Here is a 59,948-nt window from a genome sequence, read left to right as displayed (position 1 = left end):
GCAGAGCTAACTGGGCATCAGCCTCTCTAGACTGCATCACCACACAGGCAGAGCAGCAACCATCCCAGTTTTCTGCTGACTAACTGAGAGTTCCCTTGCATGAAGTCAGGTCAGAGTTCTGCAGAGGTGCAAAAGCCCTATTTCTGCAATGGGGACAGAAGGTGTGGGATCCCCACTCTGCCTGGCCCCAGCCCTGAGCCAGCAGGTGCTCTGCCTGCCACAGGGCCAGAGATCTTCCCAAGGAGTGCCGGCAGCACTGGGCAGAGCTGCCATTCCCAAGAAGTGCAGGGACAGATACAAGGCCACAATTGAAAGCATGATTTGGGAACTGTGAGGAGTGGCAGCATCCCAGGACAGACAGGCTATGCCAGGCCCCTCGCTGGATTATCAGGGGCTGCATTCCCACCCCTCAGCCCTCAGCCAGCTGTGCGTCCCAGATGTCCCATAGAGGGACCCACTGGTCACCCTGCTGGGGCCGGTGGGGGCTGTCCCAGACAGCCTCTGTGTCTCTCTCCTGAGACACAGGAGGTTTTAGCAGCTGCTGGTGAAGGTGGAAAAGCCGAGGCTCACCTGAGCTGGGAGACATGGGAGGGTGGCACAGCAGCTGTGTCTTGTGCCCCTGCCTACAGTGTGGGCTCACTGAAAGAACAGTTTGAAACTGGTGATGTTTTTGTTCGCAATTAATGTGGCTTTATTATTAATGTGTTGGGCTCCTCTCTTGACAGCAGTTAGTTACAGAGTGTTTCACATGGAAAATGGGGAAAAGGACAGAACTTAAGGAACTAAATTCAAATAGAAATATGATGCTGAAGAAAAGAATCAGGGCTCTGTTCTTAAAACATTTAGCATAGAAGAAGCTAGGAGCACAAGTTGCCATTTCAATACAGTTAAGACGTTCACTTTTTTAATTATAGGTTTAAAATAGTATTTTTTACCTATTACATACAGGAAGATTACGCGTTGTTGCCCACATGCAGAAACAAGCAAAAGCAGAGTTTAACTGTTTCTCTCTATAGTGTTGTATTGCCCCTGGCTCCGGGTAGGTCCTGCTGGCTCCTGTGGCCTGAACAGGGTCAGGCTTCTTTACAAATTGGCATCTTCATAAGTCTTTTTCCCCATAGTTTTTTAAGATGGAAGGTGGGGCAGGTGGAAAAAGACAGGGAGCGAGAGAAGCTGAAGGCAGAACAGACTGCCACAAAAAACTGAAAACAAAATGTGGAGCCTTGAGGACAGGGAATCGAACTGGTGTAGGATAAAGCTGTCAAAGCAGCAGAGCTGCAGAAGGCAGGAAAGGAGTGCGGAGGGCAGCGTTCCTTCTGGAACCTGCTGCTGGCCACACTCCTGCTGGAGGACACAGGCACCTCACAAAGCCTCACTATTACTGCTGCTTAGAATTGCTTCAAGTTTAAAATTGAGAAAACATTCATGTGCGGGTCTATCTAAAGTTAGTGCATTAGCTTTTACATCTAGCCACATACAGGGATCCTGGGAGCCAGTGAGGGCCGCACTTGTGCCTCTGGTGCCTGGCATCCTGCAGCTGCTGCCACGGTGGGTGAGCCACAGTCTCCCCAAAGCACTGCAGGCAAATCCCCCCAGCATTCTGGGGGGGAACAGGGGCAGGTGTTGTACTGCCTGCTATTGCCAGAACCAACATTCATGGATGCTGACCCCATCGGGGAACAGAGAATGACATTTATTCTGCTGGCAGATACAGGGTAATTTCATGGTTAAAATGAACACAGCACAGGGCAGGGATTTGCTAAAGCCCTGAGTAAGCTCACATGCTCCTAACAAGGGCAGTATCCAAAGGGCTGGCCGTGCCTTGGGGAGGTTGCTGGCCTCAGGCCTTGTCCTGCAGCTGCTGGGTTTTAGATACAGCCTTGCAGAGACATTTTGGCTGCCAGCAAGTTCTCTATGGTCTTTTTATGTTATTATTTAAATTGCAGCATGTAAGTATTTGTACCAAGAAACCTCTGAACTGACACTAAAAGCACATGGTATCATGTTAACATGTATAAATTAAAATATTAAATCAACAAAAAATGCAGCTTTACATTAAAAAAAAATAAATATATAAATTAAATGCAAGATAGACCATTTCCCTAGAAACTCCATTTTTATCCTAGGAGCAGGTTTCTAAGCAGCATTTTCTTTATGTCACCTGCCAGAAAACTAGCACTGAGACTGAAGTGTCCCAGGCAAGTGCAACACAGGGTCTCGTGATGCTCATGGTGGAGTCAGCCCTCGGCTCAGGGCCAAGCACAGTGGGTGACACAGCAGATAGAAATACCTTTGTGCTGAATGTCAAGCCTTGCAGCACTGCTTTCTATCTTATTCCTCCTTCCCCAGAGGACAGCCTGCTGCCACTCTCTTTGTCTTATAGAAAGATAAAGGCCATCTTTGTGATAAGACCCTCTGTCAATGCTCTTGGAGGTGGCAAAGGTTCTTGGAGGTGGCAAAGGTGCTGCTGGCTCAGTGCACCTGAGCACCCACACTCCTGGAGCTGCTCTCCCTGCGAGGAGAATGGGTCTCCCACACTGGAACAGGTCTGCCTGCCAAGGAGGTCCTGGGTGGCTGCTCAGTAGCTGTGGTGCGCTCACGGCACACAGCTGTGCTTCTGTCAGGATGACCAGAGAGCAAGGACAGGTGCCCACAGTGGTGTCAGGGAATGAGCTGCAAGGTGGCACTGCATGGACTAGCAGCACCTCACCTGTGCTGCCAACACATCCCTGCCATGACAGGGGGATAACTGAGCGTGACTACACTTGCTACACTACTTTCTCCCGAGTACTTCGGGAAGGGGGTTCTCTTTCCTCACACCACAGCTTCTATTCCCCTCATCCAGGACACTTGGGGGGACAAAAAAAAGCTTGAACACAACTCTGAGGCTTGGACCCTGGCACACAGGCAGCGAGGACATGGCTGTTGCGTGCAGAGCTGGCACACCCAGCGACACCTGCCAGGCACCAGCCTCCCCCACAGAGCCTGCACGCTCCTCAGTGGCCTCACCACAGTCCTCCAGAGCCTTTCGTTTAGGAACAGGAAGGTTTTCGAACATCTTGGGCCAACAATGGCCAGAGTTGTTTCAGCCCTTCTGCTGTGGAGGGGGCTGTAGTTGTGCGTTTGGATGCTCTTTTTGTGTGACTGTTCAGGCCACAGTCCCCCTGTACCTCCTCCTGCCACACAGCTGATGTGCAGGTTGGCCACTATGTGTGCGAAGCTCAAGTTAACAGGATAGGAATGTGCTGAACCCTCCCCTCCCATGTCCTCCCCCACCATGTCCTTCATCCTGGCTTCCTGAGCACCCAAGCAGGTGCTGCAGGATGCCATAGGCAAATATTTGGGACAGAAACTTGCCATGCTGGCATGCGGTGGTCCTGCCTAGTTGGAGTAGAAGTCCCCTTGCTCAAAACACCTCCTGTATGCTCAGGATGGGAGATGGAAGAATGACCTTCACTGTCACATTACAGTTGAAGGGTTTTGCCTTCCCTCATCTCCCCGGTGCACCTTCTTTGCAAATTAGATTTCACCTTGGCTCTGTGGCCCCCCATGCACTCTCTACATGCAGCAGCAGCACTTCATGCCTCATCAGAAAGATGAGGTTCATGGTGCTGCAGGTTAAATGGTAAGGCAGCCAGCAAGAGAGTAGAACAAGCTCTCACAGCAGCAAGGCAGCCAAGATAGTCTACAGAAACTGTACAGGTAGCAGAATAAAGCAGGGAAAGTGAAAGTGCCCCTGGCCTGCAACTGCTCTTGCACAAACTCTTTGCTCAGTCCAGAAAATTACAGAGCCCTGCACTTCTTCCTCATGGCATCCAGTGCTGAGCTAGATGGATACCCGACTGCCTGACAAATGGGAACCATGTAGAGGACTAAACCAGAGAAGAACTGGACTGTGATTAGATGGTGTCTCTGATGTTGCATCGGTGATTGAAGAGTCAATGGATGAACACAAAGTGTGAGAGATTTAGAATTCAATCTTACAGGCTGGAAAAGATTCGTCCTGCATCACAACAGTGCTGCTGCTTGCCAGTACCATGATGTTTAGTTCCTGCTGTTTCTCATGGGTCTGTTGATACCATTCTCGTGTCACCTCGGTATCATGTGTTGGAATCAATGTCACCTGGGAAAAGAAAGCAGCAGAGATGATTGAGAACAACCACAGTGACAAACAATGCCCATAGGAGCTGAGGCTAAAATTTCCTGTTAATTTTGGAACACTGTACCCTTGGTACTGCTTGTTCTATTTAATGTCTTTCAGATGTCAGGTTCTGAGGCAGAGCTTTATTTTATACAGTACCAGCACAATGGGGCTCTGAACTGGCTGCAAAGTGGCAGCACTGACACCATAATTATGAGAATGGCTGCAGTGCAGGGGAGAGCACTGTGCTTGGGAGCTCCAGAAACAACCTCAGAAAGATCCTTCAGTGTGAACAGTGCTGGCAGTCACTGTTAACAGACACGATGACCCAATGTGCAACTCAGGGACCTTGAAATATGAGGCTGCTTCATCTGAAAAAACTTGTACATCTTCTTGTACATGTCTTCAGGAGTGCCCCCTTGGGGTGTCCTGCAAGCCTGGCTAAGCAAGAACTATGTTTAAGGACATTCTGCCTTAAAAGCACTATTAGTAAGCTGCTATCAGAAAAATCTTCAGCAGCCTGGCTAGCAACAGATGCCACTGGGTGTGGCACACTGACGAAAATTCCGATTGTGATGGTGCTTGATTTTGCTTGAGGATCGGCTCATCCTGCAGCAGGTATGGAGGAGTGTATGATCTTTAAATGCTTTCTCCCCTCAGAAGGATGTGGAAGGGAGGACGTATCTGCTTCCACTCACACCATTTTGCAGGTGTCCTCCTCATCCTGGGTACAAACAATTACTCTGCTAAAACTGCAGAGCAGGACATGCCCAGTACCATTTGCTTCCTCTCAGTGTACTCCTTCAGGTTTGTTTGTGATACACACCTTCCAAGCACTTGTGACATCAAGAGCATCACACAGCCCTTCACATTTCCATGACCTACCTGCAGGTTGTCTCCCCACTGAGACTTCCCTTCGAGAAGTGCATCCAGCACTGCACGGCTTGGTTCTCCATTGGCTGCATCATTCCCACTCACAACATAATACGATGCTCGAACCCGCTTGAAGAACTCTGGGTCTGTGTTCTTTCCGCTGCAGTGGTTGGGGATGTAGGCCAAGTCCACATAGACAGGTGGACCCATAGGCACAGAGAAACTGCTCTTAGGACTATTGGAAGCTTTGGAAAAAGAGAAAACAAGATGCTATCAAAACCCTTCTGGAAAGGGCAAACACTCAGATTAACACTGAAGGACTTGAATTCCAAAAAGGTTTCTTTCCCTGCAGCAATGAAGTTAAGACTTATCCAAGCTCTGCTGCTTAGAGGTGACCTCGGTGCATTTCTGGGCCAGTGCTGTCACAGGTCTTGGAAGGGAAAGGGAGTTCTGCTGTTCTTTGGGGAGGGACTGGAAGGCTTTAGGTTCAGAAGCTTTTCCTGGGGAAGGGAATCAAAAATCTCCGTTATCAACTTTTGCAGATTTGTTATCCCAATCAATATTTCATCCTAATCTTTGTTGTTTAATAACCTACATTTTCTAAAATAACCTCTGTTCTGGTGACCTTTCTATGCTAGTCTAGAGTATTACAGTAGTCTTTCTAAAAGGTTCATCCTGGCTTTCCTCCATCCCTGTGAATCGCTGCTACTCCTAGGACTCTCTTGCTCTTTCCTCTCAACCTTTTGTACCTCTCAACCTTATCACTGCTTGTAACTTTTTTATGTCTGACTGGGAAGTCCTGTTCTCTATTCTGCTATGTTTAACCTAGTGCTTTTCTCTATGTTGGACCTATAGAGACAGTGCATGCTTCAAGAAGAATTTCTTACCAGGGTTTGTTTTGATGCCATTAACAAGGCTCTTGCCAGGGTTGCTGTGACTACTTCGGGATAACTCATCCTCTGGCATCAGCACACTACGTGGTTTGGGCTTTTCTCCTCCGTCTCTTTCTTTTTTGGCAGTGACAGATTTTGGAGATTTGTCTGATGGCTGTTTCACAGGAGTGGGTGATCGTTTCCCTTTCACATCCGATTTCCGTGCAGGTGAGGAAGATTTGGGTTTGCTCAAAGGCTTCCTTACACCTTTGTTCTTTTCTTTTATGTCCTTCTTGGAAATTTTATCAGTTCTGCTCATGCTTTGCTCATTTACCAACATATCTGGGTCTACCATGCAGACATCAGGGTGAGGAGGGTGGGGATGGGGATCTACCATTGGAACAGGCTGAGGATCATGGCTGGACCTAGAACTGGCATGATGAGCATTCCCCACAGCTTTGTCCACTGGGAGGAAATCGGCATCTTCATCCGAGTCCATGTTGGCATCTGCTGTGATGGATGGGCATTCTTCAGTCTCAGGCGGGACATCCGAGTCTGACTGGGAGGTCCCAGAATCACTCACTGATGTTGGAGGGGTTTCCTCCACTGTGGCGCTTTGCATGGGGCTGCTCCCAGTGTGGGGTTGTCTTCCCTGTACTGAAGGGTGACCGTCCTCCTGTGAAAGGTCACTGTCTTCAGAGAGCTCATGGGGGCTCGGGTTGATGAATGAGGGAGAGAGCTCTCCCTTTCTCTGCTTGTATTCACATGAGGAAAATTTCTGCCCACAATCAAAACTGCCTCCTAAATGTGGCTCCATGTCATGGGAAGCATCTCCATGGTCCTCTGTTTTTCCACCTCTCTGCATATCTGGAATAAAGGGCTGGAAACTGTGTTCAGGGGATATCAGAGAGGAGGGGCGGCTTTGCCTCTCTGTATCCTCTTTGCCTGTGCATGGAGAAAAACTGCTGTCAGAATCGGGATATGTTCTTTCATCGTTTGCCTCTGCTGCATGGTATGTGCTTTGGAAAGCTTGCAGACTGGTGCTCACCTCTGTTGGACCATTGGCTGTGGCTTCATCTTCATGCTGATGATGAGGAAATGATGTCAACACATCAGGGAGAGATGTCAGTGTCAGCAGCTGTTCTGCAAATGGTGCCTTCTGCTCTGGACTGCTGCCACAGGGCTGCTGCTCTTCCTTCTCAGAGGATGACGTGGGCTCTGAGACCTGGCACTCCTTTCTGCATGGCAAGGTGCTGTCACCCATGCCACAGAGGAATGGAGAACTGTGTTCTTCAGCAAACACAAAATCTTTGGTTTCAGCTGTATGTGTTTTTACAGCATTATCTGGAATCTGTGGAGACACATCCCAAGGACTCCTGGTACCTGGTTCCACTCCTGCACCTGTGTATGTGGAAAGCATATGGGAGTAGAAACTTTCTGCTGTAGTTGGTATCACAGGAGTGGTGGCTTCAGATGAAGGTTCCTCTGACAGGCTGGAAGAGTCATCTTTCAGCTGTTTCTGGGGCACAGACTCTCTCTCCACACCTTTGGAGAACAACTTGTCTTCTTCATATGGACTCAGTGGTGAGAATTTAGGAAAAGATGAGTCAAGGCTGCTGATTTTCTCAGAAACCTCCAAGTACTCATCTTTCTTCCGCTGGTCTGAGAGCAAAGCACATGGAGACTTTAAAGAAAGAGAGATATCCCCTAAACGGCTTGCTGAGGTTTGCTCAAGTCTGAACATGCTGGCTGTTTCACTCTTTCCTAGCAGGGAGCTTTCAAATCCGGAAGAGTTATCCATCCCTCTGTCCTCTACTGTTGGGCCCTGTTCATATTCCTCTGTGTGTTTTTTGGAAGCAGGTTTCAAGTATGTGGCTTGCTCCGGGCACTCGGAGACCACTGCTGCACTTGGATAATCTGCTACACGGAAATGAGATTCCTTTGTGGATTCTTCAGCAACCTCTCTCTTTTGTGAAGAATCTTGTCTTCCATGGCACATTTCTGAAGCTCTGCCCATGTCTGGCATATCAGTGTAACCAGCAACATACGTTTCCACGACAGCAGCTGATGCAGTTGTCCTACTTCCATATTCCTCTTTCCAGCCTGGACCAGAGGGAGAAGAGGAAGTGGAGCTGGGGGAAAGGGGATCCTGACGCTTGCTCTGCAGGAGGGTCTCTGAGACAGGGAACTTGCCGATGGCTGAAGTGTGTGCATAGACAGTGCCTGCAGCTCCAGCTGGGACGTGCAGTTTAGACTCCTTTTCAGACTTCTCCTTAGCACCTTTTTCTAACTCTGAGTCACTCGTGCTTTCTTCCCCACAACCTGCTTTCTCATAGTATGTATCTTTGGGATCTGGGCTTTCAGATTTCATGGACAGAGGTACCTGCTCCTGGCTAGACAAAATGATGTTCTCATCCGGACGACCAGCATCAATATAGGCGGATGATTTCTCTTGATAAAAGGTGTCAGTCGTGCCTGTGGGAAGGGCAAATACTGTACTTGCAGATGATGGGTGCAGTGCAGAGTCCAGTTCCCCTGGCAAAACAGAAGACACATTCATTTTTTCCTGTCCTTCTGATATCCTAGGCTTCCCTGCTTCAGACAAGGGCAAGTATCTTTCATGGGTATCTGTATAGTCAAAGACTGAATCTGCTTTATCTCTAGGGGATGCTGGAGATGACAACTCCTTCTCAGCAGAGGTATAAAGGCAGGACTCCTCTTCCTTTGCAGAGACGTGAAAACTTGGACCTTTTTGAGAGCTCAGTGCTGTTACTGGCACCTTGTCAGTATGACCTGGGCTGTCTGCACTCTTGGCTGTGAAGGGGGAGAGTCCCACTCCAGACACAATTACCTTCTCATAGATGTCAGCATACTTGAAACTTCTTTCATCAGGGTAGGGAGTTGGTTCTCTTTCTTCTTGCTCTTGTCTTGTTGAACTGTCATCATTTCTATATGTGCAGACTCCTTCCTCATAAGAATAAGGCTCAACGGAGCTCCTGGAATAGGTCTCTGGAGGATACAACTCTTGGATGGCAACACCTACAGCCCCAGCATGGCCCATGGCAGCACTGCTTTTTTGACAAAGGCTTTGTCCTTTGTCAAAAGGAGAATGTGCACGCTGCCCTGACACCACAGCGCTCTCTTCTGGGGACGTTGCAATATATTCTGCTGGTCTTGTAGATTGCAACAGAGTAGATGCTGCTGCTGTCTGCTCTTTCCTTCCTGTAGAGTCATACAGACCCTCAGTGGATTTGCAGTCATCCTTCTGCCTTCTATCTGACTTGTATTGGCAGTCTACTTCCTGATACAAACCACTGATATCTGATTTCTTCTCAGCCATCTTTGGTGGGACATCCTCCCACAAAGGTGGCTTGCATTGATCTAACTTGCAAGGCCTCTCTACTCCTGGTGCTGCCTCAATCTCCTTTCCCATTGCAGACAGGGGAGATCCCGTCACTGCTTGGTCTAGTGACTTTGCATAGATATCTAAGACAGCTTTCTCCTCATCATCTAAATAGGAGTAATCTTGTTTAGATGTCAACAGTATTTCTTGCCTTTCTTTCTTTCCAGTTAAAGCTTTGGCCTGGTTTTCCTCACCAGAGACATACTGAGGAGACAGAGGAAAACCTTCCCCTTGTGTTCTTTCTAGCACAGTGATGTCAGCAGGAACCACATCCACTTTCTTTTTTTCTGACATAAATGTGGCACTCCTCTGTGTGTTTTCTTTGTAATCACATGACTCCATCTTTAAACATTCTCTTTCTTCTTGCAGTAGCATGGCTTTGTCTTCAGCACGGTAGACCTCCTTATCCTCCTCACTGGGTAACTGCCCTCCTCTTCCACTCTCTCTCCCTTCCTGAAGGTACCCAAATGCAGAGCCCCACGCTTCCCTTTCTGCTCCTCTCCAGGTGTGGCTGCCAGGCACTGCAGGAGGCAGGATCTCCTTCTTTCCCATTTTAGGAAGGGATTTTGTTTCAAATTCTGGTACCTCATCCAAGAATGTGCTCTCTCTCTCTTTGTCATATCTCTGCCGCCCTCCCTGAACAGGGATCTCTTGCACCTCTTCAGGAAACCACACTTTCTTCTCATAACTTAAATCTTTCATGTAAAAGTCTTCCATTTCTGGAGATTTTTCTTCTTGAGCTTCCTTGAACCCGAAAGATTTTACATCTTCAGTAGAAATGTGTGAGGATTTTTTATCCTCAGTTGGGCTAGATTCTGTAAACTGTAAGGCCTTTGCATCTGGAGATACTTCCTGAGAGTCCGAGCCTGCAGTTCTTCTCCTAAACGGGTCCTTTTCTGATGCAGAAAATAAACTGCTGTCATCTGGAGACATTTCTTCAGTTGAAGAATCTCTGGGTGACATGTCTTTAACTGAACTACTTTCTGGGCAAGGAGAAGATTTTGATGCTTCTTTCAGTTCCTTGGCAGAAATTTCCAGTGATTTTTCATATATAGCTGGGCTATGGTCTGTGAAACCCATAGATTTCACAGCTTCTGCAGGGAATTTGTCAGTGAAGTTGGACATAGTTTTTTCTTTTGCAGGTATCTCTTCCGTGAAACTAAGGGATTTGATGTCTTCCAGAGAAATTCCTTTACCAAGAAGGTCCGAAGAGATTTCCCTGCTGGGACTCTCAGTGAGAGAGATGGATTTGTTCTCTTCTGGGGAAATGTCTTTAATGGAAACATGAGAAGATTTCTCTTCTGAGGTGTCTCCTGTGAAATACTGTGCTTTTCCTTCTTCAGCAGTAACTCCCTTAGAAATATCTGAGGGTTTTTCTTTACCAATACTTTCTTCTGTAAATGAAAGTGATTTGGTGTCATCTGGTGAAAATTGCAAAGATTTGTCACTTTCAGATTTGCTTTGGCTTGTAAGCTGTGAAAGATCCACATTTCCTAGAGACTCTTCTGTGGTTGCAAATGGCTCAAAGGACAAGTGTTTTGAAAATCCCATTAAACTTTCTGTCATGGTTTTAGTTCCTCGCTCTTTTTCTGGCTCTGTGCTGGGACGGGGCATTCCAGGACCCTCCTCCTCCTCCCCAATCACCACCGTGTCCTGCTTGTGGTAGGAGAGCCAGGGCAGCTCCTCCTTCCTCAGAGGTTCTTCCTGCACCTCCTCCCCAGGAGACACTGGAAATTCACTGTCCAAGACCAGTTTGTGCTGCACAGGTCCAGTTACTCCTTTTTCATGTCTGGATTTAGCTGCAGATGCCTCATCTTCTCTGAGAGGTTCACCCTTGGCTCTCTTCACCACAACGGAAGTTTGGCTTTCCAGTTTCTTGGCAGTAGCATCTGTTTGTTTTTCAAATAGATCTGAATCTACTGTTTCCAGCTTTTCCTCCACTGGAGACTGGTGGAAGGGTGTGTGCCCAGCACTGGTAGGGCCAGATGGAGTGGGAGAGGCCATTTTGACTGTGCTGTCATCAGGACTCATGCATCGTTCTTCAGCCTCTGCGGAGTCAGCCTGGGAAAACGGTGCTTCTTCAGCAGATAACGGCATCATTTCTGTGGGAACACTGATTATCACATTATCAGGGCATCCTTGAGGAGCAAACATGGGGGCATCGTAATGCCCTCTGAGTTTCTCAGGAATCTCAATATTTGGAGTACCATCTTCTTCATCCTCTTCATCTTCTGCCTCTTCGTGATGATTCTTTTTTTGAGCTTCCAGTTTTCTCTCTCCTTCTGCTAATGCATGGAAATCTTCAGGGGGTGGAGATTTAAAGCACTTGTCTTCCTCCAAGGATGATGTGGGAGAGATTGTGCCAGCAGAGGGAACGTAGTCAAGACCTTGGGTTGCTTCAGTCCGAGAGGAGGGCATGCTGTTTCCTGTGTCCAGAAGTAAAGAGCTTTTTCCAGTCTCTTCTGTTTGTGGTGCTGTTATAGATGCAACAGATTGATCTTCTGCTACTGAAGTTGCAAAGGATGAAAGCTTGTCACATTCTGTAATGGAGGTGGCAGAGGATATGTGTTCCTCCTCAGCCAGAGGTGCTGCCACAATGTTTGTAGGATATGCCAGGATTTCAGACTCCTGGCCAGCATAGCCCTTAGCTGAAAGGTCAGCAGGAGGCACAGCCTGTATTCCATGTACTGCTTCAAAAGAGCCTGGGTGGTCAGGAACAGAAATGTCATAGGTGTTGACATCATACTTCAAGTGTGGGATCCTCTCTTCCTGTTCATCATGTATTTCTTCATCAGAAATGGTCTGCTCTGTTTCTGAGTAGCCGGGGATAGTTTCATCTTGAATATAGGAAACATGTTCTACTGCTGCTCCTGGTGGGACTGGCAGGCTGCTCAGATATGACTCTTCCTTTGTTATGTCCTTTACAAGTAACTTGTTTTTCTCACCCATGTCACTTAATTCTTTCTCCTTTTCTGTAGTGGTAGACAGTTTGTCCTCCCTCTCATCCTGATTCGGCTCATAGAAGTCTCTGCTCTTTTCCAGTTTCTCTGCTTTCATGTGCTGTTCTTCCTTTTCTTCCAGTTCTGCCTTTTCTATCACATCTTCTTTCTTTTCCTTCTCACCCTCTTCCTGTGCCTCTGTCCCCTCAACATACTTTTCACAAGTCTTTGTTTCTGCTTCCCTCTGTTTTCTGTCCAAAGAGATTTTCTCCTCTTCCTCCTTTTCTTCCTCTTTGAACACTGGTGGCCAAATACCCTTTGCCAAGAAGTCTGTCTGTGATGGCACCCGGTCTTTGTCAGGAAACAGCTGAATGTCCTTGCTCTGCTCAGCTTTTCCCTCCCAGTCTCTCATGTCACGGTTTTCATCTATTGTTCTTCTTTCATCCTCTATTTTTTCAGCACGACCTCCCCTCAGTTCCAGATGATGGACTGCCTTTTCCTCTGCTGGTGATTCTTTTTCCATATCAATAGTAGTTATTCCCTGATCTGGAGTCCTTGTTTTCAAAATCAGATCTGCTTCAAGGCAACTCTGACCAGTCATGTCAGCAGAGTCTTTTATCTCTGCTTCAGGTGCTCTCACAATCTTATCACTAACCTCCATATCAGGTAGTTCTTGAGTCACCTGCAAGACCCCTTTTTCCTCGTGCTTCAGTTCCTCAAAGTCCTTTGTAAGATCTTCTGGTGAAGACAGGACTAACCTCTGTGCCGCTATAGAAGTCTCTCCTGGCTCTGCCTGTACAGCTGCCTTCTCCATTGGTGATGTCTTCAGGTCAGCAGGTACCTTTTCAGGTTCCTTTTCAGGTTTGATTTTAATCTTCTCAGTTTTGAGTCTGCCTGGAAGTTTTGCCTTGTACAATGTTTTTCTTACTTCTGGGGTAAATGGTTTCAAGTCTGGTTTAGGAATTTTTTTGGGCTCTGGTTTGTTTTCTTTCTTTTTATCATCTTTCTTTGAATCCTTTTTTTCCTCTTTCTTTCCATCATCTTTTTTTAAGTCCTTTTTCTCCTTCTTAATCTCCTTCTTTTCTTTGTCTTTCTTCTCCTCTAATTTGGACACTTTCTCTTTGAGATGCTTTTTTCCAACCTTGTCTTTTGCCAATTTTCTTTTCTCAGCTTTGAGAGCATCACTTATCTTTTCAGGTTTAACAAATTTCTCAGAAATTTTTTCTGTGTGTTCTTTAATCTTTTTCTCAATTTTAGCATCCTTTACAACTTCCGATTTTACTTCCTTAATCCCTTCCTCAACTGCCTCTTCTTTCTTGACTTGCTTTGTCACAGATGGCTTGGGAGAAGACTTAAGACTCTCTTTACTGTCAGTTCTTTGTTTAATTTTGGTCTGCTTCAGCACAGGTGGAGGTATTCCAGAAGTGATATCTTTCTGAGTAGCGACTGGGTACCTCAGAAAATCCAGGTGCTTGAGTTTCTCAAGACCTTCCAGTATCTTATTTTGAGGAGCATTTCCAGGAAACAAAACCCTTACAATTTTCTCTGTTGGACTGGCTGGAAGCCACACCACTAGGGCCGTGATGGATGTGAGATAGGGAACAGAAATTTCACCTTCTTTCCCACTTGCGAGAATTATACCAGTCTTTGCTTTACTATTACCAGCCCATTTCTGCATTAGAAACTGCATTTCTTTACTGTCCTTGACAGGGTTCAGTATATACATGTCCAGCTTACCCACTCCCATTTTGTGGAAGAGTGTGATGGGCTCGATGGTGCTGCTCACTACCCTGTAGAGAGGCTCTGATTTAATGCCCAGTCTGTTAAGATACTGCAGTGTCAAACACGCTTCTTCGATGCTCCTCTTTACTTTCATGGATGCTTCAGGCATCTTCAGCTTTTCAGGAACATTAAAAAAAACCACCCCTAGCTCAGGAGAAATTAGGTTCTTCATCCAGTCACTATAGTTGGTAGAGCCCTGGGATTGTTCCTCCTCTTGCTCAGCAACTTTCCTCTGCAACAGCCCATTGATGCCGGGCAGGTTGTCCGCACCAATGTGGGTGAGCAGGATTGAGTCAATCCTATCCAGGTGCCTTACCAGCTTCCAGAAGCAGGATTTCCTCTCAGAGCCACCATCCACAAGGATGTTAAACCCATTGACAGCAAAGAGAGCAGAATCACCTCTTCCCCCAGGGAATATGTAGCAGCAGGGCTTAGAAAGTTTCAGAAAGCCCCCTGAGGTGGGCGGCTCCAGGAGATCAAATGGAGACGGCACGTCAACTGTCTCAGAGACGTATTCTGCGAACTCGGACACCCCATCCATTTCTGGCAGAACTGGATCAGGATTCAGTTTCAGATTAATAATTTCCTGAAATCGAGGATGCCCAAGGTTGCTCCAGGCTCCTTCTCCCAGGCACGACACAGTAAGGGAGGCCTTGGTATCTGAGTCAGTGTTGCTGAGAATCTGGGTGACCTAATGAGACAAGCACAGACAAATAAAGGTCAAATAGAGCTCTGAGAGCTGTACAGCACTTAAAAAAAAATCCAGTTAGTGCAGAAATACTGAAGACGCCATGAGCACTTTACTGACAGGAAATACTGGGGGTCCAAAAGCCCATTGCAAATCAATGCATGGGGGTATGTCTTGATCTCTTTTGAAATTCCTAATGTCGATGGGCTGTTGTGCTTCCTGACTGCTGGGAGTGTACTGTGCCAAGACCTCACAAAAGAAAAGAAAAGCAGGAACCACTTTGTCCTCTTTCCTTACTTCTTCCTGTTTAACTTGGGATATCAGTCCCTGGTTTGGGCTCAAAAGCAGCAGGTTGGGGTTTTTGTTTCTGATTTACGAATTCTAACTTTGAGACAACTTTTTCAATGCCAAGCATCGTTGTCTGAACTTACTGTTGTTCACTGGCTAGTGAAACATCACAGAGCACTCTGTGCAGTTCTAGTGCCACAGCACTTTCTTTTTTAATTCATTTTCTTTCCTGGAACCTACTTTGAAAGTCATGACTCCACCTCTGCTACACATACAGGGTTGGGGACATGCTACACCATTAATAAGTAGAACTAAGGTCCATATAATTTCCAAGGCTCTTTACAGCTACGCTGAGTATATATCGAGCAAAGAAGCATTACACCTCAACTTCCTAAGTATCTGGAATGAGATTAGCACACTGTATTCTCTTGTTTAGACAGCCCTTAACAACTGACTAGTTCCCGTCCAAAGAAACAAGATACCAGAAATAAATGAGAACAACCAGTTTTAAAAAAATGAAGGAGACCATACACGCTGATTTAATTACAGCAGTAATAATATCAATTGTCGAAGTATCACTCAGCCATTCCTGTCAATCAGATGAAGACATTCTAAGCATCTGGCACACGATCAGTGGAAGTAGGGCTTCTCAAAAACTGAAGCAGCATATCTGTATTGGCAATGAGCGCCAACAGAAACACGATGTAAAGTCTCTCAGGAAAGCTATAGTATGGCTAGCTGAGATAATAAGCACTGGAGAAGTGGTTCAGGGGTGCCCTATAAGATTTTCCAGGCCTCATGGACAAATCCATGAGCAAGCTTGCCTAAATTCAGTGCTGGCTCTGCTCTGTGCAGGAGGTTGGGCTACAGACCTCATTGTGTGCCTTTCCAATCTGAATGATGCAAGAATTCTGCAATTAAACAGCGACATTTGTAGTTATGTAATCACCATGTAGTTACTTAATCAGTATTTACTCATCCCCTCATCATCTTTACATACCCCTGATGAACACTCTTAACCTCCTGTGAACATCATTGCTGCGCTATGACAGAAAGAGAAATACCCACATTTACCAGAGTGATGATGGCCTCTGTTGGGTGTTTTCGGAAGCTGCCCACAGTTACGTTAAGACCTGCTTCAAGAAAGTTTGAGTTCCAGCCCACTGCAGAGCCAGTCTGGACGGTTATTTCAAGCTGAACACTTAAAGGAATCACCCATGCCTACACATTGGAAAACTTAAGCCAGGGAGTTAAAGCAGGATTCCCAAGACAATAGCATGAAGTATTTATGGTGTGCAATTTTTTTCTGGATTTCACACCCATCTGTCTGCAAATCTGTCACCAGAAGGAGAGCGCAGGCTGTGTTGCTCTACCGTGCACTCTGAACAGGAGGGGTCATGCTGGATTATGGGTCACACTCACCTCTGGGTCTGAAAGTATCTCAGCAAATTTCTGGTAAGTGAAGGTCCCTGTCTGCAGGACCAAGTCTCCTTCCTGGTCTGAGCTCTGTCCACAGAGGATCAGTAGTTTGTGGGCTGATGAATCACACACCAGTGAGCGGACCTGTTACCATCAGACATAGTGCTGCAGTCAGAATTTGCCTGTACTCCTCACCAGCACCCAGAATCCTAATCCCATGGACAAGCAATACTCATGTGTTATTCACAAATAGCCAAACCCTAAGTTTTATACGTACAAGAAGGTTGGTTATTGAAGAGGAAAGACACTGCTACTGTCTGCCCAACACAGCTCCATGTCACATCATAGTCACTGCACATGTCCTGGTTATTGGCAAGACCAGAACACTTGGCCACTTCACCTCACCTTGCAGCAGACTGGCAGCACATTCACGCTCTCTAGAAGGTGCAAGGTGTGATGATCATCACCTCTATGTCAGGCCAAGTCAGGAGAGCTGATGTGGAGAGAACTCGCTGGCACCTTGTCCTTACCTCAGACACGATGCTGTCCACATTAGGATTTACCAGGATCACCGTCTCCAGGATATCAGTCCGGTGATGGAGAGTTCTTTGGCCTGGGGAGAGAAAAGGGATTAGACAGGATGAGAGAAGCAGATGAGACAGCACCCAGCTACTGATATTTTAGCCTCAAAAATTCCACTTCAGCATGGGTTTGATTGCAAGACTTCAAATTGCACTTGAGACCCAATTTAATACCTGGGTCTCAGAGAACAGAGCAAACTCTTTTCAGCAACAAGGAAAGAAATCCTACTTCTGGATCAGCACAATTTGCCACTCAGCTCCAACATGTTCTGAAGTCCACAGAGCCAGGCACTTTGAACTAAGGTTGGACTCGATGATCTCAGAAGTCTTTTCCAACGTAGTTGATTCTCTGATTCTGAGCTGCCTGCCTGTGCCAGACAGTTGTGCCTGTAACCACTGGCACAGACGAATCATCCCTTCCAGACAGAAGTGCCTTGCCTCATGGCAGCTACCACTGAGAGGTGTCCCTGGTGTTGTCCAAGCCCTACTCACCACAGGGCTCTATAAGCCAGTCAGTAGGTGCCAACTCATCCTTCACTGGAGTGGTGCAGCACTGATAACAAATCTCTCATCATTCATTACAGTTTTTTTCTCTTCTGAAGTGCTTTTCTTTAATCCAAATGTGTACTCCTAGGCTGCTGCTGTGGGGAGCATCTAGACAATAAGAATGCTTGTTCTGTCAGAGGCACAAACAGGTACCCAGACAGGACTTTATGTATTTAGGGAAAAAAGGAGGAGCAAAAGAAGAGCAAGCAAGATCCTGGGAATGTAAAAAAGCAGTTTATGGGCTCACATTAGCATGGGCATTATATAGCTATTTGGCAAAATGCTGCCATAATGCCCAGGCCCTATTAATTTATTAGAAAGAAGAGTGGTGAGGGTCTGCCATGCTGACAGGCAGGACCAGAGCCACTGCTGTTTGCCCACATCAGATGGCTCTGGATGTAGGACCAATGTACAGGACCTTCCTGCAGCACTTTCCTGGACACAGCAGGCAGCACAAAATCTTTTTTGATTCCAGTCTTTGAAAATACCTACCTCTGGACATTACATCCACTCAACAAGATAGGCACTTAGAACTTAACTGTTTGAATGTATAATTTATAGGGTTTAAGTCTTTCATAGGTTTTAATTCCTCATATAGGTGGGAGGGCCACAGATCTTCACTGAAAATGAACATCTAATTCTATTTCTCGCCTTTCAGACAACTGTTGCTCTCTGACAATGTTATTCTTTCCAGCCTCCAGAACCTCCCATCAGCTCTCTCTAGGTAGATCTCAATCCTTCTAAAATAGCTCAATCAAGCTGGTGTTTCAAAGAAAGACTCGAAAAGGACACAGAAAGAAGTCAGAGAAAGGCCAATGCTCAGCAATCATACTCACTTTACTGGAATGTTTTACTCACTGCCAGCAACTAATCAGACATTATGCCCAGAAGGCAGATTTCAGCCCAAAGTGAGACTGGCTCTAAGCTCTCAGCAGAACTACTTGCACTCAGATCTCCAGCTATTTTCTGAACTTGTGGTCTTTCAGGCTGGCTAAAAATATGGTCCCTCTAGACTAAAAACCATCACTGTGCAAAATGCACTAAGTTCAGGGGCATTTCTGCCACTCGATGTGGGATTGGTGTATGGCTGAAGGCACTGGGAAGCAAGTCCCTGCACACAGAAGGGATGCTGCAAGTGAGCCATGGGGAGCAGTGTGGGACAGTGGGAGAAGGTGCAGATGAGGAGGGCCCAGGAGGTGTTCTGGGGCATTCTGTGCAGCTGCAAGAAGCAAAACCTCACTCATCCTTGAGGCAATGGCAGTTGTGAAGGCACTGCTGGTGCCCTGGCATTGCTGAGGTCCCAGCAGGCTCACAAGGAGCACCCTGGTTCCCCACTGATTTTTTGTGCTGTGTTCACACAGCTCCCCACCGCTGGGACCTCCACCCCTGCTGTTTGGGGCATCCAGAACAGAAGTGATCTGCTCCCATTTTTCAACATTACTACTGGGGCCAAGTGAAACTCTCACCATTCTCCAAGCTTCAACCTCTGCCACCTGGGTGCCTGCACACCCCAGATACTGCTCTGGCAGTGGTTACCCACATCACTTGGGGAACACAGCCTGGTGCACAGCACCAACACCAGCAGCCTCGTCCTCGTGCCACGTGCAGTCACCGTGCCTGCGCACGGGCATCCCTCCAGGCACCCAGTGCCAGCCTGCGCGCTGCCAGCCGGGCAGTGCTGGTGACAGTGCCAGCTGCAGAGGGAAGGGGCCCGTCTGCAGCAGTAACACACATAAAAACACTGCTGCTTGCTTCCAGTACTTCGATCTGAGCCCAGGCAGCTGAGCTGCCCCCCCCCGGGGCTGTGAACAAAGCCTGGCTTTTAGCATTCTGGCTGGCAGCCCCTCACCCCCGGGAATGTCCCCTGCACACGAGGAAGAAAGAGAATGCTCAAGCTGCAGGGCCAGCAGCTGCTGGCAGATGGGAGAGATGAATGGAGAAGGACTAAGTCTTGTGAAAGGCTGTGAGAATGATAAAGGGACTGAAGAGTTTTCATACAAGGCAAGGCTGAGCATGGAGGAGAGATATTTTCAATACATATAAATAAATACCTGATTGGACGGAATGAAGAAGAGAAAGTCAGACACTTTTGTCAGTAGTGCTGAATGACAGGATATGAGGTACAAATTAAGACACAGGCAATTCCATTTGAACACAAGAAAACACTGTTTTTACTGTGAGAGTGGTCAAACACTGGAATAGATTGTACAAAGAGGTTGTGGAGCATCCATCCTTGGAGATACTCAAAAACCTAACTGAATACAGGCATGGGAAACCTGCTCTTGCTTACCCTTCTTGAGCAGGTGTGATTGGAGTAGACAATCTCAAGAGGTCCCTTCCAACCCACAATTTGGGAGTTCTGTGACTCTCTGAAGCAGTGCAGCCCCCCAGAACTTTGCTCCAGACCCACTGTGGGGCAGATTCCCTCTCTTCAGCTGCAGCAGTTGGTTCTCAGGAGGCCAGTTCCAGAAACACTGACTTACTGCACACAGCCATGCACACCAAAACCCCAAACTGTTTTTTAACTAAATTCAGAGATAAAGCAGAACAGCACATGAACTCCAGGCTGAACTGCAAACACAGTGCCCTAGACCCGGCCTGTGCCCAGCCCCTGCTCACCCCGAGTTGCAGCAGTGACCTCCTCAGCCCACTGCAAGGGCCGTGCCCAGCTGAGGGAACACACATGCCCAAAACTGTGAATCCAAGTGCTCATCAAGCAGAGGAGCTTTCTCTACACAGCCTGAGGGAGCAGCTGCACAGACAGAGGATTTAAACACACAGCCTGGCACATCCCTCCTCCCACTAACCAAAACTACGTGCACCAGAAACACATAGTGGTGTGACTGACATTGCAGCCATGGTGACTGGAAGCATGCTGTGCAGGTCACCGTGAGGTATTTGTCCTTATTAGAGCTCTATCACAATGAAATGCATGCCTGGAAACCACACTGCAAATGGCAAAATCCCTCAGTTCCACTGACCAGTACAAGGAATCTATTCTCAGGCTCCTGAAGACTGTTGTCTTCAACTTGCCTGGAATAAACATCTGGACAGAGCTCATCTCCAGGCGCATTCTGAACACAGATCCCTGACCCTGCACAGCCCTCTCCAACTACACTCAGAAGCTGTGACATTAAATAAATAAATATCCTCTCTTCAGCAGCATTGCATTTCTCATTTTGGATGAATCCTCTCTCTGTGCATTCAGCCACACTCTGATTTCTGCAGTCAACTCTGTGCCTGTGCACTTCCCATCCACCATGTCCCCACCAAGACAGAAAGCCCCTACTCTTTACCAACTGTTTCTTAAGAGGAGAGTTTCTTCAGTCCCTTCAGAACTGCTGTCACCCATCCCCACAGTCACTGACATGAGTAACAGAAGTAAACAATATGAGAAGAAACACCGGAGATTCACAGGATATAATTATTGTATTTTCTGTATTTTCTATATTTCCCTACTTTTTTATTTTATCATAACATAACCTAACACTAGCTTTGCACTAAATAAAGTGCAAAGCTAGTACTTTGCACTGTGTTGGAGTACACAGTGACACACAAATTTCACCCTGTCATGACTCTATTAATTAAGCTCTTACAAGAAGTCTGGAAAGTTTAATTTTTCTAATGGGCTTGATTTTGCTTTTTTGACAATTAATTTAATGGGAGATCATGACGACTGTGCAATTTAGTCGCTGAAGTTCCTCACAGTTTTTTCTAGACCTCAGTAACTGAGTCATCTATAAATTTAGCCACCTCCGTGTTCATGCCAACCCCTTTCCTCATCATTACTGTACTGATCAGCTTTATATTTAGTGGAAAATCATGAAGCCCTTGTATTTTACCTCTGGATGCTGCACAAACATGACCATATATTTGTTTGCTAACTTGTTTTCTGCCTTTTAAGTAGTATTGACTCACGGCATTACTTGCCTTTTACCCACACAAAGTGCCTGCTGCATAATATACGGAAAGATTTAATACACAAATGCATCTCATTCACAACCTCAGTGAAGCTTCAGAAAAAGAAAGGGCATTCCCCTTCTCCGCACAGATCACATTACTTATCATTGTGCAGAAGTAGCAGCACCCTCACCCCAAAGGGCCACAGAGGCTCACATACAGCTCTTCCTACACAGCAGCCACCTTTGGGTGTCGTCAGCAGGACCTGACCATGGAGGCACTACACAAATCATCCCTGAGGTGGTGAACAACAGCTATTCTGGGCAATGCTAGAGGATGGATTTCCATTACTAACACTGAGGCAGCATGTCAGGATGCGCAGCTGCACTCCTGGACTATTAGTGGGAAGGGAGGAAAAATTTGATTTTTTTGGTAAGAGTGTATATAGCTGAGTACATTCATTGCTGTTCACAACATTCTCAAGAGGAGCAGTGGAGGAGAAGGTGCTGATCTTCTCTCTCTGGTGACCAGCACTAGGACACAAGGAAATAGAATGAAACTCTATCAGGGGAGTTCAAATTGGACATTAGAAAAGGTTCTTCAGCAAGAGGGTGGGTGGCCCCTGGAAAAGGCTCCCCAGGGAATCAGTCACAGCACTAAGCCGGTCAGAGTTCAAGGAGCATTTGGATGATGCTCTTAGTCATATGGTTTAATTTTAGCTAGACCTGTGAGGAGCAGGGTGTTGGACTTGGTGATCCTTATGGGTCCCTTCCAACTAACATATTCTATGATTATGTGGTCTATTGAGTGTAGAATTAATTTGGTTCTGGTGGAGGATAGCAAGTGGAGAGCAAAGCCACACAAACTCTGGAGTGAGTGTGAACTAACCATCCAGGGCTGTCTGCATGTACAAAGAGACAGAGGGAGAGAGAACAGAGGAGTGGACACCGTGGGTTTAGTGCTCAGCAGTCAGGCAGACAGGGCTCTGCAGGGAGGTCAGGTTAGGCTGAAAGAAAGGACAGTGCATTGGGGTAACTGTGACAAACAGGATGCCCGAGAGAGATGATCCTACAAGCAGACAGATGGCTGTAGAGGTAGAAAAGGAGGTCATGCTGCTGGAACAGATCCTTGTGTTCTGCTACTTTAAATGGAAGCACCTAAAACCCTTGTAGCTGCAAAATAAACTCTGGGCTGGTCTGAAGGGCTGTCAAGGACAGCTACACAAGCTGCTGCTTGTTATTTTCTTTAGTCTTTCAGACTATCACACCTCAGAGGTCTTATTATTCTGTTGATCAGGACTGTTAGAGCCACAGTTACAATGCACCATGCTGAAAACAGAGACCAAGTGTCAGGGTAGTGGGACCCAGAATCTCACCTTCGTGAAATGATGCCATAGGCCATAGCATTGGGTCATCTTTTGAGGGACTGTGCTGAAATCAATCATGATGCTCTGTCTGGTACAATAAAACAGAACGAACATAAGGGCCAAAAGATGATTAAATGACTGGCACATCTTTGAGGAGAGGAGAGGTGAGGTGGGCTTGTTTAGCCTGGAAAAGAGAAAGCTCAGGGCAGGGATCTCATCAGTGTGTGCACCTGTCTGATGGCAGGTGCAAATCTGGGCCGCAGAGCTCCTAAGACCCTGCCATCCAGAAGATGGAGACCGCTCATCTGATCACATAAAAATCAGCCCTTTCCCCATCCAGGATGCATTCTTTATCTCTCATTACCTCTCTTATCTTTCCCACACCCTTTCCCTCCTTTGTCCCTAAGATTATTTGGGCTTACCAGGCTAGATTCTACCTATAGAGTGAACACCAACAGTACATTGATAAAAAATAACAAAGTTTCACTGTCTGAAAATGTTATCAAGGCACACAAGCTACAGTGATTAAAAACTGACTTCCTAACTTCCTGCTGTCCTACCTGATGTTATGGACATATCTCTTCAAGGGGACACTTCTGAAAACACTCTTACAAGAAGATCCTAGATATCACTATGGCTCAGCACCTTTTGCTACATTTCAGCAAAGAGCTGAGCCCGGGATCACACAGTCTTCCTGATGCTCTACTGAACAAAGTTCACCTCTGGAGAGGTCAGTCAAACAGTGTATGAGGGTTTTGCATATATTTGCAAAATTAACACGAGCTAGCGCAAGCTGAAAGACTGTCATTTCTTTCATTCTGAAATTGCATAATAACCCTGAGATAGTAACTGACTCTCTCATTCTGAGGTTGTGAAGCCTCCAACTGCAGCTTCTTCAGTGCCAATGTGAGAAAAAGGATCCAGCCCCAAATGGTGTCCATTCGGAGAAAATGAAACAACACGGTCATTCACAAACACTCCAGGACTGTACCAAGCATGGCAAGCCACAGCTCCTTGGGAGGGAGATTGTAAAGACCAGAGGAAAGGGAGAAAAGGTTCTGCACTGAACTCTAAGCAGGGTCCCACCTCTCATCCCATCTGTGCAGATATGCCATCCTGTCTCCCATTGCACTGTGGTCCCATCTCTCTGCCAGACCAAGGCCGCCCCTTGGGCGCTGGGGAGAGGAGTGAACATGCCCGTTGGAAGCAATGTCACACTCCCAGCACCTGAAGGGCACAGAGCTCCTTCCTCCAGCAGGCAACCTGAAAAGTGTGCAGCTGGCTGGCTAATGGGACCAGTTCTGGCTGATGGAGACTTGGAAGCTCTGCTAGCTAGTCAGGTGGGCTCAGGAATTTAAAATAAACACAAAGATTGCTTTCACAGCCAACAACTCTGGATTCACTATTCAGATCCTCCTTACTATAGACTTGTGCATCCCTGAAACATTTCTTAGCTTCTCTGTACCTGAGCATCCTTGCTGCACTGTGGGAGGAACAGCCCTGCCCTGGTACAACAAGTCAGAGAGATGTATCAACCCTTGAGACATGCTTATGTGATTCCCTAGCTGTGGGTAAAAGGGGAGGCAACCCGTGGAGAACCCCAATGCATGAAGTGGAAAGTTCTACAGCACAGCATAAGGAAGTTCATGCACACCTTCCTGCAACAGCTCACACTGTGCAAGAGCAGAGTCCTCAATAACTTTACAAAGGGATGGCTCCACACAGGGGTGGGCTGGAGAGATTATGAAAAGGTGTGAGGGGGCATTTGTGGTGGGTTCTAGAAAGGAAAGATTCTGGTCTAAGTTCATGTCAAAGGAAACTGTCACCTTCTTCTCTTGGCAGAGAGAGGCACCTGCCTTAGGCAGAGCACCTGTACAGGGCCCAGCCCTGGGCAGGCAGCTGTGGTTGCCTCTGGCCTGAACTTTGGAGGGTAAACAGGAGTCTGCAACACGCTAGTACTCACATACACAGAATCCCAGGCTCCCAGTTCTAACAACAGCTGTATTGGGCTCAGCATATGTTAAGGTATGATTGGGTCTCTGCGCTTCCTCACTTTAAACCTCTCTGTTCTTTCTTGCTGTGACCACTTTACTTTCTGGGCTCTTGGGATTATTTCTTCATTCATCCTGACTATTCAAAGCACCTCCCAATTTGTTATTGTGCATGCCTATGACTGACATGCTGTTTACATCCCAATCTTGGTCTGCCTTCAAGGAGCATGGAGAAAACTGGGAGTGTATTTTGGGGTAGGAGGCTCAGTGTTGGCTGCCTCAGCTCTTGTGGCCTGACCAGAAGCTCCCCCAGGGCAACCGGCCCAGTGGGGCCTCCACAGGCACTAACTGGCCGAGTGGCTGCGGAAGCAGCCATCAAGAAACAGGAACCAGACCCCAACCCTGCACCACCACGTCCACATCTCTAAGTCAGGAGGTTCTCACTGCAGCTCTTCTCTCACATCTAGATGGAAAGCTGGACGCCTGTATCCAGTCACCAACTTCTCAGAGGACAAGAGAGAACCCAAAGGATGACGGCACAGTGGGCTGCCCATCACATGGGTGACCCCCAGCTCGCTCCCTCCAGACAGACCGGGATTGCTCCCACCCCGCTGGCTAAAGCCTGTGCTTTTGTGCAGAGACGGGAACGGGATCTATCCACATCTGCATCTTAAACACCAGGCTGTGTAGCAAGTTTCTTTGCTCCCTCCCCCAACAACTCTAAGGAATAATTAGTTAATTATGCCAGCCACAGCTATCTCAATAGGGGCACAAAGAAGGCCTTGGACCAGCCCCTGTAGTCAGGGAGGCATCTGTGCTTCAGTGCAGTTCTGAACTCACGTGCTGATTCCAGCTCAGGAACTCAAACACGATCTCTTACACCCCAGGGATGCACCTGGATGTGTTTATCAGGTTGACAGGACAAGTCCCACTCTGTTCCTCCTTATCCTTTAACGGCAGTGTTGTGCCAGATGAGAGGAGACTCTCAGGCAAGGTAAGTGGAGAGACATCAGGTGAGGAATACAGCTGGAGCTTGGTGTAAACCCCCAGAACAGCCTAAGACAGATTCTGAGTCCTAGGGGGGAGGCTGCCATGCACACTGGTGCCTAACTGCTGCCTTCCAGAGCCTGAGGAGATGCAGCAGTCCCAGCAATTCTAGGTATATCCAGCTCTGTTGCTTTACCAGAGATGAGCAGAGCAAAGGGCTCAGCCAGCTCACTGCGGATCACAACAAATGGGCTGTCCCACAGCCTCTTCCCCTCCTCCCACAACATATGATGGCTACAACAACTACTTATTATCATAAAAACATTATCAGAAAAGTTGCTGTGGCTTTAGCTTTCTAGTGTGTGATTCAGCAGCTGAGAATGATGAGGACCTGGCTTCAGACAGTGCTTTGCAGTCACCAGCAAGTGTTCTGCCTCCTATGGCCTGAAAAAGTCTATAGTACAGATTTATTTCATCCACTTTCTAATTTTAGGTCTTCAAACTGTGCAGAAATAGATAGATAAGTATCTATTTATTTGTCAATGGCTAAATCAAAAAATCTCTCTCCTTAGAGATTTTCTTTAGTGGTTTTCTCAGAGAGAATCACTGTATACCAGCAAATGGAAAATACATTTTTAATAGGAATATGAAAATCATCTGAAAATTAATAGGTAAGAAGCTGCAACAAAGTACTGAAAGCCTGTCAGGGAGGGCCAGGGCAGGGCTGTGTGCTGCCTGCGGAGCAGTGGAAGGGAGCATGCAAGCCATCATCTAACAGGTCACAGAGGGAATCACATAGGGCATAAAAATGAGGGATTTTAAACTGCACCTAGAAAAGAAGGGGAAGCCAATGGTGTTTGAGCAGGAAAGTATTATTGTATGTATGAGGTTTTATTTTTTACGAAAATTTCAAAATAGTGTTTGATGATTTTTCATGTTGACATACTGAGTCAGTTAAAAACACAGCACCACCAAAATAAAGCCCCATGGATGCGCAACAGGAGATGTGTCTTATCTGTAGCAACTGAATAAACAAAGCACAGGAAAGCACAAAGCAGAGTGCAGAGAGAGGGAAGATAATTCAAACCTCAATTCTCTACCAAGCAAAGGACTCGCCTGCTGTGTGGCTCTACACCTGGATAACAGGGTGACAGGGACTGTACCCAGCCCTGACTGGGGGCTTAGCAGTGCAGCACACAGAGGACTGAGCAGAGAAGGAGGCAGCACATGAAAGAGCATCAGGTGAGCCTGAGCAGAGCCGGGGCGCTCTGCGCTCCTCCGGGGGCTTTAGCTTGAGCTTCCAAGCAGATCACCCACCTAGTTGTCTTTGGGAGGACAACCAGGACAATCAGTCACAGATATACTTCCACCAGACACTGGCACAACCCAACACTCTGAGTGTAAAGGGAGCCATGAGGTGCTAACATCAGGAAAGAATAGAGCATCTGATTTGGGACAGAATAGGCACGAACTTCAGAACAGCGCGGAGGCAGAGCAAAATCCTTAAGAGCTGCAGAACTCTGTAAGCAGAGAACTTGGTGTAAAAAGCCACAGAAAGAAGACAGCATCAGCAAGACAGTTCCAAGAGGGAGAAAAATTTCTCAACAGGAACAAAGTGAGAGTGAAATTAATTGAGAACCATACTAGGCAGGACAGAGAAAGGAAAAATACAGCAGTAACAAATAGAAAGAAGAATACTTCTGGGAGGCCCGGGCTGCAACAGATTTTAAAGAATATGGGAAAGCACAACAGATGAAATTAATTACTGTCAAAAATAGAAACGTGGTCTGGGGACTTGCCCAAAGCAGGGGGTCAGAATGGTACTGAATGGTCTGGGGCAAAGGTGAACAAGGTCTGGTTTCTAGAAACATTGCTGAGTCTGTCAGGATGAAGAGGGCTGAGGATCTGAAGGCACGTTCAGGTTTTCTTTTGTGGATCCAGCTGGAGATATCTCATAACTCACCTTACCATACTGTTACTGCATGTCAGTAGAACTAATCATGCTTTAAGGTGAGAGCAGGTTCTGCAAAGTAACTGACCAACTCCTGGGGATTTACTACAAAGGTGAACCAGCAGCAGGGCAAGAGGAGGAGATGAAATATTCTTTAAGGTGTGGGAGGTTGTGGGCACTTGCCACGTCCCAGGAGATATTCTTCCTAACCACTTGCCTGTTTTTCCCATCTTCCCTCCTCCCTGTGATATTTTCACGCCATCTACAGCTCTTCTCCCAGGCAACCTCTATTTCTATACCATGTCAACCATAGCAACCATCTCATTGCTCCCTAATTACACATACTGCCTCACTTTTATGCTAAAGAGCAATTTGATATCTCGGCCATTTTAGAACCACTAATTGAATTTGCAGATGTTCACTTTGGAAACAGCTGTATCTATTTCCAGAAGCTACTGCCCCTCAACTGGAAGTTATAGCACTGAGATAACAGATAAGGTGAGCACTCCTACCTAGCTGGCCAGGTGCAAGATTGGCCATGAAAGGTTGTGTTCTCTGCAGCAGCTTTGCTGACTCATGCTGGCCTTGCATCCTTCTGCTGTGGAACAGCATGTGGCATTCACTGAATCAAGAGTGCAGTCCTGCACAGGGACATGGCCTCCAGCTGTGAGGAGCTTCTTAAATGTCTCCAGCTAAATACACGAAAGGAAACCTAAACACACCTTAAGACACCCTCTTACCTGGTGCCCTCACTCCACCAACCCCTGGCAGATTTATTGTAGCTGGTCCCTTTGGACACCAAATTAATGTTTCCCCTTCTCGTGTCAGTGGTACTTCAGCTGGGAGTTGCTGCCAATCACTGAAAAGAGGTGCCACAAAACTGCTCCCATTGGCACTGAGGCAGATGCCTTCAGGCTTCAGGGATGAAGACTCCTGTAAGACACGAAGTTGGACAGCTTATGATCTCTTAATTTTAGTAAGAATACGCACCCCAGAACATGTGTTCTTACCACCAGAACGTAGCACAGATTGAAGAAAAATGTGCGTTTCTCCTGGTTTTGAAGTATCTGGGTAATGCTGACTGACTTGGAGGTACAGCTCATGATCCGTCCTATTTCTCTCTCTTTTTTTTTGTCGTTTGGACAACTGATCAATATGACACATGTAAGCAAACTGCCTGAGGCAGGGACAACTTAACTGTATAAAAGACGGGGTGGCTGAAGATACAAGGAAATAATTCTGGCATTTCCTCCTGTTTGCCTACTGAGATGCCAAATTTCTGACAAGAGGCTCCTGCTTCTGATTTACAGCAACTGCTCAGAATCCTAAAATCTCCTTCCTATTCTGTACTGTTAACAGTCTCATTCCAAGTCGCTTTTCTTCTCTCCCTTGCTTGTTTTGAGGATGACCTGCTGAATGTCACCTCTCTTTAAGATACAGATATTAAACCAGCTATGGACTCTGAGCGGTTGGAGTGGTTGGTAAAGTGAAGGGCTGTATTCTGCTAGCCCTTGAAAAAAAGCAGCTGTTCTCTGCCAACAATTTTCTTTGATGCATCTTAATTTTGCACTCTTGGATCTAACTGCCTCTTGACAGATCCTCTGCATGGTCTGGGTTCCTGGAATTTGGTTTACAGCGTGGACTACAGCAATAATGAATGGGATACAGAAAGTTATTTCAAAGTGCAGAACTTCAAGGCCTCCTGTCCCTTCTGCCAGCAAACACAGGGCCTGTCCATTCAGCACCGAAGGGAGAGGCACTTGGGAGCAGCCAAGGAGGTTTCTAGCAGAGTAGCCTGGGACATCTTCTCTCTCAATACTGGTGACAAGTCCACTCAGTCACTGCCTTTCACCAGTCTGCCTGAGCTGAGCTCACTCAAGTCTTAATTCATCACAGGAGGCCCTGCTTCCTAATGCCACCCCATCTAGCCAGGTCCCTTTCAGCTTGCAGATTACACAGTGGAATTAGGGACTGAACTTACTGACTGGGGAGAAAAGACTGGAAGAGGCCTCCAACACCACAAACCCTTCTTTCAGGGCCTCTCACTCATTCAGCTCCCTTGAAGCCATGCAAGCACAGGACCCTTCCATGCTCTCATGCCTCCTTCTTTCTTAACAATGGTCTTTGCCTTTGAATAGGGACCAACAGCAAGAAAGAAAACACATAACAGTTAAAACACAAATCTAGCAACCAGGAATTGGGCCAAAACACACCTTGCACTCATACCTAACAGCCTGCAAGCTGGTTCTTCAGAAAAATGTCACACGGACCAAAGCCACAGAGAACCACCCTATCCAATGCTTTAGGAGTCATATTTGAGTGAGGCCGTTTACTTATTACATGGCCTAGCCATGTCTGCATTTCTGTTAAGTACTGCAACTTGACTTACTCCTCTTAATTCATTTTAGCAAGCTTTTCAGAACATAGATCTAGTCACCCAGAAGGTAAATCGTTGGCTTCTTGCCAATTTCTCCTCTAAGAGAGCTATTAGCATCTTGAGTGCCTGATGACAGACATTCTTCAAACAACTTTCAAAAGGGAGGTACTAATGGCCTTTTCCTTCTAGTTTTTCTCCCTAATTATTTAAGAATTTGACACTGGAGCTTAATAGAGAACGGACAGGTGAGATCTCAGTGAAATAAAAGGTTAGCAAAGTGCAAAAGCAACTAACTGAATTTCTTAACTTGAAGGTCAAAAGAGGAAGCCAGTTTTGCTGTCATGGGTTTTTAAGACAATACATTTGTAGCTAGAGCACATTGTGAAAAACAGCACCAAACTTTTACAGCCGAGGCAGGTTCTAGTAAATTGCCAGAGACGTCAGTGCTTTACAAGAAGGCGCATGAATGACAGTAACACGTGCAAAGAGACACACGAGTTATTCAGTAGCACATATTGATAACAGACGTGCATGTTGAATCCTACCCCTCTGTGACTTACTTGCCTCCTTCCATTAGCAATTCTCAGCCTTCGTTTGCTTAGAGGAAACACCCAAGCCTTTACTTTCAAAAGCAAAGAAAGGGCTCACTAATTTCTTTCCAGACACAGACACTGGGATGGTGATGCTTTTCAGAAAAGCAGAAATTAATCGAAATTGCATTCCTGATTAAAAAAAAAACAAACCAACAACCCAACCCAGTACTATTCTATACATTTGAGAGATTGGTCCAGCAAGACTTCAAGGGCTGTTTCAGGAGAACTAAGAACCTGCTGGCCAAGGAGATCGCTGTTAAGGTTAATTTTTGAATAAAGCCTCAGAAGGACAGAAATTTCCTCAAGAGCTGGATACACAACTAATTTTGCCATTAGCACTAACTTTTGAGATCCTGGACAGGAAGGCAGGAGAGAAGGAAAACTGATCTAAAGTTACCAGATTTCTACAAGTAGAAATTTGTCTCCATTTCTTTAGTGTGAAGTAAAAGTAAAAACAAGCCACAGAGCTTAGGCACAGCAAGGCCTGAACTGACAAAGACTACTTTTTGTGTGTCCAGCCTGCACTGTCCCGCTGTGATAATCCCAGCTCCCTCCACATTTCCCTGCAGTTCACTGCCATATTCTCAGCTCCATTTGTGAGCCAAAACTACCAATTGTGCAAGTGGCAGCATGCTCAGAGACAGCCATAGGCTGATGGTCGGTTTGGGAGCAGGGACTGCAGGACAAACAGATCTGTACTGTTCCACTGATGGCTCTGATTCAGATCACTCAACTGTCCCACCAATTTTCAAAAAACTGGTAGAAACTTGGTACTTTTAATGCTTTAGTAGAAGGAAAGTGTTTACTGCAGACAAACACAAAATGTGTATTTGTAGGAAGAACTCATATCATGCAACCAAACACCCCTAAGGGGATGAAGAAAAAAATAATACAAACCGAGAAGTTAGAACAAAACTAGCTCAATACTTTCTCTAGTCTTTCCTGTCAACAGCTACTAGGCTTGTCCTGGAGTCCAGAAAACCAGTTCAGCATTTCTGAGGGGAAAGAAAAATAAATCTTTTTCCATCTTAGTAAATTCTCCCCAGAGAACAAATGCTTATAAGCATTCATTTGTACGCATAACTTGCTCTCTTTCCTCCCATACACAGATTTGGCTGACAGAGAGTCTCTATCATCTCTCCTCCCTTTCTTCCCCAGGTACTTTTGCCTAACAAACACTTCACAGGCTGGCAGATACTCCCTGTGTTTTGAACTAGCTACTACTGTCAGACCACTGTGTGCTAACCAGACAATCTCAACTGCTTTGGGCTCCCACAGCATCTCCTCTCAAGGGCCTGAAGGCCTCTCTCTTCTGCCCATAAAGGAGCAGTGGAAAGTCTGTGATAATGCCAGTAGTACGCTGTGCTAGAAGCAGCACCCACTAAGATCTCTATACTCAGATGTCTATCATAAGGATGCATTACTGGATCCTTACCTGCTTCTGAGTTTCTTCTTCCTGTGCAAGATGCAGCTATCGCAGGAGTTACCTAGGAAGGTCTGCATATGAACATGTACAAAGAGCACAAACCATGTCCATAGAAGATCATGCTGAGGGATGTCCCTTCTGTCCTTACCCCTATGTCCAGCCACGCCCCTTTGACTGAAACACACTGCACCTCTTGTTCACATACACGTGGCTTCCCCACTTTCAGCAAAGAGCTGGCAATTGCTCACCATGCTCCTGTGGTCCATTGTCCATTTACCACCACCTCTGCTGAGGATGTGACTCAGGTATGCCAGCACCACAGACATGAGGGAGACTGGCAAAAAGACATGTCAGGACATAGACTGTTTTGTCAGGAAAGAAACTACTGCAAAGTCACACGTCTCTGTCTGCAGAATGGGAGTAGGATAGAGGATCCGACAGCCTTGCCTTGCCAGACTGCGGGAAAGGAGAGGAGATAAAAATGAGTCTCAGCCTGCATTCAATAACTACTTGCTGGAGAAAGTGTAAGGACAGACATGCGGGCTAGATGCAGCCAACCAGTATGAAGCCATCAGGGAGACAGGGAGGGTACCCACCTCACACAGCAAAAGGCCCCCTGCCCCATCAGAAGAAAGAGGAATCCCTGTCATTCTGGAACAGTGCCCAGCCTGCAGGGCTTTTCACAGCGGAACCAGAGCTACTTGGAATAGAAACAGCCTCGTCTCTGAGATCAGAGAGTTTAAACTGGAGCTTGTTTTTTCTGCAGTCATAAGCCAGCAGGCACCAGCTGCAGAATTTGCCGCAGTGTGTGTGTGCGCGCGTGTTTCTGTGTGTGTGAGTGTGCAGCAGCCACGCTCCTCCCCTCCAACCTCACTGTGTGATCAATGATACATTGATCACAGCTCCCTCCTTTTTCGCCTCCCTACATCACTGACAGTCCCAGTTTGATTGCTCTCGGCCCCCTCTCTTCTTTATTAAGAAAGCTTTTGTTGGCCTCACTACTGACTTCTTTTCGTTGCTCCCTCTCTGGTTAATGAGGTCTTCTTCTTCTGTTTCCCCCTCTTACCCAAAACAGGAGAGTCTGACAGATATTCATGGTCACATACCCTGGTCTGTGCAAAGTGCTTCTAGCTCCCGTTCTAGCTTCTCTAGTTCTGGACACTGGAAATAAAAGGCCCTGTTTTGAAATACTTCAACACATTTCAACATTAGCATACAGATAATTTAACATTTTTAGCAAGATGTTTACTGGTGGCAACACTAACAGATGCCAGACACACCCTATGAAAATAGAACCCCGTGTGTCTGTGACTGCAAAGGTGTCATCATCACACGGTACCACTGGCAATGCAGGAGAGCTAATGATAAAGGGACCGCTGGCTCCTTATCCCTCTGTGCTACGTGGGCAGTACAGCGAGGCGAACGATGACAAAGGATCACTGCTAGGAAAAAGAAAGCACTTTGCTATTCTCATTTCTTAAGCACAAAGTCCCTCCCCACAGCCTACTAGGACGAAAATCAGCTTCAAGCTTGGCCACATCCCCTCTCTGCTGCCCTTGAAAGGCTGCATCACTCACGTTTTACAGGAACCTTCCTTTTTTCCTCCCCCACTAAGTGGACCCATTTGGATACTTTTTGGCTTCCTGCAGTGGAAGAATGTAGCGTTGAGAAGCTTGAAGCCAGACTTCAGCTACTTCAAGACTACTCATGTGTGGGCGTGCAGCACCAAAGGAAAAAGAAATTGCAAAAGGGGCCCAGCCCTGTGTCTCTCTTCCATGGAATTAACAGCACGACAGTCCACCTTAACAACCCTCCCCCCTTCTGCCTGGCATTAGCCTCATTCCAGCATCAGCACAGAGCGGAACAGTGATACAGACATTAATAGTCTTTCACCAAGCCTTGCCCAAAGGCATCATCTGTGAGGTGCCTTGTGCCACCTCCTCCCTTCTCCAGCAGCACATTATCTTCAGGGAAGACCAAACTGGGATAAACCAGTGCTGCAGGACTCCTTAAGTCCCTGACAGGCAGAATATTTTCTCCAGATTCTTCTCTAGACCTATCTTCATACATCACTCTCTGTGCTTGAGCTAAAGACACAAGTGCAACAAACAGCTGAGCAGCTGGGGAATTCGAGTTCTGTTCCTATACTCGGGCACAAACAGCTGACAAGGGGCGAAGTCCGCAGATTATAAAAAAACCCAAGCTCCATCTGCAGCCACCCTCCCCTCTTGTCACTAGTGCCCCTGAACTGTCAGTCGCCCCCTACTCAAACAGCATCAAATTCCAAGCCAAGAAAACCGCACCCGCTATGTCCGCTCCGCGCAGGTGCGTCTCCATCACCTGCGCCTCTGCCAGGGCTGCGCAGCCCCAGTAGCTCACTGGGACGGCGCAGAGAGCGCAGAGCCCAGCCAGGGCTGAGTCCGCTTGCCGTCACCGATATCCCCCGCTACCTCCCCCGAACGGCCCGTCCAACCCGGCCGACCGCTGTCCTCCAAAGCAATGAGCAGCATCCGACCGCGAACAAAGCGCCGCCGCCTCCGTCCCGCATCCCGCGGCACTGGGGGCTCCTCACTCCTGAAAGCCCCGGCGCCCCCGCTGCCCGCCCCAGGCCAGTGGGGAAGGAAGGTGCACCTACCATCCTGCCCGGGGAGCGGCGCCGATCGGCTGCCGGGAGTGCGGCGGGTGCGCCGGCACGGCCCGGGCTGCGGCGAGCGGCTGCCTTGTCACGGTGGCGGGGAGGAGCCGCCGCGCCCCCACCCCGGTGCGCAGGGCGGTTTAACCCTCTGCGGGCCGCGGAGCGCCCCAGCGGCAGCCCTGGGACTCGCCACTCCCGTGGCCAGCCCGGTGCGGCTCCGGCGTTCGGGCGGAGTCCGGGCAACGGCGAACACCGGGACCCCGTCCCGCGCTCCGAAATACCCGGCCCAGTTCAAACCCCCATCCGCGCCCCGAAATACCCTGCAAGGGTAAAACCCCGACACGCGCTTCGAAATACCCGGCGCGGGGGTCAAACCCCGGCCAACATGTGTGCCGGTGCTGGCTGAACGTTTTTTCTCAACACCCTGCCATCAGGCTGCTCCTCACGGGCTGCCCAGAAGGGTGCTCCCCATCCCACCTGGCAGGGCTTCGGCTTAAGCGACTCTTAAACTGGAATCTCGCGCCGGGCTCCAGCTCCAGAGCAGCTCCTCCAGTTAAAGACGAGCAACACGAACCACCCGGCACAGTCCTGGCCACCCGGGCGGGAACAGACGTGCCTGGCACCACACACCAGCACCTGGATGCTGGTGCACAGGGATGGGTCAGCAGTGACCTCGGACCCCACTGGACAGACAACGAACTCGAATGAGTGAGGCAAGAACAGGAGACTTGTTTCCAACACTGTTTTCAGATAAATGTTTGTTTTCCAAGAACCTTGCAACTTGTTTCACAACCAGCAGTGTCCAGCCCATTTGACCTCCATGGCACTTGCAGAGAATTGTGCCTCCTCGTTCCTGCTCTGCTGGGCTCAGGTCTCCCAGTACAGCACTGAAATTACTCCATAGTGTGCTAGTCGGCAATAGTGATTTTTTTTTTCCATAGCAAGATCTGAAGCCACTCTCAGTGCCCTGCTTGCCTTACACATGATCCCAGCTTACTTCTAGGTTCCAGAATTAACTGTGAAAGCTGGAGATGTCCTGTCTGCCCTACAGCAAGTCCCCCACTCAGTGATTTTTCAAGACACAATGGAATGCTCAGGAAAAAAAATATCCCAGAATTTGTTATAAGTTTTAAAAATTAAAAAAAATAAATAAATAAATTAAACCTTCTGTAACTTTCAGATTATGCCAATCAGTGGCAAATATTTGTGAACCTCAGGAAAAATTACCACACTGGAATCAAACATCTTAGATTTCTGTATGTTTCGCACAGGTAACATATCCTCATCTTAACACCCTATTTATAAGAAGACCAAAGGTTAAAAAATTCTCAAGGGACAAACTATTAAAAAATAGCTCCATGCTATGGGAGGTGCTGAGCTGCTTCACTACATCTGTCATGTCCCAGACTTCTGCCTGACAGTTCTAATACTCAGGCAGTGACACCAGCAACTTGCTGATGCCAGTCAGTCAGCTGTGGTGACTGGGAACCCCTCCTAGTGGGCTAGAATGTGCCCCAAACAGATCTGGAGCATGTTTCTTCTAACAGTGGTGCTGGTAAGAACCTCCTTCACCATGGTAAAAAACAGCATCAGGATAACATCTGCCAGCATCCACTGAGAACACAAATTCAACATTAATCTTAGTGGTGCCCAGGTCCCTCCAAGTCCTTTTAAAAAGTGTTGCATGTTCCAGGTTGTTTTTTTTTTCTTTGGTAGCCTGAAGACATTTATGTCAATCCTTAATATAATAAGGGTGGAATAGCATATTCAATCTAGATTTAGACAAAGTTTTAGCCATCAGTAAATCAGCCAAGCTTACTGATTTCCATGAAGTCACAGAAGAGCATATATATTGTAGTGTACTCCCTGTACGATACTACCCCTGTACAAGTGGACTGGTTTCTCCCTAATTGCTTTTTTTTCCCCAGATGTATACAGGCTGTATTTGCCCCTCTCCTATCCCCTTAAAATGAATACATTACCTTTGCTGTCCATGGTTCCACCGTCCTCTGCTCATCATCCCTTCAGATTCGTTTTCTCATCCCCTGTGCATCACAACAGACATTCTTCAAAACAGGGTCATTGTCACCACCCATTGTGCTTGTCATCCCACTATAACCAGTATAACACAAGCTGGAGAGATTTGCACAGTCAAAGTGAATAAGGAGTCAGAAGTAAAGAGCCAAGTAAACAGGCAGGGATGCAGATGACTGCAAGCCAAACATGCAGTCCCCTTTTTCAGCTTAAAGATGCACAAGGTGAGGAAAGGATATCACCTAGAAGGTACTGCTATGCAGCAGTGCTGAAGACAAAGCAGGAGGATGTATTTGTTACTCCTGCTTCATATAAACCAGGCTTCTTAATATTCAGCATCATCCGCTTCACTGCCCAGGTGGTAGCCCAGGGACAATTTCATCCATTGGGCAGTTCTTCAGGACTTTCCAAATAAACCCACAACACTGAGACATGTCTGTCACTTCAGAGAGCAGTGCCACCGGTGCAGGTAGGGAGGGAGGGGGGTAGCATAGCCTTGGTCTAGAACTTATCTATGTTGGAAATTGCACTGCCACTACTAGATTTTTCAGAGCACTCCAGGATGACAGCTCACACTGCACTCACAGGAAGGGCACACATCTCAGGCCATTTCATACAGTGACATACAACTCTGCAGCCTTTTCCTCTTCTACACCCATTGCAACAGTGACCAAATTTCGCCCCTAGCAGGATATTTAGAGCAGCAAGATCTCCTTCTGTAGTTTTTTATATTGATACAGTCTATTTCAAGCCACAAAATAAAATTTTACTGTCTAATTAGGACATTTCCTGATATTAGTAATTGTTCCAAAATCTGTTCCTGTTAACAGTCATACAAGTACACTTTTAAGCATGAACTAGTCTGATGCCCATAACTGGGTTAAAAGCTTTTGAATATACAAACAGGCCAATTTATCTTCCGTCCATGATCTTGTTTTATATGGAAACGACATTGTTTCATTAATATTGTGGCATGCTCTTATTTTGTTTGCCTCAAAATCTTTTTTATATGCCATAAAAATTCAGCATCTTCCAATTGCTGTTGAGAATTGACATCAGAAATAGCTATCTCTATGAAATTAATGCCTGAATGTCTCTAATTTACCTCTCACTTTCCACTCTCGGTTACATGTTCAGGCCACAGCAAACTGGAATGCATCTTTTTGTACTTTGCAAGTGTTTTTTAACAAAGAAAAGTCACTGATGAGGTATGGTGGTTTTCACAAAGCACAGTTCTTCGGTATATGTATACTGCTTGACCAGTAAGACACTTTTCAAACCTGAAGAGGTTCTTAAAGCAGCTGCTGCCTTTACCCCACACCTGTTATAGAAGGGGCCTAAGAAGCCTCCTGCACGCATATTCTTTGAGGCAGCCCTCCTGCCTTCATGAGCAGCTAATAGTTGCAGATAATCTCTTTTTAGCTTGTGAAGAAAACAACAAACTATCATTTAACAAAAAGTTTAAAAATAGTCATCAAAAGCAGAAGAAAAAGGGCACTAACAAGGAAGGCGCTCACCGATCTTCAAGGCTCTTCCAGTTCCTAAAAAGAGGGCACTGAGCTTCTAGTTTCAACTTCCACCTTTCTAAAGCCGTGGAGACCTACAGAGCTATGATCAGGAACATTTCCATTTCTTCAGTCCTTCAGGAAATCAGGAGATTTGTCTCACAGTTACAGGACCTCACAGAACAGGCACCAGAACCAGTACTGAGGTGAGGCTCATTGATGTTCAATTCCAAACACCATTCAAACATGCAAATAAAGACACTATTATTCTCTGATGCAAGGACAGATTTATTTCAGCTACTGAATTAGAAAAGAGAGGCGGAGCTTTTCCCACTTATGCTAAAAAAACCCAAAACACTTTTGTCCATCTTATCAAACAGACAACAATCACCAAATCACTAAGGTTTGAAACAAAGGTCCCATCTTTTGGCTGAAGAATTCTGTTCCCTGTCCACATGGCTTTGAAAAGGCCTCAAAGCATCCTCTGATGTTAAGAGTAGTTCCTTTCTGACTAGGATATGGAATTAAATATGGAATTAAACTGTTAACAGTGTGAACACTTATTTCATCACTGCACACCTGAGTCAGTATCACATTGTCAGGAATGTTCTGGATCATAAATTTTAAGAAGCTATAGACAGGCTCTTCCCTCAGGCTAGCATAAATATGAAGTCTCTTCTTAAAATGTTTTTCTGTTATTTTCAAAGCTTAGGGTGGAGCCAGGGACACATTTCCATGTTTTTCTCTACTGTGATGTTTAAAACATTTTTATACGAGTGAAGGCTGTGGCTTTATGAGGTATGAGATCTCCAAAACTACAGCTAAAGCATAAGACTTACAATGACTCGAGAGGTCACGCTTCTCTGAACAACAGCTCTGAACTGCCCACTGTCTTAAGCTCAAATACATTTGATTTTCTTCACAACTTTAGGCCAAAGCCTTTAACAAGAGAAGAAATTCTAATGAAGAGTATACTATCTTCTGAAAAGTCTTAGGACAAAGAATAACCATGGCCTGACCCATCCTGAGCAGCCCAGGTATTAAATTTGAGTTAAATATATTTATTTCCCCACACTTCTGTGTGAAAAGCAGAGTTCTGAACGGCACAGACTCGAACCTCTCCGTTAGTATGCATGCCAGCTTCTGAGTTCTCCTTGCACATGGCTCTTACCACTGCACACAGGACAGAGAAAAACTGCTGAGAAGAACAAGGATTTATTTGCATTTGTCCTCTTGGAAGATTTTTTTGCTTTGACTATCCAGTTACTGACTTCCACAGGTTATCTGCTTTCAGTCAACCAAAAGAACCGATGATTGTTCAAGTCTTAGGTAAATCACTTCTAAAATCCTCTTGACTATCTTCATTTCTGTCTAGGTACAGCAATTTTTACTCTTTTCTACACGCTTTACTAGGACGTTTCTAAAGGATACTTGTTTTTGCTGAGTACTGCATCTTTCTCTACAACTGTTTAGTGAGGCTTCCCTACTTCCCCTCTCCTTTCTTATTTACAAACATTTGTATCTTTTTAATCTCTCTGGTTGCTTAAATTCTGACTAAATGTTTGTTTCATATTTTATCAAGTTTTCTTATTTTTAAATAACCATTTCTGAAATGCAGTGACAACCCTTTGTTTGTCTGTATAGTTCTATTTAAAGGAACCTTTGATCTCTAAATTATTTTATTCTTTCAGCTGCTTTGCAGGTCCAATACAGTTACATAGTTAGGGTCCTCTTCCTTAATTTGAGAATGATACTTTCATCTTTATAATGCTTCAGGGCCCAAGGAATGATTATCATCTGAGCTATTGAGAATTAGCAGCTCTAATGTGGAATTTTGCAAGTTTAAAGGTGGATAGCCCAAGTCATCCATTCCATTTATTTTTGTATCATTTTCTTCACTAAAAAAGGTTTTATTTTTGTGGTAATAGCATCCCTAATGCAGGTCCACAGAGACTGTCAGCACCTGCTACCAGCCTCTTTTCCAATTCCTACTTTAAACAAATTCATGAACCCTGTGAGTTTTCTGCGCCAACATTCTGATCCCTCTTGTCCCAGAAAATAAGGTTTTAAAAATGGTGATCCTAATTTAACTCAGCAACTGAAAAGCTTTAGGGAAAATGACAGAAGACGACCTGTCTAGAACTCTCGGTGGAAAGGATAAAGAGGTTTATAAATCAAGGCTGTGAAACTGGAGCAAACATGAGCAGTACTAAAAAGCCAGAAGGAACACGAAGAGAAGGACTGAGGCAAATACCAGAGCACAGTGAGAACAGCAGTGTGTCTCTGTACGAGTGCAGCATGACTCCTTAGCACCCAGAAGAGTGGCAGTGAGGGAAGAGGGACCAGGATCAAATCCCAGTGATTTCCTAGTGACACTGGGATAAAACCCTAGTGTTTTCCTAATTACACCAAGTTCAAGGAAAGTCTTCTTCAAAAGTGTTTCCAATAAGCAGCATACATCTACCTGAAGAGAAACCCACGCCTTCTACCAGCGCTGGAGTTGGCTGTACTTCTCAGCAGTGCGGGCCAGGGCCAGCACCCGCGCCCAAAGGCATGCACACACCCCAAAGTTTTCTGTATCTCCCCACAGACACAGAGAGCAAAGGAGAAGGGACGAGACAAGTCTGTCACTGAAAGAAAGTCAGGCAATCAAGGCAACGTGAGAGAAGCTACAAGAGCCAAAACCTGGTGCAAGATTCCTCTTCCTGCAGTGGGTATTTTTTATTTTTTTCTTTCCAGACATGTCTAACTGCCTCAGATCACAATCCTTCTCTGAAACAGACAGTAATCTCTTGTAAAAGGTACAGCTGCCCCAAGAAGGGTTGGATTCCTGGGAACCTGCTCTTTTAACTCTGTCTCCAATGCCCGAAGGGAGGCGCAAAGGTTGTTAACATTCTTACAGAGCACAGTGTCAGGCCAGAGGCACTGATTCAGCAGGTGCCCTGTCAGTTGTCCAGGCAGCAGATGCCATGCTGCTCTACAGACAGGGCACTGGTAGGACAGCTTGACAAAATCACAGCAGTATCCTAGGAAAGAGGCAACAAGCTTCAGTGGCAACAGTGAAGATGATGCAAATAGCAGGCAGGAGCTAAGCCTGACAGAGAAAGGCCAGGAAGAAGGTAGAGTGGGATTTAGAATTAGCAGTGGCACGAGTAAAATTTCCAAGACAACATAAATTTGGGAAAGTGACAACACTCTGGATATACTGCCATGTTTACATGACTGGGTCAATGACTGTTGAGGACTTGCTTAAAAAAAAAAAAAGGTACTTTTTTATTAACCCATACCAGGGGTTGATCAACATAACTGGTCTACTCTGGCCTCCAGTCGGGAGGTCTGGAGACACACCACCTATAACGCTGCTGATGCCTTTGAGAACGCAGCAGGATCACTCTCGAGGAGAAAAGACAACACAGAAAGAACTGTGTCTTGCTGACACCACCTAAGGAGTCTTTCTGCTGGGCCTTTTGCAACCGCTCTTGTCTACTCGCATTGGCCTTTTTAGCCACCAATGTGCCTGCAGCAAACGTGGGTAGAGCCCTCCCCAAATCTTCGTTCGCGAAGCCCAGCCATGAATAGAACGTTAGTCCCTCCAAACTAGTGCTAGTAAATTGTGTGTATGTTTGGGATGTTATGGTTACTAGTTACTTTCTGCTCATAAGACCTGCTAGTCAAGAAAAATAAAAAATATGAGAAATAGGCAAATTTCTTTAGAGATAGATCAAACAGGACGACCATTTCAGGCACTATTCCTTCTTGGGTTTATGCTCTCCTGTATGATGAGATCAGCACTGCAGCACATGCTTTCCTGCAAGGATGTATCTCAGTTGAAACCAGAGAGGGAAACCAAATGGAGGAGGGAGGAGAAGGGGGGAAAAAATAAAAATAAAAAAAAATCAATAACCACTTTGAATTATTCATCCCCATGAAAGAGGAATAAAAATACAAGCAAATGCCATCTTCATAACAGTAATCCCAGGAGAATTTTCTTTATAGGAGTCTAACTGTCTACTGCAGGTTTTTCTACAGAATCATTAGAACTCACTAGAATTTTAAAGGCAAAGAAGCAGGATTAGGTCAAACCCAAACCATTCACTTACCTGAAGGCAAATTGCAAATAGCCATTACCAATTTCCACAATAGCTACTGTCAAAGTGAAGGCAGACAAAAATCCAGAATAGGCCTCTGTTTACAAAAATCTGAATAAAACAAGTGGAGTATTTCTGAAAGAAATACATCCTTGTCCTATTATGTTGTTCAGAGATCTTTTCCTTTTTGTTTTCTTAACTATCAGAAATTTAAGTCTCATCGAGCTCAACTATCCTAAAACGTTCTACAGATAAAGACCAATATCACAGGGGAAACCCCTACTATGTTACATGGATTCAGAATGCATTCCACCAAAGCCATTTAACAAAGGCCTGAGAAGTCCAAAACATTGAGTTATTCCCAAGCTACTACCTCAAGGACAGCCCAGACTTAGTATTTCTTTTAAAAAGAAAACAAAGAAAAATATTCACATCTACCAGAACACAAAGTACTAAAGAAAACAAAACAACAAAATATGCTTGTTTTACATTGTGTCCTGAAGAAAGGTCCAACCCTTCCCCAATGATCTCATCATTATTTTCCTTTCTATCAAATTAAAGGGTTAATCTCTCAAGGTCCATTCAAAGAGATCATGACCCCTCAAATCACTCTGTATGACAGACAGTACAGCAGGACTGGCTCAGCTCAATGTACTCCCTCTGTCCTTGAAGGACAAAAGAGATTGTTCCAGGACAAACCCAGTTATTCTTTGCCTCTGTATGCACTTCAAGATTTTGAATTCCATGAACTGCCAACATTTAACCACAAGGTCTGGTTTTAGAAGCACGAGTAATAATTTAATGGGGCAAGTTCTAACTTTAGAAATCACGACTGTGGTGATTTCAACTCTAGGAGCTTTGAGCGAAGAAACTTGCAAAACTGGAAAGTTAGTTATCCATGGAGATAAAGTGCAAAAAACCAAGGAAAAACCTCACCAAGCATTATTTTTGTCTGTGTCACGTATAAGGACTAATTCTTAGTAGAAAATAACTGCATTGGTTTATTTCTAGTTGAATAATTATATCAACAGAGTCTGGTTTGTGAAGATCTACTCTCAAATAAGCATGTGTGCATCGGGAATTCCCCCACTAGCGTGGTACTGACAGTTTTGCCAGCAGCTCCCACACACACCAGTCCTAAGGGAGGATGGGAGAGGGAGCAGGTTGACCACAGCAGTGACCTGTACTGGCTCAGCTTTCCACCACAGCAGTCTCACTGCCCCTGCAGCGGAGGAGCCCCATATAGAACATCTATGGCAGAAAGCTTATTCTCTACCATTTCCCCCCATGATAGCAGGAATTCTTGGCTATGTTGAATATTTTCTTTTAATTAACATGTGTGCCTGTAGTACTCCGTTTAGGCACAGTCCTCTTCATAAATGACTCAGGTTCTGCACTCAAAGGGATACTGAGTAAGTTTGCTGATGATACTAAACTGAGAGGAGCTGTTGACTCCCTCGAAGGCAGGGAGGCCCTGCAGAGGAACCTCGCCAAATTAGAAGGCTGGGCACTCACCAGCCATACGAAGTTTAACAAGGACAAGTGCTGGATTCTGCAGCTAGGGTGAGGTGACCCTGGATGTACAGACAGACTGGAGAATGAGAGGCTGGAGAGCAGTTGTGGGAAGGGACCTGGGGGTCCTGGTCAATGGCAAGTTTGATACGAGTCAGCAGTGCCCCGGAAGCCAAGAGGGCCAACTGTGTCCTGGTGGGCATCAGGCAAAGCATCGCCAGGTGGGCAAGGGAGGTGATGGTCCCACTGTACTCTGCACTGGGACAGCCTCACCTCAAGTCCTGGGGCCAGTTTTGGGCACCACAGTATAAGAAAGATCTAAAGCTGTTAAAGAACATCCAAAGGGGAGTTACAAAGATGGTGAAAGGCCTTGACAGGAAGCCATATGAGGAGCAGCTGAGGGCACTTGGTCTATTCGGCTGGAGGAGACTGAGGGCAGAGCTCATCTGGCTCTCCAAAGGGGAAGCAGAGGGGCAGGCACTGATCTCTTCACTCTTGTGACCCGAGGGAACAGCTGGAGCTGTGTCAAGGGAGGTTTAGGTTGGATATTAGGAAAAGGTTCTTCCCCCAGAGGGTGGTCAGGCACTGAACAGGTTCCACAGGGCAGTGGTCATGGTCCCAAGGCTGCCAGAGCTCAAGGACCATTTGAACAACATTCTCAGGGACATGGTGGAACTGTTGGGGATGTCCTGTACAGGGCCAGAAGTTGGACTTGATCTTTGTCGGTCCCTTCCAACTCAGGAGATTCTATGATAATTACCCATGGTTTATAACAGACCAATAATGCATTTAAATAAAAGAAGAACACCTTACCTAAAAGACCTAAAAGTGTACAAAACATAAAAATGACACTTGCCCAAAAAAACCCCACAAACAATACCTAAAACATGCATTTGGTTTAAAACAAAAACAGGAGACTGTCTTCAGGTAGTGAATTAAATTTTCTTTGCAGTGTTCTTCATATTCCAAAGCTCAAGCTCAGGAATTGACCCATTTGTTCCTCTACTGTTTCACACAGACCAGCAGGATAAAGCAAAAAGTAAAAAAAAAAAAAAAAAAAAAAAGACAAGAAAAGAAAAAAATTACAGAATTGCAGATGGGTTAGGGATCTGGTGTGGATCCTCTGCAGTAACATGTGTCATAGCAAGAAATCAAGAAAAGCTGATTGCCTGTCCACACAATCCCCTAAAGTTTCCAAATCAAGCAGCAAGGCATTCCACTATACAGAAGAGAATGAAAATAAGTTGGTACTTCAAAAGCAACCTCTAGGCACAAGTCCTTAATGATCCCCATTAACTCCACTTCAGAATTCCTGGTTTTCTAGCACAAGGAAAATCATAATTTCTCAGTATCAAGCAAAAAGCACATCATCTCAGATTACCCAGGAAAGAAGCAACATCAGATCAGGAGGGAAAAATGGTGCCTCTGGTCTGAAATGTTAAATTCTTACAGGGGGAAAAAAGAGGCACATGTTCCAGCAATGCCATAGTTAATAAAGCAAGGCAAAATCCTGGAAAAGAGCCAGTCAGACTGTGGGACATCTGTTTTCTAAGGAGATAGGAATTATGGCATTAAAATTACAATAGCACATGACAACAATTAATCTCAGTGTAAAATAGGATTAACAGGCGATGTCCACACTGTTTTTCCACTCTTTTGAATATGGACTTAGAAGATTTTATTTCCCAAAACAGCAGCTCAGATTCTAGATGAGATCACTCCAGGAGTTCCGCTGGGTCCCACTGGCTGTGCAGGGTGCAGCAGAGCAGCAGCCACAGCCTTGTCCTCTTTGCTGAGGGCCTGCCACCATTGCCAGGGTGCACAAGCACCTAGTGCTGATGGCATGGCCTGTTTCTCTGGCATCTGGCACATTAATGCCACCCATTACTCTGTGCTGAAGCAGTGAGATAGGGCACATTTGCTGTCTGTGATTGGCTTTCTACCCCATGAAGCCACCATGGGAAGCACAGCAGAACCTGAGAGCCAAACCATGAGATTGCATTTGGTAATGGCTCAGCCTTGGTCCTCAGCCCCTGAACGACAGCAGCATGGAGCACCCAAAGCTACTAACCTGAGTGGAAAACTTGGGTAAACAGGAATTGAGAGCAGCTGATCACAGACTCAGTCCAGGAGCCCACACCAGTACCGGGGATTCTTTAAAAGCAAAGGAAGTGAGCTGGGGAGCTGCATTCACAGCACAGTAGAGGGAAACATCAGAAAAATCTGTCAGAAAATTATACACAGCTGCTAAAACTGTCACATGTTAAAGATTATTTTCCTACTTAATCCTTCTTCCCCTTGGCTCATCTTGTTTGCCTTAGCAAGGTCCAGTTGACAAGGACTGGAAAAGCCTATTCTAAGCCACTGCATTAGGGATACTAGAGAAAAGTGCATAGAGCTACAGCAAAATAACGATACACAACACATTCACAAGGCTTTCCTTACCAAAATCTAGATGTGACTGATGCCAGAATCCCAGCAGCATTCACAACAAACCCCAAACCAAAAACAAACACCAAAAAACCCAAAACCCAAACCACTCAAAGCTTATATTAACTTGTACTAAGTATCTCTAGTTCTAACACCTTTGCTAAACATGGAGCAACATGATGACTCCAAAAGCAGCATGTATTAGAACTTGTTTTATTTGGGAGGTCCCTCTGTCACAGCAGCTGCTGTGCTTACAATGCACATGGCCACCAAGAGAATGCTGCCTTTGTCAAGCTAAAAATATGTCACTGCAACACACAAAAAAATAAAGCCAAACACACAAATACCAACAACCATCCCCCCTGCCCTTATTTTGTGTGCAACTACTGTGATGGACAACGTGAAATAGTTACTGGAGCACGGTTTAAAGAACTGTTCTGCATCATACAGATCATCCATTAACCATTATAAAATTAACAGCTCTCAGACACTGGACAAGATGGAGAAAATATCTTCAACAGCCTTTGCTGGTTTTCTGCTGGCATTGAGTGGAAGCATATGTCCCCTCCCCACCCTTTTTTTTTTTTGTTCTTAACTGGCTCACTCAGAACTTTTGAACACTTATTAAAAAAACAATGAACAGAGAATAAATCTACATCATCAATGTAAAGAAAACGCTTCTCTAGGCAAAAAAACCAACAAAGCAACAACAAAAAAATCCCCAGAAGCATTAAAATGGGTTACATACTAAAAGATGGCAGGTGTCTTGCTGAGGAAAAAAATAAAATTAAAAAAACTTATATAAAGTTGATAAAAACCACACCTGCAACCCTTGAAATGCCTGAGTTGTCAGAAAAAATGCCATTTGCACACTCAGATGCTGAACCCTAACTGTCATTGCAGCTTTCCATCAAGAGGCCCCAGCTTCCAGCCCCTGGGCCAGCCATGCACAGGCCTCAGCCCAGTTTTGTGGAAGCCAGCCAGATTCCAGATGCTGCTGAAGTCTGCAGTGCAGGTAGGAGGGTTTGCTTTGTGGTGATATCACTCAAGAACAAGAGTTAAGGATGAGAATTGGAAATCTTATAGTTTCAAGTATTACAAGAAATCATATAAGCACCACGCCATAAATAGGGCCCACAATTATAGAAAGGCAGTAACACTGAGCATTCACTAAAATAAAGAATCCAATATTTTGCTAAAGTTCATAAGTAACGGACCTTGTTTGCAGGTGATCAGTTTTTTCAATTCTTTAAAAGTTTCATCAACTCCATGAGGGAAAAAGATCTGAGAGAACGAAGATCATAAAGTGTTGTATCTACCAATTCAGGTTTAGCATTGAAAACCAAAATGATTAAAATGTTCAAACAGTGGCATTATCATAATAGTCTCAAAAGGAACTCTCCAATTTAGGAAAAAAAATAAAATAGAAAAAAAGTCAAAGCTAGAAGATGGGGTCATTACCTCTCAAATGGTAGAAGCTAGGGAGCACCCAGGAAAGCTAGATCAAATAAAAATAGAAGAGGAATTTCTTCTCCAGATAGCAGTCAGTGAATTTCAAAAACGTGCTGCTACACATGACTGTGGAGGCAGACAGCATTTGTAGAGTCTAGATTCAAGAGGAATCAAACAGCTTTTACTAGAAGGAGTTGCTCATGGTCTGAACATCCCTCCTTCTAGCATTGTGCATAGATAGGGAGGGACCTATGAGGGGGAAAGGGCCATCATTGGGGCTTGGTAGACCCCTGATCTGAACCAGTAAGGCATTTCCTTTGATCTTACTTGCTTTTAAAAAGTTGAACAGAATTTTCCCCTCAATATTCAGCAGAGGAGCTTAACAGAACCAGAGCAGCTGTGAAAAATCACTTCTTCCAAAGGAATGATGCTTCCCATGAATAGATCTGTATGATTCACTGAAGCCTCAGCAATTTCAAATATACAATAAATACATACAGAAATGTGAGTTGCACCGGGTCAGTTTAAAGCTTACTTGAATTTTAGGGCAAAAGAAGCACCATTTGCCCTTTCAGTCAGTAACACCATTTGGGCAGAACAGCACAAAAGCAAGAAACTGTTGATGCTGAGCCTCTGCCCAGCTGAAGTGCAAAATAGCTTATTGGGGCTCTAGTTTCTTATCTTCCCCGTAACTTTTGGGTGTCATAGTGAGAACCACAGCACTCATGGCAGGAACAAAGGAACAGTTTGAAATACAAAAGGCAAATAGATTAAGCCTGACAACTCCTTGGCCCAAGCCGCTAAAGCAGGGTCAGTATGCTGGCATCAGATGTGTGAAATGTAGACCAGTGTTATTTGTCAAAGAGAACCCTGAGGATATGTAGTTCATATGTAGTCCAGAGAAGCTCTCTTACCATTAAAACATCTGCTAAAGATGGTAAAAGCAGCATCTTGAAATTAAGTTTTATATATGTGGTCTTTCATGTTTTCACTTTTGTGCTATCTCTTGTTTTAAAACTAAGCTCTGCAGGTCAAATAGAGCCAAAAATATCCAGTAAATATTCCCGTTCTGTATTTGAAAGAAATAAAAATATATTTTAAAGATGATCAAATTTTAACAGTAATGGTGGTGGGAGATTGCAGCAATCAGACTAAGTAAATGCAAAAAGATAATTTCTGTACAGGATCTAAGACTGACTAAGAAGCTCTCAGGTTCCAATCTGAACTCCAGCACCCTGGCATTTAAGTCCTAGAAGACTGGAAAACACATCAGCACTAAAGATTCAAATAGAATACTAAATTAATGTCAATCAGCATGGCTTTACAGAAAATATGACCTTACTTCTTAATAAAAAACAAATAAGCTTGTCAAAATCTCAAAGGTTGTGCTGATATAGTGCAATCATTATTTCATAAGGCATGTCATGTAAGTCTGTACTGTGATTCATGCTGCTCACTGTATCCACAGACAACCTGAAAAGGAGGAAAGAGCAATGCTTGGATTGTTGCAGCCACATGTACCAACAAGAAACACGGGCTGCACTTACAGCATGGGAAACTGTATTTTAGGAGACTGCAATTGATGGGATCTTTGAGGTCATGCTCAGTGTGGTTACTATGAGAGTAAATACAGCCCTCAAACACATGAGGAAGAAGCACAGAAGCTGACAAATGCTCACTTTGGCATTTCTCTGGTCAGAAGTATGTTGGCAGACAAAAGATGCAGGACAGTTAATTGCTCAAGGACTACAAATCGCATCCAAAGTTCAAAGAATCACTGTTGCATCTGTGAAAAAAAAAAAAAATAGTGCTAGCTACTGACTTTTTTTGCTACCTGAACATGCAAATTAAGGATATAGCAGTCCCTTTATTTACAGCCAAGAGCTGAATAAAATCCATCACCGAATGATCTATGTTACAGAAGTCTCTCTAGCAAGAGGCCACAGCTGTAAGGAACATACACTTTCACTGTAATTTAATTTTCACAAGCAATTGGTCTTTTGCCTCTTGTCTAAAACAGCTTTTGCTTGAACACACAACCTGATCATCTGTACTGTCTAGAAGCTATGATTTGAATAAACAGGGCAGCTTTTTTTACTGTCATGCACTTGATCCTGATCATTGAAGACTAACTAAGCAGTGCAGTGGAAAAAGCACATGGCATAGACTGACACTCCAAGCCATTCCACCTTCCAGGAAGAAGATGAATCACGTGCACAAGTAAAAACATTGACCTATATTTGTTACTGTAAAAGGAAGATCAAATTCAGACTTTGAGACTAAGATGTGCATGGTGGGCTTGTGTATTTGCCTTTGCGTCCTATCAGATTTGTAACTTAATATCAACCTGGTTTGTGCCAGGAGTAAAACTCCCTGTCCTCTCACTGTTGCAAAGCTGAATTCACAGAAGCACAGAAGAGCCCAGGTTGGAAGGGATCCTCAGAAGATAACCTGGTTCAACTTTTCAGGGGAAAAGACACATAAATTGTATTATCTAGCACCCTGTCCAATTACATCCTGAAAACCTCCAGTGATAAAGGACTCTACCATGACCCTGGGGAGGTTTTTCCTGTGACTGTTCTCACAGGAGAAAAAAAAAATTCCTACTGAATTGAACACTCTCCCAGTGCAACTTGCAGTCTGCCCCTTGTGAAGGGAAAGCCTCCATCCTCTTTGTAGGTGCCTCTATGTTCCACAGAGGCAGTAACAGATTCTTCTCCTGGTCTGAGTTAAAAGCCTTCTAGGAATGCTCATCTAAAAAGGCAGCTGCCTTTAGGAACTGTAATGGAACTTTGCCACATTCTCAGTGAGCTGTGGCAGATGTATCCTCAAATGGCACTAAATGTAAAACAAAGGCATCAGTAGGATGTGAAGGATGAGTATTAGGTTGAACATGAAAGGCTTCAGAGCCTGAAGGCCATCTTCCTGCAAGGCAGCTAGTTATTAGACTCTTACACAAACCCTCCTGGCTTTCACCATAAAGCATTAAATTTGCAAAGAAAAATGCAAGCTAATACTCAAAAGTGTTTAATAGTTCTCATAATCCTTTTACAGAGGCAAGAAAAGTATATACCAATGTTTCATTATTTCAAGAATTTGTTCCATCAAATTCAACCTGGATGGTATTTTTTTAATCACTTGATTTTCAATTATGTTATTAGCTATTTATAAAAAGTTTTTTGAAGTCCAACACAAAGTATAATTTGAAAGAAAAGATCACTGGGATGGTTGTTGAGCTATTTTAAATCCCCTAGTCAAACTGAAAGTGGCTGCTAATATTCGTGGAGTTAAGTCTACTGCTAAGCACATCAGAAACAGGCACAGCTGAGAGCTGGCTACGCTTTTCCTTTCCCCAAAAATGTACTAGAGAAAAGAGATCCTGTGCAGAGCTAGCAGGAATGTGTAGTCCCACAGGAAACTCTGCAGATGTACAGTGATGGCAAGGGGCTCTGACGAAGAGTGGCAGCATGCCTCGTACCACGTTAAGCTGCAAGCCTCCAGTTCAGGACCACGTCTATACAGACAGTTTACATCAGAATTTCTGTTTACTACCCATCCTTCTCTCAGTAACTTCTACATACCAAAGCCTGGCCCCTAATTCTGTGGCCTACAGGCTTCCTTAAACAGACTTCAGGGACTTAGATTCCCAAAACATTTTTGCCTGGTAGATTCAATCACTTACCTGTAAGTTTGCTGATCTCTTTAAAGAGCTACAAGACATTTGAAAAGCAGAACTTCCCTTTGCAGAACTCCTCCCAGGTAGACACAAATCCTGCCTTTTATTATAGTTGCTGCTAATTTGCTCAATAGGCCTGATAATTGGTTAACAGACTTGCAGTTCCTCAGATCCCTCATGGAACTGTCTTCATAGACTGGCAACATGTTCATCACCCTTTGCTCCTCAGAAACCAAGCAAGGGAAGTGAATGGGATACACTTTGCTAATATTAATCCAGATATTTCAACTCTGACTTAGAAGAATTCCTGGGCAAATGTTATACTCACAGTATCTTATTGGTGCTTTGGTCTATTTGTACCACAGGCCCTGTTACAGCTGCTTCAAATTGAGACATCTTCTGCTGAGTGTTTCAATTGATATGTTTCATACAGAGTATTTTAATCCCTAAATGCATACACATGCACACATTGCCTTGCAAGGAGGGCAACTTTTCATTCCCATGTTAAAAAGTCACAGGAGAGTTGAGACCTCTCAGTCAGTGGTACATTTGAGAAGAGTCCAGGTACTTTCTTTCACAGCTGTCCATTAGGAGAACAGCTTTCTCAACTGGAAAAATACATTCAGAAGCTTTGACAATAGTGTAAAACATACAGTGAGCTATAAGACAGTCTTATATAAAATAGATTTCACAACAGTGTCATCTGTGCTTACCGTGGCAACTTAACATACATTACGTAAAAGTATTATAATCAGAGTTAAAGCTTTTATCAAGCTAGGTAAGCACACTTTCTAACTGTTAATGTGATTTTTTATAATGCTCTTATTCATTGTTCTCAGAAAGGGAGATAGGCCTTCAAGAAGAGGAATTCAGAAAGTCATCTGACTACTCTTACGTACTACTCACATAGATAGTAAATAGCTAATGAAGTAAAACTGTATTGTGCCACCTCAATAAAGTACAGAAGATGGACAGACAAATTCCGACTTACTGGTTTAATAGGCTTTTAAACAGCACATATTTCTATTCAACACCATTCTCTGTAATAAGATATGTAATTCTAAGTTAAATTCATTGCATCAAACATACCTTTAAGATGGTTCTTTAGCATTCAGTTCTGCAGAATCCTGGGCAAACAAGTCACTAATTGAATCACAATCAGTTTTATCCTGGTTTTTGTTTTGTTTTGTTTTGTTTTCCCCCCAGATCCAACAGAAGTAAAAGTTAATGCCTATAAACCAAAAAGCTGACCTTTGACTTCAGAAGAAAACTGAGCCAGATGTCGGGTTACAAAGAGCCGCAGTTGCTGATTCAGGTCACAGTAGAGAGTATTAATGTTCCAGGAACGAATTCCTGGGAAAAAAAACCAACAAAACAGTGAGCTGTCATTTCATCTACTCCAGAAATGCAAACAGAGAAAAAGTTAACAGGACAGACAAGGACCAGTGATGCTCTTCTAGATGAGCATACTTAGGATCAAGAAAGCCTTCAGAAGCAGAGGGCTGTAAGTTGCTTACCTTCCATAAAACATTTCTCCCTGAAGGACATGCAGTGAGAAAGTTTTCATTCAACTGGGGCTTCAGGCAAGGGAAGCCAATAAGCTACAAGGGATGAGGCCAAATAAGTTACACTACTGTCTAACCAAGCAAATACATAATGTTAGTTTTACATCTTCTGTGCTGTGCAGCACTGGTCACCTGCAGAGATGGGCTACTGGCTGGTTATGCTACTGACAGCTCAGATACCAGTTTCTCTGCTCGTATCGCCTGTGCATCCTCCAAGTCACAAAAGCTTCCCCACAACTGGCTCTGCCTAATCACTTCTTCAAAGCCCCTAATCCCACTGAGATCCACTGAGTTTGCTCTTTAATCTATATAGTCTTTGCAAGCTAATTGCCTTCATATCACAGCAGGAAGCTGCGTCTGCTCCCAGAGCAAGTGGCACCAAGCCATACTGGGGAAGTCACCTTCAGACCTCAGTGTGAACAGTTGTACATTCTAGAAGACACCAAACACTACAGACCACAGATCTTCACATCCCAGTAGAGAGGAACCTCTCCTAGATGGTGCAACACTACACTATGGCACCATGAACAAAACCAGGATAGCAGCATGAATCCCTACTCCAGCCTCTAGTGCTCATGCCTGCTGAGGTACAGATGTTGAAGGCCAGACTTCTAAGGTTAACTGAAATAAGAATTTCAGCCCCAGTATTTATTGATGGGGTCCTCCCTAAGAGTTCTTCCACCATCTCTCTTCCATAAAATGCAAAAGTTTTATTGCCTCTGATATCTGCTTTCTTTAAGGGACACGTGTTGATTTTTCATGCAGACATCATTCCCATTTACTGCAGTTCTAGTTTTCCAGATTGTGCAACAGCTTCTGCTGGCCTCTGGCAGGACGGGATCCTCGAGGACACAAGCTCCAGCTTTCTACACGTACCAAGACAGAGTTAGTAATCATTGCATCACACAGGTCTCAGGGCCTTAGCAGCTAAAGAAAACTTCGTGTTTGTTTCTTTTTCTGGTGACACCTGACACAGCAGACTAATAGAGCTTATTTGTTAGTTGACAGTCTGCTCTGCAGAGTGCACAAAAAGCCCTCTGTAAATCCTCTGAACTTAAAAAAAAAAAACAAAACAAAACAGGAAAAACAAACAAGACAAACAACCTACCAGCACCTTTCAGTTTGGACGCGGGATACAAACAAATGAAACATGTAATAAAAGATAGGGAGCAAGAGGGTGAACAAAATGTTTTTCTATGTTACACTCTTAGATAGCACAGTTGTTTAAACAAATGTCCAGTATAAGAGCATCTTAATGCAGTACTGATGAACATTCTGACCTAGACAGGAAAAAGGTAGCACTCTGCAGGGCAAATCCTGCTGACTGTAGCTGCTGTGTCATTGTCATCGTGTCCTATTGCAGCAGTAAGTGCTATTTGAGGTACTGCTACATCTAGGATGCAGAAAGAATAGATGCTCTTTCAGAGCAAGGAAAGGGAAGAGTGAAATTATTTCACTCACTGTTGTATTTATTCAACCTTTTTCCCCTACAGGTAGTCTGAGGTTACTTATAATCTCTCCCAGTTTGCCACAATTCCAATTTATCACTCCATGGCACAGGAGTCAGAGCACTGTTGACTAGAATCCTCTGCCATGAGAGTGCAGACTATACCATAATAAGGTTTCTAAATGTTCAAGCTCTTTGCACGTGAAAAGCCTGGGTAAGGGACCATGTGACTCATCAGTTTTCCATCTCATTCCTTATGCCCTTGTGAATGTTTTATTTCCTGCTGAGGTAATTGGCTTAAAAGATTTGGCATTTCCTCCTAATACTAGACCTAGTCTTCCAGATATGGTTTCAAAATTAGACAAAAGTCACACAGGAACAGAAAAAAAGACCATTATTTATTAGACAGCATTTTGGAAAAAGTGTCATTCAAGCATCCCAAGGTTAAAGTCACAGCCTACAAAGCTCTACACCTGTAAAAAAGCAGGTTCTGTAACGTTCTATAGTCACTATTGCATTCTCCTGAACCAAGGTACAGAAAGAAGTCTGGATAAAACATACTTCTTGGATCAGTCGGGGCAAGAGATTTGTAGACTGAAAAAATCTCTTTGGGTGTTGACTTTGTTGTTTGTTTGGGGGTTTTTGCACAGGCAGGGTGCCACAGCCAACAGAACAGACATAAAACAAACCCCAGCTTTTTCCTCCTTTGTATTCACTGCTCAGCAGCCTGTTCTACCCTCACACAACCCTCATGTGAGCCCTCTCTAGTACCTAACACTTAAGAAACAGGAATCATCATATGCGTGCCATTTCCACATTTCTTGAAGTCTCTGAATCAAGGGTACAGACATCTGCAAATCATAATAGTTTGACTAGACAGATCTCCAGACTCTGCTGCCATTTTAACCATTCTCATTTTTCATTTCTTTCTTCCAATTTGTAAATCTTGGTCTATTTCAAGAAGAGGTCATTCTCCCATTTCGCAGTGGGGAAAACTCCTCTAACTTGCTGGAGGTCCTGCTCCATGTCAGTGACAGAGGAAAGATTGAAAACCAGGTTTACAGCTCCCCAAATAGTTCACTTCTACTGTTAGTAAATTACCAATACTGCTGAAATGGCTCCCTCTCATGCAAATGAAAGAAGTGTTTGCACTTGGCAGAATTTCAGCAGGTTTCTAGTCAGTGAAGGCCAATGGGAGAATTTACTTCTCCTGTGGCAATTACAATTTATGTTCCAAATGGTTTTCCTTTTCCTCTGCAATGGGAATTTCCAGGTTATCAGCATATGACTGCAGAATCAGAGTGAAATCCACTCGTTTACAGTCTGATTTGTCGCTATTTCAAAGTTTCAGAGAATGGATAAGGGTGTAGGTTGGCACATCAGTTCAGTGAAGTGCCAAGTGAAGATGATCACCCTGTTGTGCAGGAAGCAGTAGCCCCTTCAAAGAGGGTCTTTCAGAGGCCAAATTGTCATAATCTCATCTACCTCTACTGACTAAAGCCATCCCTTGGAAAAGGCATGAAACACCCCTCTTGAAGCAGCTAGTAAGTGGCCTGCCAGCAGAGACAGCTGGAAAATATGAAGTAGAGAAATTAGACAAGATCTGACATTTGTACACTCATCCCTCTCTTAAATCACACTGTCCATCTGTTCCTCGGTACTGCTGATGCTTGAGAGGAAAACAGTCACAGAAGCATCTCTAATAATATAATTTGACCAACAGTTACAACTTATCCTTGGCATCTTTCAAATCAATGTGCCTTAGAAATGGGGAGCGGGGGTGAGAAGTGCACACAGAGACAGAAGGCTGTGACCTTTTTTCTTGAAGATGTACTAATTGCTTATTGGAACAGGGATTCCCTTAAGGTCACGATGTAGATGAGCACCTATCCTTTCTCTTTTTGCTAGAAACTATCAGAAACTGCCGCAAAGGAAGAACTACCATCTCGCCATCTCCTCCCTTAATTTTAAACAACACTGTATCTAATATACAAAGACTAATTCATTGCTGAGGCCTCTGGGTGCTATCAGGATATGGATAACAAAGGAGCAAAATGTTATGAAAGCCCTATCCTGCACTGTGTCACTCCTGAAGCATAGTGTGGCCTGTCCTCCCTTACTCTGGTTCATGCAGCTGCTCTATAGACAAGGAGAAGCCACATCACAACAGAGCCTTGTTCACAGCTGTCCCTGGCACCACAGGGAACAGTCCAACAAGACAATTCCTCCAAGAAGACAGAACTTTGGGGTAAGATGGAAACAAGATGCAATCCATCACCCATTAATAAAACAGAGACCGAGGGGAAAGAGAACCACGAAATACCTTCAAGCTTTAAGACATTCGAAAACAGCGTTAACTGCGTGTCACTAAAGCAAATAAAGGAATGCTCAGGGGAGAAAAAAATTCTACAGCCGTGTCCTGCCTGGCTGTCCGCAGGTGCGGCCGGGTCTCTGCACCACGGAGGCCGCCCGCCGCCGCAGAGACCGGGCCCGCATTGCGCCGGGGGCCCGAGCCCCGCCCGACCCCGCGGGGCCTCGCCCGATGCCCGGGCCCCGCCCGACGCCCGCGGCCTCCGCCCCCGGCCCGCGGCCCCAGTAGCGCCTCGACCCTTCCCGCAGCCGCCGCCTGCGAGGCTCCACCCCTGCCGCCGTCCCTCCGGGAAGAGCGGGAACGAAGCCCTGCGGCGGGACGGTCGTACCGCAGGGCGGGGAGGGCACCGGCAGCTCCGCCTCGGCCCAGGCGGCAGCGGGAACGGCGCGGCAGGCGCGCAGCCCCGCGGCGCTCGGGGGCAGGGGCCGCCCCCGCCTCGCCTCGGGCCCTCCGCCGCGCCTCCGCTGCTCACCGCGCTCCAGGGCCCCGCGCAGCGCGCCCCGCTCCGGCTCCGTCCCGATCTCCCCGATGACGGCGAGCAGCGCGTGCCGCCGCCCTCCCGGCAGCCGCGCCGCCGTGTCCATAGAGACCGGCCCGGCCGCCGTCTCCATGGCAACACCGCGGCCGCTGCTGCAGCGCGCGCTCACTGGCGCGCGGCTCTTAAAGCGCTCTGAGCCCCTCCTTGATTGGCCGAGCTGGCACGTGGGCCTGAGGTACTGCGGAGAGGGGGCGTGGCCGGCGCCCCCGGGCCCCGCCCCTGGACCCTGCGCCCCGCCCCCGGGCCGCCCCCCGGCCGGTCCCGGGGTCCCGCTGCTCGCCCGGCCCGGCCCGGCCCGGCCCGGCCCTGTCGCCCCCGCTCTGCCAGCCCGAGGCCGAGTGAGCTCCCGCCGGCGCTGGGGCGCGCGGTCTTGGTCCCTTCCGTCAGGATGGACAGAGCGGCACAGCGGCAAGCTCGGATGCTCAGACCTTTGAAAGAAGGTGAAGTTGGCCTTTGTTTTTAGTTTACTTTAGAATTTAGTTACTTCAATAGAGAAATCCACGGAGATTTTTAAATGCCTGGTGTTGAGTTGCTGCAATACCCACAATAAATCATGAAAGCCATCAGTGCTAGAGATTCCAAGGCTTGGCAGCATCATTCACCTTCTCTCTCCTCCATTGCATGGCAGTGAGAAGGTCAGGACTTCATCGCTTCCTGGTGGTTCTTCCTGTTTAAATAAAGACAAGTGTGATGCTCTCCAGCGATAAGTCATGGGATTTCCTGGATTCCAGATACACAAGATGCAAGAACAATATGACCATTGCTAGCCACCAGTGCAAAACTGGTGAGAGCTGCTCATGGCTGTGCTGACAGGTCACGGTGCAAGCAGTTCTTACTGTCGGGGCTGACTGGAGAGGCCCTAACGCAGGGCCCGAGTCCGTGTTGCTCACAATTCTGGCCAGCCAAGCTCCAAAGCAGTTCAATGCAGATGGCCTCAAGCTGAGACAGGGGAGACCCAGACTGGATATCAGAAAACTTTTTTTCACTGTTTGGGTGGTCAGGCACTGAAACAGGTTGCCCAGGGAAGTGGTGCAGTAATCATCCCTGGAGGTGTTCAAGAGCTGTTTGGATCTGGTGCTGGGTGGTGTGGTTTTAGTGGCTTAGGGCTTACAGTGGCAGTGCCAGGTAGATAGTTGGACTGGATGATCTTGAAGGTCCCTTACAAGCTTGATGATTCTGTGTTTCTATATGCAAAAGCTAAGCAACCTCAACGTATGAGACTTCTGCATGCTGAACAAGGGAGAGGCACCAGAAAGTAGTTTCAGATTAAAAAACCCATGTCTTTTCTGACAGGAAAGCCAACTATGGTAAAACAAGTCAGCAATAATGTGAAGCATTTCCTAAAACAGTGTCAGCTTCTGCTCCTGCAGTCCACAAGATTTCCAGAGCTACAGTTTAGGAACTTGATGGGCAGATAAGTCCTGCCCTGTTTTGCTCCCTCATACACACCAAGCCTGCATTGAGGACATACTTGAAACCTCAGAAGGTTCTGACTGTCGGCATTCTGGCAAGCACATGTGGACCTATAGCGTCACAGGACTCCAACAGAAGATTATCAGGAAATAAGACAACCACAGAAAGGGAGGAAAATCTCTGCAGGCTACAATTGATGTTACTAGCTTAGGGAGTTTTCTCAAACTGAGATCTTAAAAGGTGCTCTAGCTCTCAACATAAATTAGGAGATGATGCAATAAGTCTTTTTCACATTAAATTGTAGTGACACCACTGGCTATGATCTTTATGAAATAGAGGATTAATGTATCAAGAGTTTAATTTATTTCTGTGTTGTAACCTGCATAGCAGCAACAATTTAGTTTGTCTTGGGGATTGCACTGATCAGGTAGATATGTAAATAAAGCAATAAACCTGCAAATAAACGTCAGCATACATTAAATTCTGTTATGAAAGTAGAATTGTAGATCATGGAAGGAAAACATGACAACAAAACACAAAGACGAAAGATTTTCAGATATTTTGATACCAGCTAGTAGAAGTACCTTCTGTTTTCAGGTGATTCAGTCTTGCTGCTTATTTTTGACATGGTAGCTTTCCAGAGCTGCAGCTTTTCACTGCAGTGCAGAGATACTCCTCCAGCTGGCTTTCTGCCAAGTAGAAATGAAACAGGAGACATGCAAATTGGAGTGAAAGCTTAAAAAGAATATCCAAACACAGAGACTAGAATCTCTGGGGAAGACTTTCAATTAAAACATGAGTTCTGGTGATGGGATCCATTTGCATTCTTCTACTGTACCATCAGGTCATAGAACGATGGGGTTTCTGTTGATTTGTGATGTGGATCAGAGCTGTCCGTGGGCACGGTAGAATTGCGGTAGAATAGGCTCGAGTCCTAGTGTGTGTGCGCTGCATAGGGCAGCGAAGTGAGGGATTTCCAGCCTATTAGGTTCCTCCTTCTCCCTGTAAATTCACACTCTGGAACCATATAATAGACCTGTATCGCAATTATGGTGTAAAATTCTGCTTTCATGCACTGCAGCAGTAGCTGGCACACCCATGAAATACCAAAATCTGACTGGGCTGATTGCAGATATTAGAGGTCCTGACAAACATCACA

The 59,948-nt window shown here is 45.6% G+C and overlaps 1 protein-coding gene across 6 annotated transcripts; it reads right to left on the bottom strand.

The window, feature by feature from the left end:
• Window positions 1-665: 665 nt before the first annotated feature.
• Window positions 666-57,469, bottom strand: MAP1A (microtubule associated protein 1A). 6 transcript variants are annotated; one of them, XM_032699862.1, is made up of 7 exons: window positions 57,311-57,469; window positions 52,707-52,808; window positions 16,936-17,018; window positions 16,409-16,549; window positions 5,902-14,701; window positions 5,027-5,259; window positions 666-4,123 (listed from the first exon to the last, which is right to left on the bottom strand). In XM_032699862.1, the coding sequence occupies exons 1-7, from the start codon at window positions 57,447-57,449 to the stop codon at window positions 3,968-3,970; spliced, it is 9,654 nt and encodes a 3,217-aa protein (XP_032555753.1). In that variant the 5' UTR covers window positions 57,450-57,469; the 3' UTR covers window positions 666-3,967. The 6 variants fall into 6 exon arrangements, with proteins under 6 accessions (XP_032555753.1, XP_032555754.1, XP_032555756.1 ...); XM_032699863.1 differs by lacking the exons at window positions 52,707-52,808; window positions 57,311-57,469 and adding an exon at window positions 52,545-52,664 and having other exon boundaries at window positions 674-4,123; XM_032699865.1 differs by lacking the exons at window positions 52,707-52,808; window positions 57,311-57,469 and adding an exon at window positions 34,759-34,873 and having other exon boundaries at window positions 674-4,123.
• Window positions 57,470-59,948: the final 2,479 nt, after the last annotated feature.

The sequence above is a fragment of the Chiroxiphia lanceolata genome, chromosome 12 (genome assembly GCF_009829145.1).
Source record: "Chiroxiphia lanceolata isolate bChiLan1 chromosome 12, bChiLan1.pri, whole genome shotgun sequence".
In the NCBI taxonomy this organism is placed as follows: Eukaryota; Metazoa; Chordata; class Aves; order Passeriformes; family Pipridae; genus Chiroxiphia; species Chiroxiphia lanceolata.
The sequence above is the reverse complement of the archived record's forward strand: the minus strand, read 5'-3'. Positions and strand labels throughout refer to the sequence as shown.

Excerpts from the sequence above, each read along its gene's own strand:
- MAP1A (XM_032699862.1), bottom strand. The coding sequence starts at position 57,449 with ATGGAGACGGCGGCCGGGCCGGTCTCTATGGACACGGCGGCGCGGCTG. Across the intron at positions 52,809-57,310 it reads GCGCGGGGCCCTGGAGCGCG|GAATTCGTTCCTGGAACATT; the intron begins GTGAGCAGCGGA and ends TTTTTTTCCCAG. Across the intron at positions 16,550-16,935 it reads TGGACAGCATCGTGTCTGAG|GTCCGCTCACTGGTGTGTGA; the intron begins GTAAGGACAAGG and ends TGATGGTAACAG.